Source organism: Onychostoma macrolepis, chromosome 24 (genome assembly GCF_012432095.1).
Source record: "Onychostoma macrolepis isolate SWU-2019 chromosome 24, ASM1243209v1, whole genome shotgun sequence".
Lineage (NCBI taxonomy): Eukaryota > Metazoa > Chordata > Actinopteri > Cypriniformes > Cyprinidae > Onychostoma > Onychostoma macrolepis.
This window is the reverse complement of record NC_081178.1, coordinates 1,298,275-1,365,470: the sequence shown is the minus strand read 5'-3', so window position 1 is coordinate 1,365,470 and position 67,196 is coordinate 1,298,275. Positions and strand designations below refer to the sequence as shown.

Sequence of the window (67,196 nt, the reverse complement as noted above, 5' to 3'; positions counted from 1 at the left end):
TATATAAAATAATTTCTATTTTTTACAAATGCATACAAACCATTAAATGTGTCTTGATCTGATGCATAAAGGTCGGGAAAAACAAAGCCAACTTCAAAGAACCAGTGGCAACAAAAGCAGATGGTGTTGTCGCCTCACGTTGACCACGTCTTGACCAAAAAGCTGCGCTTGAACACACCACTCAGACTGCAAGCTAAAGTGCGTTTTGTGTATATCAGCAGCTATCAATAGTATATATTCGTCATTCAAAAGGAAAAAAAACAAAACAAGGATATGACATATACGCAGATATACGAAACGTAAAAAAAAAGCAGTGCTTGTGTGGCGGTCAAGAGGGCGAAAAGGGTTCAAATATACGTGTTACGGGCTTATGCCAAATATGGCAGTCTCCATTCAAAAGGACTAAAGTACCTTATCATCTAATAAGCCCTCACACACTCTGTGACTTAAATAACCAGGCCGCCACAAGGGGCCGCTACACAGACACCGACTACGCCACCCCGTTTTAGTGTCCGGGGAACACACCGTTCTCAGAGCAAGGCTCACAGGTTCGATACGGTTGAGTCAGGTATCAGGCCGAGTGGAGTCATAATTAATGAAAAGTTTATTTGCAATAATAAAATACCAATTTTATTAATATAAAACACTCAGGAGGAAAATCAAATAGAACTATGCTACTGTCAACTCTTCAGAATCTCGGGTGGCACACCTAGACAGGATGGAAACAGCAGTCAGTGCACACTCACACCACAGCATACCACACCTCCAGTGAACACGGCATTTAGGTGAAAAGCCCACCACCACACACACAAGGGAAGGCTGCCCCTCCGCAATTGGCCACCCGGTTCTGATGAGAGACACAAATAGAGAAATCAATACCTCCAACACTTAATTAAATTTAAAACACCATGGTCAGATCACATATACAATACAAGTTAAAACATGGAAAGTATTCAACGTCTCAGTTCGGCTCTATAGGCGAGGAATCGCGTCCAGCACAGCAGCTCTGAACGTGGGCTAGAACCAGGCTAGAACCCGACCATAACCACAAAATGGTTACAATAAGAGATAAGTTCCTTGATTATTACGCCGGAATGAGAGTATAGTTCCTAGCAAAATCGGACTAGAAAATCGCAACTTTTCATTTTCCGCCAGTCTTAGTACACGATATAACTACAGAAGGGTCAAGTTTTAAATAGGACAAATATCGAAACTCTTTGGTCATTTTTGAACGCGATGCTACTGGTCTAATCGGATTCAATGATCTATGCTAAGCTATGCTAAAAGTGCTATCGCCAGACCCGGAGATCGGCTGAATGGATTCAAAAACGGTAAAACTCAACTTATTAACTCTGGGGGAGTTGGAGAATGAGCCTATTTCCAAAAAAAGTGGAGTGTTCCTTTAAAGGTAGGGTAGGCGATTTTGTAAAGGCTAACGATAGCAAACTAGCTTTCAAAGCAAGATCCCCACACTCCCTGAATAATCACTCTGCAAACAACTGAAAGCAATGGAGTACCCTGCACATTAAAGTGATGCTAAAGGGGTACCCAGAGCATCAAAAAGCGATGCAAAGGGGTCCTGACCAAGTGTCAATATGTGATGAGAACGTGTTGCGTGAACACAAGCATGGGACTGTTTGAAAGCAGCTGCCTATCAGCATGTACCAGATTGAGACCAAATAGCAAACACGCATGCCTGTCACCCGTCCGACCCGCACAAAAGGTGTTTACCTTACATATAGTCTCAGAAGTGACCACTTAAACAAAACATCTAAAGACAATACACTTTAAAAAGTGATAAGTTGACTTAACTTAAAAAAATTGAGGAAACCCGTTGCCTTAACATTTTTAAGTAAATGATAATTAAAAAAATAAGTTAATTGAATTGTCAAGTTCACTTAACTTTTTTTTTTTTTAATTATTAAGTACTTAATAATTTTAAGGCAACGGGTTTCCTCAATTTTTTTAAGTTAAGTCAACTTTCACTTTTTACAGCGTACATGAAATTAACCGCCGATGGTGAGCTTCAGCAAACCTACTCCCCAAAGATAACAGTACCCAAATGGTTTAAGCTACACTCGGCCATGAAAACTAAAGCTGTGTAAACATTCACACGTAGTTTACTCTCAGTAGGAAGATCAGAAACTGGCAGAACCCCCTCACTGGAAACTACATTCAATTTAATCAGTAAATTGATGCCATCATGTTCACTTTGAATGCCCTATACAATGTAGATCACCTAAGTTTTCCATTCGTCAGGATGTAGGATCAACTGATCTTAAACAGATTCTTAAATTTGTTATTCAACACTACTAAAAATGGAATACTGAATATAATGTAAATATGGGGAATATTTGCTAGTGCCCATAATACTTGATTACACCCGTAGCCTAGATTAGATCTAAATAAGTACATTATTTTACTGGATATGCACTTTTTAAAATATTTATAGTGAATGCACTCACTAAAATAAAAAATATAAAATGGAAAAATAAGCAAAAACAGAATTAGCATGATCAAGTTCACTGATTTCACAATGAGGTAATGAATCAGAAGGGAAAACTAGGTAAAATGTTGAAATGTTAGTAAAGTTCTGAAAAAGGAGCTCAGAGAAATGATTCCTAAGAGATTTCCACAGCTGAAAGCCATTTTTTAAATGTTGTCTCTTTCAAAAGAAGATGATGAGATGAGAGTCTGACTGATGATTATATAACAAGACCCTCATGAAATGTTTCTCTGTGAGTCTCGTGTCACAGCAGGATCTGCTCAAGTCCACTATGATCCTGTTCTTCTAGATCTCTGTTACCTGCAGGAACTGGATGTGATCCTGTGTGTGTGAAAGCTGCTCCAGCTCAGCGTCTCTCCTCCTCAGATCATTGATCTCCTGCTCCAGTCGATCCAGTTGTTCTTCAGCTCGACTCACTGCTTGCTTTTCCTGATCTCTGATCAGCCGTATCAGCTCAGAGCAGCTTCTCTCAATGGAGCGGATGAGCTCAGTAAAGATCCTCTCGCTGTCCTCCACTGCTGTCTGTGCAGAGCGCTGTTAGGACACACAGTGATTCAGGCTTCAGTGAGTCTGAACTGAGACTGAGACAAACTTCTCTTCTTCTCCAGACTCACCTTCTGAGACTCCACAGCCTCTCTCAGCTGCTGAAGATCTTTCTCTCTCTGCTGGATTCTCTGCTGGAACGTCTTCTGCGTCTCCTTCAGTTGCTTCTGCAGGACAAATGGATGACAGTGAATATTACATAAAACTACTGGCACTAAATCATCATGTGAACAAATGAATCCATTAAAAGTGGAACTGATGACTAATGGCTGTAGATTCAATCTCTAGAAGGGATGATTAACCATTTACCACCATTGTATATGAATTCATGTAAAGATTCAAGCCTGTTTCACACTACAAGTTTAAGTATTATAAAAATTAAACTGACACACAAGTTGTAACACGGTCGTGGTTGTAGCAAGAGGCTCAGACGAAGGAGTAAACGTAAAGGGGTTTTTAATTGACATCAACTCACGTAGACCATTGAACTCAAATAACATCAGTCCGAGACAAGGAACAGAAAGAAACAGAAGGCTTATAAAGACGTGGAAACAAGGGAACAAACGAGATGATTAATTCAACATAGGTGATCGAACTGAACGATAATAAACTAACAGGAACACAATGGGAACACACGTGACACAAGCAGAGCTTCAAACTGAAAGTGTTTCTGCATCATTAATCTGTGGCTCTACACAGAAAATAAAGGAACTGTTGGATCACTACACTTAGTATTAACTTGATCGCTAGTTTTAAATACTTGTTTCTCTGTCCTCTGTGCTGCAGCTGATACAGTGTCGTGGTTTTTATGTTCATATTTTGTACACAGCTCACAAATGCATTGTTGGTCAGTAATACACATTACATTTCCAGATGTTTCTCATGTTTCTGGCAGATCATCTCCTGCAGTCGTTCAGTGGCATCGATCACTTTGTGTGGCTTACGTGAATGAAATTCCTCATGATGGTCAAAATGAGTTTGACAGTAAGATTCCTGACACACCAGACAGGACTTGACGGCTTTGTATTTTCTTCCAGTACAGACGTCACACTGCACATCTCCAGCTCCAGCGTAACAGTCAGCAGGTAGTTTGGTCTTCTTCAGTTTCTCCACCAGTTCAGCCAGCATGGTGTTTCTAGCTAAAGCAGGTCTTGGACTGAAGGTCTGTCTGCACTGAGGGCAGCTGTAGACACTCGTCTGATCCTCCTGATCCCAGAAGCCTGTAATACAGCTCTTACAGTAACTGTGTCCACACTGGATGGTCACTGGATCCTTCAGGAGATCCAGACACACTGGACACGTGAACTCATCCTGAGAAAACCTGGCTTCTGCCATTTTACTGCATGAATACAGAGACACAAACACACGACAGCTCAACTACACTTCAGCTTCTCTTTCCCTGAATTTAAGTGATTCCTGTTTCCTGGTTCTGAGTGACGTGTGTAAAACAGGTTTGTCTGTGATTCTGTTAAGCAGGTTCCTCATTCCTGCTCCTGCAGACCCTCATTCCTCAGTTTAGTTTTGACACACCTGTGTGTTATTAAAGTAAATTTAAAGACCTTTACTAGTTGATCAAGGTGCATTTAAAGGGTTAGTTTACCCAAAAATGAAATGTCTGTCATTTATTACTCAACCTTATGTCGTTCCAAACCCGTAAGACCTTCGTTCATCTTCAGAACACAAATTAAAATATTTTTTTTATAAAATTTGAGAGCTCTCTGACCCTCCATAGACAGCAACGCAACTGCAGTGTTCCCAGACCCAGAAACGTAGAAAGAACATCGGTAAAATAGTCCATGTGACATCATTGCTGATTACATTGTTTACGTTCAGTGGATACTCTCCAAAATGGCAGAAGACGGCAACTTCTTCACAAAAAGTATTCTCGTAGCTTTGTAAATTTATGGTTGAACCCCTGATCTCACATGGATTATTTTACCGATGCCCTTGCTGCGTTTCTGCACCTGTTAACATTGCAGTTGTGTTGCTGTCTACGGAGGGTCAGAGAGCTCTCAGATTTTATCAAAAATATCTTAATTTGTGTTCTGAAGATTAACGAAGGTCTTACGGGTTTGGAACGACATGAGGGTGAGTAATTAATGAACTAACCGCTACTTTTTATACAGTACATCCTTAAAACATGTTACTGGAATCAATTTCATACTTAGTTCACATAAACTGACATAACCATATCAGACTGTTTCTATAAGCTTCATAAGAATTAAACGTTTGACAAAGCGTCCATATAAGCAATAAACGTATTAAGCAAAGTACCATTCGTTTGAACTGAATACTACAGCTAGCTCTATGTAATACAAAATAAACACTTACATTTGATGAGTATAACAAATATTTTTAACCAACACTGTAATCATACAAAACTAAATAATTAGTAAAACCGCTTTTGTAAACTTTAATACAAAAAACAAAACTTAACATTAGTATGGGATTTCAGCACGCTGGAGAATTTTTGTTAACTTTGAAGTTAATATATAACACACCCGGGCCGTTAACAGCCGTTAAGACGAGCGGATACAATCACCACTATTAATTGACTCTTAAACCGCACATTACCTCACTTAACTGGTAGATACACTTGAGTAACACGTTATCTTGACATTATATATACATTGTGACAGGATTTACACACCTATTTCAAATAAATAATGAGACGGACAAAGTTGAGTTGCTCTAGTAATGACAGTCTCTTCCTTGCTGCTCACCGTTACCATGACAACCCTGGACCACACACCATCCCCCATACTGTCCACTCAGGATATTTCATATCACAAGTTAGTTATAGCAATATTATAGAAAATCATCAACAAAGATAGACAGATATAACATGCATAAATACATTAATATAATCAATTGTACAGAATAAACATACACTTTCAGGGTGTCACACAATCTTCATTTTCCACCAAGGTTCACGCTACCAAAACTATCTTCTTCCATAACAAGATCAACAGCGCATCAGATATGAAAATTCTTCAAAGCATTCAATACTCTCCTTTGTCCCCCTTCACCACCTCCCACACCCTCTTTAACTGCTGATGATTTTGCTAATGACTTCACTGACAAAACCACATGCTTCAGCAGTCAGTTCTCTGCTCCACTCACCCAGGAACTCACAGCAAACACTCACACAGCTGATCATCTTCTCTCCTCTTACAGAAGATAAAGTCTCTAAACGTATCCTCTGCAGCCACCCTGTCCTCTCTAGACCCAATCCCCTCACATCTCCTACAAGCTATTTCTGCTGCACTTATGCGTCTACATCCCCTCCAGAAGCCTGAGGTTGGTAAATGAACGGTGGCTCGTGGTCCCATCGCAGAGAGGCACAAAATCACTCTCCAGGACGTTTTCTGTCACCGTACCCTGTTGGTGGAACGATCTACCAAACTCCATCCGGAGAGTCGGATCCCTCACAATCTTCAAGAGACAACTGAAAACTCATCTCTTTCACTTTTTCTATGCTATTACTTTCCTTTAATATCTTCCTGTCCTAGCTTTTATTGTTTTGAACGATGACTGAAAACTTGTATAACGGGGCACTTCTCGTGTTCATTGCCATCTTATGATGAATCGCTTGTTTTCCTCAACTGTAAGCCGCTTTGGATAAAAGCATCTGCCAAATTAATAAATGTAAATGTACCAAATTTTTGGAATCTAATTACGTAATCCAGATTACATGTCACCAGTCACAACCCAGTACTGCTAATAGGTCAGCTGACCTGCTACTCCAGCCATGAGGTGACTACTGAACTACTGAACACACACATGTTGGGTTTCCATGTTTTGTGGAGAAATTACATAGAATTAATGGTTTTTATACTGTACAAACTATATTTTCTATCCCCTTACACAAACCTTTCCACTAACCCTAAATGTAAAAAATGACTGGTATTAGTATCCTTGTTGGGGCATTTGGGACATAGTTAACAATTAAATGCATGACAATAAAAACAGCAGCTTGTGACACCAAGAGACAGAAGAACACAAAACACTGAAAGAGGCAACGAAAATTATTTATTGATCGTGATCATTTGACTTTAATTTTGATAGTAATAATACAAATGATTGATGTGATAATACACTAAACTCAGTGAAAAAATAAAAGGCTGAGAAAAGCACAGATATACATTGTCACTCAGTATGACTCACTCACACACACACACACACACACTTATTCTGACGTTATTCTGAGTTCAGCTGCAGTTTTAATGTAATGAAGAGAAGAGACTCTATAACATCTCACTGTTACTGATTTATCATGCAGCTCAAAGCAAGGTTATTATAGTTTTGAATTTTTTAATTTTAATATCGTTTTCAAATTTGCTATAAAATTCAGTTTAGTTTTTATTAGTTTCATGAATATGTTTTTGTTAGTTTTAGTTTAGTTTTTATTTTGTGAATACATTTTTATTTATTTTTTATATAGTTTAGTTTCAGTTTTAATTAAAGTTTAGCAGAATTAACAGATCACTTCCAGAGCGCAGGTCAAAGAAAGACGTAGTCTAGCGACACAAAATGAATGCATGCTGAGATTGATTAGATGGTAAAAGTATACAAATATACACCAAAGGAAGCAGTCAAGCCTTTTTAATCTACACAAGTTGCGCTTAATATCATATCTAATGATGTGTGTTGAGATATTTAATATCAAAATAAATGTAGCCTAATTTGGATATATTAGATGTCTTTTTTCTTATTTAACCATAATTATGTTATTGTAACTGTCGTGTCTTGTTCACTTTTCCGTGAACAGCTGCGCATAATTCATAACTGGGGCTAATGAAATTCAATAATGACGGCAATCGCATTTAACAGTAAAGGCTCATATTTGAATATGTTTTTAATTTATGAAGAATTATAAGCGTGTGTATGATGTGATTTAACCTATGCACATTTGTTCGAAAGCCAGAGCGATCACAAGATGCTACACAAAAGCAGTGTTGGGCTAGTTACTCAAATAATGTAATATATTACTCATTACTAGTTACTCCTTTCAAAAGTAATATTGTTACTTTACTTATTACTTTCTGGCAACAGTAATTAGTTACACTACTAGTTACATTACTTTTTCTTCACGCCCCACAGAAGTTGTAACTGTGTATCTTCCAGATAAAATTCTTCTAGAATGTTACTAACAACATATTTCTGCCTGATTAACAGTGGCATTCAAGAAGAAGTGTGGTATTAATCTCATTAATTGTCATGTGTAGCTTGAATTGGAATTTCTCCGTTACACATATATGATTATATTTCATTATGTATTTTATCACATAAGTTTGTAAGAAACTGTTTAATTTTCCTCAAAAGATTTTTAATTATAGTAGTGTAATGTGCCACATGCAGATCAGAGGTATGTAATGCCAGAGTAAAGTAAAGTCGCAACTTACACATCAGTGTTCAGATCATCTTTTTTCCTGACAAAATCAATATAATGCAATATTTCTATTGAAGTCATGAAAATTATGAAAATAAATCTAGGAATTATTTGATTGTTGGATTTTAAATCAGCGGGGTTGAGGCATCAAAAGTAACTAAGTAACTAAGCTGTTTTATGGAAAGTAACTGTAATATTATTACTGAAATCTTATTAGTAATTAGTTACACTACTAGTTACTGCAAAAAGTAATAATATTACAGTAATTAAGTTACTAGTAACTAGTTACTGCCCAACACTGGGCAAAAGTTAGGCTATTGCAAAGGATGCGCGTTATTTTTCTGTTAATTATCATGTTGCGCTGCGAGTCTGTTTTTCTTCAAAGCACCAACTTAGAATGCATAACAGAATTGGTGTTCTGTTAAGTTATGCTGGTGAACGTTTACCAAACAGGACCCGTGCAGGACTCTGCTTTACTTTGCGTCTCTGATGCGCCATTTACAGGTATTTCCCTAAACCGCCACACAGCTCATATATTTTTCAGCCAAGGGGTGAGAGATTACGAAAACGATTATTTATTTTTATAATTTTGATTTATTTCAGTTTTTCAATAACTGTTGTTAGTTTCGTTTAGTTTCGTTAAGTTTTTCAATTATTTTGGCATTTTTATTTTATTTTATTTCAGTTTACGAAATTGTTTTTTCATCAATCGTTTTCGTAATAGTTTTAGTCTTCTTTTACGAAAATAACCTTGGCTCAAAGCATTATGAGTAGAATCTCTTGTCAGTCTATTCTGATTCATCAAATTAGTTTCACTGATCCAGACCAAACATTAAACCCCGGATAGAGCTCCTGAGTGAATGTGGTCTGGACTGTGTGGATGAGGCTCATTGTGTCAGAGACGCTGTAGAAGGACAGAGTTCCTGCACCGTGATCCACAAACACTCCTATTCTACTGCTGATGGACTCTACAGAGACACCAGTCCATATGCGATTGTGTCCAAATGAGTAGCTGGAGGGAGAGCAGTCCAAACACCAGGACTGATCATTATATCCAAACAAACACTCATCACCTCCCTTCCTGCTGATGCTCTTATATGACACTGATATATACACACGTCCACTCCACTCCAGCTCCCAGTAACAACGTCCACACACACTCTCTCTACACAACACCTGATGCCAACCATCAAATCTGTCTGGATGATCAGGATCAGGATACGACTGGACTGTGCCAGTGTTAATAATCACTCTGTTGCTCTCAGACAAAAAGAGGTTCACTGTGTTCAGATCCAGAGTGAGCTGATGGGAATCTGATGGAGATAAAACACATCAGAATCAGGAATTATGAATCTGTTTAATATTTTCATGTAGCTGAACTCGTCGTGTTTAGTGTATCATCAGTGTCTCAGTACATATGACCAGATATCCTGTGCAAATCATAATTTACATCATCAGTTATAAAACTCTTCTTTCACCTTCTACAGAAGAACATGAACACACTCAGTGAATTTTTCTGCTTGTTTTCTTACTGACTTACATTGTAGGAAGCCGTTCCTGGTCCTGGGAACACTGTTGGTGAATGTGACTGTGGAAATCAACAGACATGAACATGTGATTCTTATGATCCTGCATTCATTCCTAAGACATTTCTAATGTGATGTTCTCCATGATATGAGATGATGATGGACTCGTTTCTGAGAGCAGATGAATCTCCAGGACTTTACCTCTGTCTGAGATCTTCTTGAGCTCCTCTTTGCAGAAATCCTCCAGTTTGTCTCTCAGCTGATGGAAAGATTCTCTCAGGTCATCAAAAGAGATGAGATAAATGATGGGATTGTCATTTACGTCTGTAGATTCAGGAGGTGCTGAGAGAGACTGGAAACTCTACAGAAAACACAAATCAAAATTCATCAGCTCCACATGTGGTCGCCGTTTATACAAGTGATTTAAATGGAAAGAAAATTTCTGACATGAGAGCCATTTGAGTAGAGCTTCAATGAAGGCTACTATTAAACTACTATATGGATACAGAATGTAATGTATATTGGGCCGAATATTTGCTAGTCCCCATAATACCTGTACATAATACAATTCATTTAAGGCCATTTCAGTCATTTTAGGCCAAAAAAAAAAAAAAAGTCCTGATGGGGACTGATTTCTAATATATTGCCTCAATGTTTGGGGTCTTCATTCATCAGTATCTACAGGCACATATAAATACATTTTATCAGGTTTGAGAATCACCTGATCCAATTTTGGTTAACGTTACTCAGAATTGGAACTATCATGTTCACTGATTTCACCATGACGTAATAAATCAGAAGGACAAATTAGGTATAAAGTTTATATGTTAGTGAAGTTTTGAACTGTTGGTGGTGCTAGTGGTGTATGACAGCTAAATATATCTTCCTGAAGAAAGAGCTCAGAGAAATGATTCCTAAGAGATTTTCACAGCTGAAAGCCATTTGTAAGCGGCATCTCTATCAAAAGAAGATGATGAGATGAGAGTCTGACTGATGATTATATAATAATACACTCATGAAATGTTTCTCTGTGAGTCTCGTGTCACAGCAGGATCTGCTCAAGTCCACTATGACCCTGTTCTTCTAGATCTCTGTTACCTGCAGGAACTGGATGTGATCCTGTGTGTGTGAAAGCTGCTCCAGCTCAGCGTCTCTCCTCCTCAGATCATTGATCTCCTGCTCCAGTCGCTCCAGTTGTTCTTCAGCTGGACTCACTGCTTGCTTTTCCTGATCTCTGATCAGCTGTATCCGCTCAGAGCGGCTTCTCTCAATGGAGCGGATGAGCTCAGTAAAGATCCTCTCACTGTCCTCCACTGCTGTCTGTGCAGAGCGCTGTTAGGACACACAGTGATTCAGGCTTCAGTGAGTCTGAACTGAGACGGAGACAAACTTCTCTTCTTCTCCAGACTCACCTTATGAGCCTCCACAGCCTCTCTCAGCTGATGAAGATCTTTCTCTCTCTGCTGGATTCTCTGCTGGAACGTCATCTGCTTCTCCTCCAGCTGCTTCTGCAGGACAAACAGATGATAGTAAGAAAACTACTGGCACTAAATCATCATGCGAACAGATGAGTCCAGTAAAATTGGAGCTGATGGCTGTAGATTCAAACTCCTAAAGTGATGATCATTTGCTACCATCGTACATGAATTAACATCAAGATTAAAGCCTGTTTCACACTACAAGCGTATTATAAAAGTGAAACTGGCACAGACGTAGAGTTTCAAACTGAAAGTGTTTCTGCATCATTAATCTGTGGCTCTACACAGAAAATAAAGGAACTGTTGGATCATTACACTTAGTATTAACTTGATCGCTAGTTTTAAATACCTGTTTCTCTGTCCTCTGGTCTGCAGCTGATACAGTGTCGTGGTTTTTATGTTCATCCATCATACACAGCACACATATACATTTCTGGTCAGTGAGACAGAAAACCTCGAGGAGCTTCTCATGTTTCTGGCAGATCATCTCCTGCAGTCGTCCAGTGGCATCGATCACTTTGTGTGGCTTACGTGAATTAAATTCCTCATGATGGTCAAAATGAGTTTGACAGTAAGATTCCTGACACACCAGACAGGACTTGACGGCTTTGGATTTTCTTCCAGTACAGACGTCACATTGCACATCTCCTGCGTCACAGTCAGCAGGTAGTTTGGTCTTCTTCAGTTTCTCCACCAGTTTAGTCAGCATGGTGTTTGTAGCTAAAGCAGGTCTTGGACTGATGGTCTGTCTGCACTGAGGGCAGCTGTAGACTCTCGTCTGATCCTCCTGATCCCAGAAGCCTGTAATACAGCTCTTACAGTAACTGTGTCCACACTGGATGGTCACTGGATCCTTCAGGAGATCCACACACAGTGGACATGTGAACTCATCCTGAGAAAACCTGGCTTCTGCCATTTTACTGCATGAATACAGAGACACAAACACACAACAGCTCGACTGCACTTCAGTTCCTCTTTCCCCGAACTCATGTGATTCCTGGTTCTGTGTTTGAGTGACGTGTGTAAAGCAGGTTCAGTGCCACTGGAAGGCAAGCCTGCAGCCTTTAGTAAAAAAAAAACCGAAAAACGTAAGAAGTGTCTTCAGCTCACCAAGCCTGCATTTATTTGATCCAAAGTACAGCAAAAACAGTACATTATATTTATTATAATATATAGGCCTACATATTGTTACTATTCAAAATAAATAAAGCCCCCACTAAAATTAATAAATAAATTAGTGAGCATGTTGATAGGCTTATCAGGAGCAACTATATTATTACATTAGCAATCACCAATATTGCCCACGTGATTTTATAACAGATGCACACATGCTTTGCATGTATTATCATACAATACAAAAACAACATTTTATAACTGAGAAACTAAATTATTATTGTTAAGCTTATTATAAACATGTTTGAGCAGGTATTTGCAAACAGAGTAGGCTACTTCACAGTAAAGATTGGTCTAAACTTTCTTAGACATTACTTTTATATCATTGTTTATAGAACATATAACTATCCTCACGTCGTGCAACATTTAAATGCAATGAAAGGTTGCCTATCATATTTCAAAATGTTGCATTCGATTTAACACATTTTATTCTGGAGTTATAGTTTGGGAAAAGTTCAACTAGTAAATGCGTTCAACTTTGTCACAACAACACATTATCGAATGCCAATAAGAAACATTACTTACTCTGTATAAAATATCTCCTCCTCCGCCGGCTCCAGCTGCGCTCGCGTTCGGTTTGTGAGGTAAACAAAGCTTTTTCCTCTCAGCGTGTCTTCTGGGGGTAAATACAAGGCTTATTCCTCACAGCGTGTTCTTCCAAAACTGAAAAGTATTTATACTTAAATATTTGTTTTCGGTAAGACTTACTTCATTTAAGAGCAGACATGTCAAGCTTTCTATAGATATATTTCTGATACAGTGTCATGGTTTTTATGTTCGTCCATCATACACAGCACACATATAGATTTCTGGTCAGTGCGACAGAAAACCTCTAGGATCTTCTCATGTTTCTGGCAGATCATCTCCTGCAGTCGTCCAGTGGCATCGATCACGTCGTGTGGCTTACGCAGGGCTCTCAAGTTATAGCGAAAGTTTGGAGTGAGATTAGGGGAGGGGCCACACAAAGGGGAGGGGCAAGTCAAAGGGGAGGAGCAACTCAAATATTTGCAGCACCCAAGTTTTTGACCTATTGTTCATTATTGACCAGCACGAATAGAAGTTATAACATTTGGTAAATCTGATGAAAGACAAATTCATTCTAATAAAATAAAAAGATATATGTATTTAAAAATACAAATGTATCAAATAAAAATAAATTTTGCCCCAAACGAGCCAACTGAACAGCAGTACTCAATGTACATACAATACTTACCCTGAGCATGTACAAGTGCATCTCAATAAATTAAAGTGTGTGATGGGAATCAGCTGTGTGATCAGTGCAATCAGCTGTGTGTGTGTAGTCAGTGCAATGGATGATGGGAATTGTAGTCTGGGGGTGACATGCAACAGTTAGTGTAGTGCAAGAGTCAATGTGGTGAGCGAGTGACCTCTGGTGGTGAGTGAACGGAAGTTCATAGGCCGGATTTGTGACACAAAGTCTTCCAGGTTTGAAATATTTTTGTCCAGACTTCCAGAATCATCAATTACTGAAGGCCATTGGATATGATGAAGACAGTGTTTCACAGCTACGCATCACCAGTGTTTAGCACGGGCGTAAATATCATCTAAAAGTAGGGACAATATACATAAAGTGCAATTTTTGAAGAGGACACAAAGATGTTTTGCCTTAAGGCCAAATTGCCTTAATATGGGGACTTTTTGTACATACTTGGTGTTTTGGTGCACTGAAGAATTATGTTATGACCGTTTTTCTTTTCTTTGTCATTTTATCTAGCCAACAACACAAAACAATAGTTGTTTAAATATGATTTAGGTTCATAGGTTCATCATGCTTATATTATAATTATTAAATTATTGTTATTATCCTCTACTTAGATATTGAACTGCAGCAATCCCACTGATTTGCCACTTAATATCATATTGAGCAAAACAGTGGGTCTACAATATTAGCCTAATATCAGTTCACAGGCTTATCGCTGTGTTAGTTGTAGTGGGTGACTTACTCTCCAACAAGTTACGGTATTAAACAAGTTACCAAACAGTCTAGGTAACGTTAAAATCACTAAATAGTGGACTCGTGGAAAAATATAGGCCTATTGGTTATCATCTTTTTTTTTTTTTTCAAGACTAATGTATTAATGACTCAGCATCATCTGTATTAAACAGAAAAGAATCGCTTCATTCGATGTTCAAAGTTAATACAATTATTTGTTTTATACATGGTTTAATTGTTTGAGAGGCCCCCCCCCCCATGTAATCAGTTACTACCCAGCTCTGCTGCTATGTCAGCTGACCTGCCACCCCAGACTGTGAGGCAACTAATGAAGGAACACACACACACACACACAAATAAACATGCGTTTCATAGTTAACAACTAAATGCATGAAAATAAAAACAGCGGCTCATGACACTGGAAGACAAAAAAAAAAAAAACACTGAAAAGGGCCGGAGCTACATTAAAAACTAAATGATTGATTTCAATCAACACAAACAGAGGTTGAGAAAAGCACAGAAACACATCGTCACTAAGCAGGACTCACACACACACACACTGATCTTACTGTATATATGATGATTTATTACATTTATTCAGACATGTTATTTCAGTGACAGAATTTTATCTGCAGTATTAATGTTATTAAGAGAAAAGAAGAGACTCTATAACATCTCACTGTTACAGATTATCATGCATCTCAAAGCATTATGGGTAGAATCTCTCATCAGTCTATTCTGATTCATCAACATAGTTTCACTGATTATCTCCTAGAAACCAAAAACCCAGGATAGAGCGGCTGAGTGAATGTGGTCTGGACTGTGTGGATGAGGCTCATTGTGTCAGAGACGCTGTAGAAGGACAGAGTTCCTGCACTGTGATCCACAAACACTCCTATTCTACTGCTGATGGACTTTACAGGGAGAACAGTCACCACGTTATTGTGTCTGAATAAGTATCTGGGGGGATTGAAGTGCAAACTCCAGGACTGATTGTTATGTCCAAACAAACACTCATTACCTCCCTTCCTGCTGATGCTCTTATATGACACTGATATACGCACACCATGTTCATCTCCACTCCACTCCAGCTCCCAGTAACAGCGTCCACACACACTCTCTCTACACAACACCTGAAGATAATGATCAAATCTGTCTGGATGATCAGGATACGGCTGGACTGTGTCAGTGTAAGTAATCACTCTGTTGTTCTCAGACAGACGTAGGCGTTTATTCACTGTGTTCAGATCCAGAGTGAGCTGATGGGAATCTGATGGAGAGAAAACACATCAGAATCTGGAATTATGAACCTGTTTGACCTTTTCATGTAGCTGAACTCTTCATGTTCAGTGTATCATCAGTGTCTCAGTACAGATGACCAGATATCAACATTTACATCATCAATTATAAAACTCTTCTTTCACCTTCTACAGGAAGAACATGAACACACTCAGTGAGTTTTTCTGCTTGTTTTCTTACTGACTTACATTGTAGGAAGTCATTCCTGGTCCAGAGATCATTGTTGGTGAATGTGACTGTGGAAATCAACAGACATGAACATGTGATTCTCATGATCCTGCATTCATTCCTAAGACATTTCTAATATGATGTTCTCCATGATATGAGATGATGATGGACTGGTTTCTGAGAGCAGATGAATCTCCAGGACTTTACCTCTGTCTGAGATCTTCTTGAGCTCCTCTTTGCAGAAATCCTCCAGTTTGTCTCTCAGCTGATGAGCAGATTCTGTCAGGCCATCAAAAGAGAAGAGAGAACTGATGAGATTGTCTGTAGATTCAGGAGGTGCTGAGAGAGACTGGAAACTCTACAGAAAACACAAATCAAAATTCATCATCTCAACACGTGGACGCTGCTTATACAAGTGATTTAAATGGAAAGAAAACTTCTGACATGAGTCCTATTTGAGCGACAGACAGGGTAATAATATTTAATATTTCCAAGTAATTTCTCCCAATCATTCATTCATGACCTACATGTCTACTGACATTTCAACTCGTTGGTTTCTGAAATGAGTGAGAGAGATGTGGCTGCAAAAACGATCAAACATCTTGTTTATATTTCCGTGTTCAGTGTGCAGGACAATATGAATGTTTCTAGACTACAGCTTCAATGAAGGGTAGTATTAAACTACTATATGGATACTAAATATAATATTTATTGGGCTGAATATTTGCTAGTCCCCATAATACCTGATTTCACCAGTAGCCTAGATTAGATTTAAATACATACATTATTTTACTGGATATGCACTTTCTAAGTATTTTTATTGAATGCAATTGCGACCAAAAACATAAATTGGCCAAAAAAAAAAAAAAAAAAGAGAGAGAGAGCAAAAACAGAATTGGTAGGCTACTAGTGGTAAACGTTTACTGATTTCACCATTACATAAAAAATCAGGGGATAAAATGGGGTAAAAATTAAAAAAGGTAGTGAAGTTTTGAACTGTTGATGGCACTAGTGGTGTTTGACAGCTAAATATATCTTCCCGAAGAAAGAGCACAGAGAAATGATTCCTAAGAGATTTTCAGAGCTAAAAGCTGGCGTCTTTTTCAAAAGACACTCATGAAATGTTTCTCTGTGAGTCCCGTGTCACAGCAGAATCTGGCTCAAGTCCACTATGATCCTGTTCTTCTAGATCTCTGTTACCTGCAGGAACTGGATGTGATCCTGTGTGTGTGAAAGCTGCTCCAGCTCAGCGTCTCTCCTCCTCAGATCATTGATCTCCTGCTCCAGTCGCTCCAGTCGTTCTTCAGCTGGACTCACTGCTTGCTTTTCCTGATCTCTGATCAGCCGTATCAGCTCAAAGCGGCTTCTCTCAATGGAGCGGATGAGCTCAGTAAAGATCCTCTCACTGTCCTCCACTGCTGTCTGTGCAGAGCGCTGTTAGGACACACGGTGATTCAGGCTTCAGTGAGTCTGAACTGAGACTGACAAAATTCTCTTCTTCTCCAGACTCACCTTATGAGACTCCACAGCCTCTCTCAGCTGCTGAAGATCTTTTTCTCTCTGCTGGATTCTCTGCTGGAACGTCTTCTGCGTCTGTTACACATTTAGAAAGGAACCGGCGTCATTTCTGGTGTAACACATTTAATGAGATTGGTTGCATGTAAATCTGCAAGAAAAGATATGACAGTATAAAGTCAATCACATATGGAGCATCTCAATTCTGTGTGTTATCTATCTGCTCACGTCGCATTAACTACTGTATTACGTGTTCTTGAGCAGACCTTAGCGAGAGCTCCCCCTAGTGGTCTGGATCATTCATGCCACTGTGTACACATGAAAAGATGTGCCATTCCTGCAGATATTAAAGTATATAAGCAGGAGCCCAAGACCCACTCCAAGCACTTTCAGACATTTAGCCTGGGAAGATTACCACGTCTGTAAGAAATATATATATAAAACTCAAATTGTAAATGGGGGTCTTCCATTTATGTCTTTTCTTTACACTAGTGCCACACACTCCCCAACAAAACTAAATGTCTCCTGACATTTCAACCATAGCTTGAAACACATTCAATAGCTTCTTACAGGAGTCTTTAACAACTCTCCACTATGCTCCACGGTCTCCACAACTGAACGGGAGAGGCAGGTAACTGTTTCAAATCTACCGAGCAGTCCCTTTGAACCAGAGAAGGTTGGCCTAAAGTATCATATGTGAATACCACTGATTTCTGTCTCTGTCTCTTTGGATAAAGTCTCACAGGTTTAGGAGAGTCCATCTTAAACTCACTGTCTGACACAGCATTGTCACTGTCAATGTCATTATTTGAGCTGTGACCAGCCTCTCTTACCGCACCATTTTGAAGGGGCAAATCCTCTTCGCTCTGAAGGGGCAAATCCTCTTCGCTCTGAAGGTTCTCTCGAGGCTTGAAAGGTGGTGCTCTTGGGTTGAGAGGCATGCAATCCTCCTCTTGCCACTGACAGGTTAGTACATACTCTTCCTCCGAGTCGCTATCGGAATTTACTGGAAACCTTCTTTTGTCTGTGTTTGTCTTATCCCCTTTGGATGTGTTCCGAGTGTGTTGTGAGCGAAGTTGGTCAGGTTTCTCTATTTCAAGGGGTAGAAAGTCACACGGCAGGAGAAGATTTCGGTGAATGACACGGCTTTTCCCCTTTCCGCTTTCAGGTCTCACCTCATATACAGGACTTTCAGTGTGTTTCCTCTCCTTGACCACATGCACCTGATCTTCCCAATATGACCGTATCTTCCCTGTACCTCCTCTAGGTGTCAAATTGCGGATTAGGACTCTGTCACCAGGCTGAAGATCTCTCCCCTGAATCTTCTGATCGTAGTGAGCTTTCCCACGGGCGGCTAGTTTTGAAGCGGCCGTTGATGCAATTCGGTACGCCTCACTCATCCTTTCCTTCCAACGAGACACATAGTCCTGGTAAGTGCCACACACTTCATCTGTCTTCAGGTTGAAGAGAATGTCAATTGGTAAACGAGGAGATCTTCCATACAACAAGTAGTACGGGGAAAATCCTGTGGCTTCACTCCTTGTGCAATTGTAGGCGTGAACCACTTTGGCCAAAGAATTCTTCCAGTCTGCTTTCTCCTCGTCCGCGAGTGTCCGGAGCATGGACAATAGCGTGCGATTGAATCGCTCCACTTGTCCATTGCCTTGTGGATGGTAGGGAGTTGTGTGAGACCCGCAGATCCCACACAGTTCTTTCAGTTTTCTCAGCAATTTATTGTCAAATTCTTTGCCCATGTCATGATGGATTTTACAGGGAAAGCCGAACTTTAAAGCAAAGTCATTGAAAAGCTTCTCTGCAACTGTCTTTGCAGATTTATCTTTGGTTGCATAAGCCTGTGCGAATCTAGTAAAGTGATCCATCACCACGAGAATATATTCGAAACCTTGCTTGCAGGTGTCCAAATGAAGGAAGTCTATCGAGACCATTTCGAATGGATGTGTGGTGTGAATTGGGGTTAAAGGTGCTCGAGTTTGTCTGACTGGCTGTTTCTTTTTCAGACATTCACATACCTTGGTGACAAAGTGCTCTACATCCTTCTGCATTCTTGGCCAGTAGAAGCGCTCTCGAATGAGGCAAAGGGTTCTCTCCACACCCAGATGACCCATCTTTTGGTGTAGTTCAGTTAGAATCAGGGAGTGGTAAGACTTCGGCAAGAGCAACTGTTCCCTTTGCCTGGTTTTCCTACACAGTACTCCGTCTTCACCCACACAAAGTTTGGACCATTGTTTCAACAGCGTTGCCACATCAGGATGTTCCGCTTTCACTGCCCCTCTACTTGGCCGTTGATCTTTTTCCTTGTATTTCAGGACTTCCCCAATAATACTGTCATTCTCTTGAGCTTTTCGAATCTGGGCTGGGGTCAGTGGTGGACCCAGGTCACCCTGGTCACTCTCTCTCACGAGACTCAAGGCATTTAAGTGAAACAACCCTGTTCCTTGTGAGGGATTTTCACACTCCACCATCACTCCCTCCACCGAAGCTCGCAGGACGTCTAGCTGCATTTGTTCTGTGCACTGCTCCATAAACTTGTCGATGTCCAACGGCATGCGTGACAGACCGTCCGCATCAGCATTACTTTTACCCGGCCGGTATTTTATGGAAAAGTTAAAGTCGGCGAGCTGCGCAACCCATCTGTGCCCAGTGGCATTCAGTTTGGCGGTGGTGAGCACATATGTAAGAGGATTGTTATCAGTGTAGACAACAAAGGATGGTGCGTAGTACAAGTAATGACGGAAACACTCGCAAACAGCCCACTTCAACGCCAGAAATTCAAGCTTCCCAGAATGCATGTGATAATTTTTCTCTGGGGCGCTCAGTGTTCTGGACCCGTAAGCTATCACTACCATCTTCCCATTCTGGCGTTGATACAATACTGCACCCAATCCTTCCTGGGATGCATCGCAGTGTAGCACGAAGGACTGAGTAAAATCTGGGAAACCCAGGATTGGCGGTTTTGCGAGGTGATCTATCAGGTTGCTAAGTATTGCCTGATGGGTCTGTGTCCACTCAATGGGTGTCCGTGACACCAAATTGCCTTCTTTCCTCTTCCGGGTGGAATTTTCTTTCATCCTGACCATTTCTGATCCACTTGAACCCTTTTCCCTCGCTGTCAGTAGCTGGTAAAGTGGCTGGGCGATGCGTGAAAAGTTGGGGATATAAGAACGGTAATAGGACAGGAATCCTAACATCTTCCTTAGGTCACCAACTGTGGACAACATCCTTTCCTTCAAGGCCTGCACTGGGGCAATCTCCGCTGGGTCCATCGTATAACCTTCACCAGACACCATTTTCCCCAGAAACCTCACTTTGCGTTTAAAGAGCTCACATTTTTTGGGGTTGAGCTTTACACCATGCTCTTTGTAGCGCTGGAGCACCAAGCGCACATGAGCCAAATGATCTTCAAAACTGCTGCTATGGACCAAGTTGTCATCCAGGTAGGGTTGGCATATTGTGTCCCTGAGGCCTAACAAGCAGCTTTCCATACTTCGTTGGAACTCGGCTGGTGCCGAACTCAACCCAAATGGAATGCGTTTCCATTGGTATAGCCCCCATGGGGTTATGAAAGCTGACAGCGGCTGGCTCTCCTCATCTAGGAAGCCTTGGTGGTAGGCCTTCCCCTGGTCCAAGACAGAAAACCACGTGCTTCCACTCAATGCGTCCAGCATGTCTTGTATCTTAGGGATTGGGTGGCGGTCAGGCACTGACTTCTGGTTTAACTCCCTGTAGTCACAGCATAACCGAAGACTGCCATCTTTTTTTCTCACACAGACTACTGGAGACGAATATGCTGACCTGGATGGAGTCACCCAACCTTTATTTAACAAGTCTTGCAAGTACTCTTTGACCTCATCATGCAAGGGCTTTGGGACTGACATATAAGTTTTCTGCACCGGCCTTGTGTCATGAAGTGTGATGTGCATCTTCAAAGATGGAATGCTACCAATGTCGTCATCGTTGTAGGCAAAAGCTTGACTCTCATCTCTCAGCACTTTTCTCACAGCTTCCTGCTGAGCCCTTGTAAGATGGTCCAGATTCACAGGGGGATCCCATGCAGACGGCGGTGATTTGCAACTTGAATTATCAGTGGTCAGTTCAGGGGCCGCCTCACACATTTGAGCTCTCTCTGCTGGAGTGTTCTCAGGTCCAGTGGGGTAGACTGCCACAGGATAAACTGTTTTCACAGACTGTAAATGACCCAAAATGTGGTTTCTCTGCAGGGTGATGTTGTGTTTTGCTGCATTTACAATTGATATTGGTATATACTTTATGTGTCTTGCAGGAATCTTCACTACTGATTCACTCAACTCTAAATCTTGAACCAGGCTTACCTCACTGGGTGAGAAGAGCAGTTCTTGGCCCTGATACTGAGACCCGACATGAGCACGGACCATTACGGTGGTAACCTGATTCGCAGGCAAGTACACCTGTTTCCTCCCGATTTTCACCACCCCCACCGTTATCTCTTGCTCCTTACTCCGGATCAATTTCATCAGTGTGTGTGCCTCACTGCGGGTGATCGAGAATGCAGAACTCATAGTGTGTAGCATTTTCTTCTCTCTATGCCCGGGCGTGTCTTCCATCTGTTTCACTATCTCTTCGATCACGTTGTACCCAATAATTGGGTCCTCGGCTACTGTTGGATCACTGGACACTAACATGGGTACTTTTAACAATGGCGCTGGGAAGGGTCCTCCATCCAGCTGGAAATTAATCTCTACCCACCCGATGAATGGAATTTCCGTGTTGTTTGCTGCCAGACCAGTCAGTGTTGCCTCTCCTAACAACTCTTCTAGGGGCTGAATGACAGTATCTGGGAGGTGTTGTCGTCGCCAAGCATCGTTCACAATGCTAGCCTGCGCCCCTGTATCCCACAGCGCCTCCATCGGCTGACCATTCAGGCGGCAGTTGACCAAGCAGCGCTTCCCAATCAGTTTAATGAGCTGTGATTCATGTCGAGGTGGGAGATACTTCACTGTACAGAGATTGGTAGTAGCTTTCACTGAGGTTGAATCAAATGCACGGGTATTTGACGCAGCCCACTGAGATGGCTGATTATTTTGTGTGCAGTTTCCAGCAATTATAGGTGACAAGGAATGGGACACTTCAGGCAGGACTACTGATGGCCCCATCTCAGCAGTCCTTGGTCGTTTCCCGACTGTGAGCTCTGTACTCTGCATCCACGAGAGAAATGGCCTGCTTGCCCACATTTGAAGCAATGTTGACAGTTTTCACCTACTTGCTCTTCCCTACACTTCTTACAGCCTCGCTGCCGTTCTTCTCTGTTCCGGGGTGAAGAAGTCTTATTATTTGCCTCCATTGCCGCTGTAATCATCTGTCTCATTTCAGCTCTCAGCTCCTCCATGAGCTTTTGAGGGTCTGGAACCTCATTACTGACCTTATGGCATTCTTTAGATTCCCTTCCTTTTACAGTTTTAATGGCCATAGCCATACTAGGCTCTTTTGCTGGCTGCACAGTCAGGGCAGGTGAGTACTCAGTTCGTGGGTCAGTGTGAAACTCATGTATGCGGGGAGGTTTACCGGCATGGAGCCTTTTCAGTTTCTCCTGCCTCTCACCGTCCAGCTTAGCAGCCTCATTCACCACTTCGATCAGCTCTTCATCCGTTGTCCTGACGTTACTGAGATATGGCTGTATCTGGAATTTCAGAGAGTCACTTATTAGTCCAGTCTCAATGGAACGCAGAAACTTACGCTGGATGGTCTCTCTACTATAGCGGTCATCATCGCCATCCTCTGCTTTCCATAGTAATTTCTCTTTCAATTCAATTGCTCTGAAGATAAAATTCTGAACTGGCTCTCTGGGTTCTTGGGATATGTTTATGAGCTGGTGGTACAGAGCAGTGGTACTGTCAACTTTGTAGTGGCCCTTTAAGATGGTGTATAATGACTGGAGCGTCAGACCACGCTTAATCTCCAACATATCTCTCAGGGGTAATCCTGGAGTGACAGCCCTGACCACTGCCTCTACTATTTCAGCCTCCGAGTGGCCCTTTTCTAATCCCACTTCCATTTGGCGAATTAGACTAGGGTAGGACAATTTTTCTTTTTGTCCACTTTCTCCTATCTGTCCCCATATCTTGAATTCTCTTCTTAGAGTCACTTCGGTCAATTTCTGAGATGGTTCAATCCTCTTATCATACCTCGTGTTACATTTAAAAGGCTTGTGACTGTCTATCATCTTTTCAGCCTTCCAGCCACTTTCCTCTTTTTGTGAGTGGCTAAGATACCTTTCTTCCAGCCCTCCTACTTGAGTTGGTTTCTCTACCATCACCTCCACATCCGTGGTGCCTTGTTTTACCTCATTCATGAATGACAATAAATCTTTTAAGCCCTGAATGACCTCACTTTCCCCCTCGTTCTCCTGCATCTCGTCCAACATGCTTTCGATTGTCTTAATGAGCCACCGTCTAGGCTTACCTGAGGACACATCGCATTTCAGGTAACGACAAACCTCTTGTAGATGGTCCTCGTCTAATTGCCAGAGTTCGGCGCTCACTTGATCATGCAGGTGCTGGCTGTTCTCCATAACTAAGATCGTCTCTGTATGAAGAGGTAGTCTTCGTCACACTGCTCTACCTCTCCTGGCTCGGCTCGCCAAAATATGTTACACATTTAGAAAGGAACCGGCGTCATTTCTGGTGTAACACATTTAATGAGATTGGTTGCATGTAAATCTGCAAGAAAAGATATGACAGTATAAAGTCAATCACATATGGAGCATCTCAATTCTGTGTGTTATCTATCTGCTCACGTCGCATTAACTACTGTATTACGTGTTCTTGAGCAGACCTTAGCGAGAGCTCCCCCTAGTGGTCTGGATCATTCATGCCACTGTGTACACATGAAAAGATGTGCCATTCCTGCAGATATTAAAGTATATAAGCAGGAGCCCAAGACCCACTCCAAGCACTTTCAGACATTTAGCCTGGGAAGATTACCACGTCTGTAAGAAATATATATATAAAACTCAAATTGTAAATGGGGGGGGGGGTCTTCCATTTATGTCTTTTCTTTACACTAGTGCCACACGTCTCCTTCAGCTGCTTCTACAGGACAAACAGATGATAGTGAATGTCACAGAAAACTACTGGCACTAAATCATCATGTGAACAGATGAATCCAGTAAAAGTGGAACTGATGACTAATGGCTGTAGGCCAGGGACGGACTGGGAGTAAAAAACAGCCCTGGATTTTCTCCCAAATAGGCCCACCACAGCTACAAACAGCCGCTACTATCACAATATTACAGCAATCCTGTCGCATTTATGGCAAATAACATCACAAAACCCATGGTGACCCTGCTGACAAAAACAATAGAAACCATCACAGAAATTCTAATGATTTCCACTATAAATACCATTACAAACATTACAAACCAATGTATTAGGCTATCATATGACCTAAAATTCTTGAAATCTACATAAAAAAGCATAACGCAAAATGTATAATATGGCAATGGTAAACATAAACCTAGAATCGCTGCTGAATGAATTGACAGATAATGTGGAGTGATAAATAACAGTGAATGTTCGGACTAGGGGTGTCCTAGGATTTTTACTATAGTGCTCATAGGCTACATGCTACATGAGAGAGGAGGGCAAAGGTAACCTAACTGTTCGCTTTTTTTCTTCTTTTAGCTTCTTCCAACCGCCTTTATCTTCACATTTTTTGCTTGCCATCATGAGCCCACTTCATGTTAGTTTCGGTTTCTTATAAACAAAAATAGATTGCATTAGGGCCCCTTTTGTTGGCCATCAATGTCACTTAATTTGAAACTTTTTCTTTGATGATGAACCAGCCAGGTCGATGGCCGTCGAATGGACATCCGTTCTGGACTTCTCCAGAACATCCAGATGGCCAGTCCGCCCCTGCTGTTGGCTCTAGAATTGATGATCCGTTACAATCATTGTACATGAATTCACATGAATTGTAAGGCCTATTTGACACTACAAGTGCAGTATGGAGTACCTCAAGGCTCAGTACTAGGGCCGTTACTTTTCACGCTTTACATGTTACCCTTGGGAGACATGGTGTTAGTTTTCACTGTTATGCTGATGATAGTCAGCTCCATATTTCTTCGCGGCCCGGTGAAACACACCAAATTGAGAAACTAACGGAATGCATAGTCAATATAAAAAACTGGATGACGAGTAATTTTTTACTGCTAAATTCTGGAAAAACAGAGGTGTTAATTATCGGACCTAAAAACCCCACATGTAATAACCTAGAACATTATCTAACACTTGATGGCTGCTCTATCAATTCTTCTTCATCAGTCAGGAACCTAGGTGTGCTGTTTGATAGCAATCTTTCATTTGAAAGTCATGTTTCTAGCATCTGTAAAACTGTGTTTTTCCATCTCAAAAACATATCTAAATTGTGACCTATGCTCTCAAAATCAAATGCAGAAATGTTAACTGAATTATTTTATGACCTCAAGGTTAGACTATTGTATTGGGTGGTTGTTCTGCACGCTTGATAAACAAACTACAGTTGGTCCAAAATGCAGCAGCTAGAGTCCTTACTAGAACCAGGAAGTATGACCATATTAGCCCGGTTCTGTCAACACTGCACTGGCTCCCTATCAAACATCGGATAGATTTTAAAATCTTGTTACCTACTTATAAAGCCCTGAATGGCTTAGCTCCTCAGTACTTGAGCGAACTCTTATCACACTATAGTCCTCCACGTCCACTTCGTTCTCACAACACGGTCTCACTCCCAACTAGTCATATATTGACGCTTGGTCAGGACCCCTTGGCGTAGCTTTTTGACACTCAAGGTACCCCTTTAGCGTCATTTTTCGACGCACAGAGTCCTCCATTGTTTTCAGTTGTTTGTCTTAATTTAATGGTTTCCATGCATTTGTATTAAATATGAATAATTTTATATAAATGTATACTTTCATTGGAGCATGTAACCCCACCCCTACCCTAAACCTACCCACTTCTGAACAATATATAACAATATATGACAAATAAAAGTACAGCCACAGGTATTTATTGCAAAAAACAACCATAAACAAGCAGAATAAACGCATTACAAACATGTCGTGTTGCATTCCAAGTCTTCTGAAGCCATACGATATCTTTATGCGAAGAAGAGAGTAAAACATAAAGGTTTAAATCGCTGAAAATGATCCCGCTCCGTTAACGCGCTCACATCTCATTCAAATGATACTCCCGTAGCATGACGCAATTGGTCACGAGACACTCAAGAGCCAATGGCATTTCACAACAGTATGACGCAATCGGTCACGAGACACACAAGAGCCAATTGCTAACGTAAGGCTTCTTCTGGTGGCATTTTTTGAATTCGCACACAGAGACAGCACACAGGAAGAGCTTTACGGCGGACGGAGATGGCGATCGCGTCTATTCCTCTCACAAATCAATCGTTTTGCATCGAAAGACTTGGAATATTATTGTTGTTTTGTTTTTTTTTATAAATTATGATGGTTGTTGTATCTGCCTGTTATATCTTGTGTTTTATTGACAAATGGTAGGTTTAGGGGCAGGGGTTGGGTTACGTGCTCATAAATGTGTAAATAGTGTAATATAAATAAAACTGTTGTGACACACCCCAACATATATGCAACAATGGCAATATTATTGCCCAATATATAATTTAATCATGACGATAAGCCTTTGCATAGGCATATTGACGCTAAGGGTTCCTTATTTAAAGCAATGGAGGACCCTGCACGTCGAAAAATTACACTAAAGGGGTACCCTGTGAGTCAAAAAGAGACGCCAAAGGGTCCTGACCAAGCGTTAATATGTGACGAGTTGGGAGTGAGACCGTGTTGGTTCTCAAAACTCTGGCCGTTTGATAATACCTACAATATCAAAATCGACTGCGGGCGGCAGATCCTATTACTATTTAGCACCCAAACTCTGGAACACTCTACCTGAGGCAGACACACTGTCAGTTTAAATCTAGATTAAAGACCCATCTCTTTAGCCTGGCTTACACATAACACATTAAAACGCTTCTATTATTCAAATCCGTTAAAGGATTGTTAGGCTGCATTAATTAGATCAACCGGAACCAGGAACACTCCCCATAACACACGATGTACTCGATGTACATATTATAAATGTGAAACTGACACAGATGTAGAGCTTTAAATTGAAAGTGTTTCTGTGTTTTGTGTAATTATGCTGCGACTTTCAGAAAATAAACAAACTATTAGATCACTATACACTGAGTATTAACTTGATCGCTAGTTTTAAATACCTGTTTCTCTGTCCTCTGGTCTGCAGCTGATACAGTGTCGTGGTTTTTATGTTCATCCATCGTACACAGCACACATATACATTTCTGATCAGTGCGACAGAAAACCTCGAGGAGCTTCTCATGTTTCTGGCAGATCATCTCCTGCAGTCGTTCAGTGGCATCGATCACTTTGTGTGGCTTACGTGAATTAAATTCCTCATGATGGTTAAAATGAGTTTGACAGTAAGATTCCAGACACATCAGACAGGACTTGACGGCTTTGTATTTTCTTCCAGTACAGACGTCACACTTCACATCTCCAGCTCCAGCGTAACAGTCAGCAGGTAGTTTGGTCTTCTTCAGTTTCTCCACCAGTTCAGCCAGCATGGTGTTTGTAGCTAAAGCAGGTCTTGAACTGAAGGTCTGTCTGCACTGAGGGCAGCTGTAGACTCTCGTCTGATCCTCCTGATCCCAGAAGCCTGTAATACAGCTCTTATTAACTGTGTCCACACTGGATGGTCACTGGATCCTTCAGGAGATCCACACACAGTGTCTCATCCTGAGAAATTCTGGCTTCTGCCATTTTACTGCATGAATACAGAGACACAAACACACAACAGCTCAACTACACTTCAGCTTCTCTTTCCCCGAACTCATGTGATTCCTGTTTCTGTGTTTGAGTGACGTGTGTAAAACAGGTGTGTCTGTGAGTCTGTAAAGCAGGTTCAAAACCACTGGAAGGCAAGCATGCAGCCTTCAGTTAAAAAAAAAAGTTTAAAGAGTAATGCTGACGTTGCAGCTTTGGCGGTACGCAGGGAATGAGATAAGAGGCCATTTTTTTGAATGTATGTCAATGGGGAGAGGCTTTACTATGCTAAATAAACACCTTTTGTGAGATTATCAACAATATTTTATTATCTAATGTGACGGGGTGGAAGAATCACGCGACAAGGAGAGCTCAAAATAAATACCCCGGAGGGTGGATTTATTCAATTAAAGTGCCGTGCAATAGGTGCAAGGTGGCTGGTGACTGGTGGCTGAGGTGCGGTGCTCTCCATGTGTGATTCGTGCCGTGCGGTGACAATTCCGTGGCTCCTTTTGTCAGGGCTGGGTCGGTCGGTCAGTCGCTGGCCTCTGAAACGAGAGAAGAGTGCACACATTAAGCCACAATCAGCGCGAAGTCCGTCTCCTCCCTCTCACCCAGCCGCGTCCGGCTTATATGGTTGGGGACTGATGAGCTTCAGGTGCGACCGGCCCAGCCCTGATGAGGCGGTGCAGGTGTTTCGCCTTTGTCCCCAGGGCAACGCTGATGAGAACTCGTCACACTTCCCCCCCCCTAAGCGTTGTCCTGGTCCTGGGGCAAAACAAGATGGCAGTAAGGGGAAATTGGGGTGGGCGGGAGTGACCCCTGACAGACCTGCATAAGCTGACCAGATCCGAGAGAGTCCGTCGGCGTTGGCGTTGGAGGCTCCGGCCCGGTGACGGATGGTAAAGCAGAAGTCCTGGAGCGCGAGGAACCAGCGTGTCACCCTGGCGTTGGTGTCCTTTGCCTTCGCCATCCATTGCAGGGGAGCGTGGTCGGTGAGCAAGGTGAATCTTCGGCCCAACAGGTAATACCGCAGCTCCAGGACTGCCCACTTAATGGCCAGAGCCTCTCTCTCGACGGTCGCATAGTTCCTCTCGGCCTTTGTCAGCTTCCTGCTGATGTAGAGGACAGGGTGTTCCTCACCTTCCTGGATTTGGGACAGGACGGCTCCCAACCCTGTTTCCGACGCGTCTGTCTGCAGCAAGAAGGGGCAGCCAAGTCCGGTGCTCGTGGGACTGGTCCCTCGGTCAGAGCGTGTTTGATTTGTTGAAAGGCCTTTTCTGTCACTGGGCTCCAGATGACACGCTCAGGCTGCCCCTTCTTGGTCAGGTCTGTCAAGGGGGCGGCTATGGAGGAAAAGTTGGGGATGAAGCAGCGGTAGTAACCCGCCAATCCCAGGAACGCTCGTACCTGGGTCTTCGTGGTGGGTCGCGGGGCATCGCGGACCGCCTCTACCTTCTTTTCCTGGGGTCGGATCAGGCCCCGTCCGACTCGGAAGCCCAGGTACTTGGCCTCGAAGAGCGCTAGGTGACATTTTCCTGGGTTGGCGGTGAGTCCAGCCTTCCGTAGTTCCGTAAGCACCCTCCGCAGACGGTCTAGATGGTCCTCCCAACGCCCGAGTGGATCACCACGTCATCTAAATATGCGGCCGCATATCGCTGGTGTGGACGGAGGACGATGTCCATAAGCCGCTGGAACGTTGCAGGAGCCCGTGAAGGCCGAAGGAAGGGTCCGGTACTGCCAGTGTCCCGAGGGTGGAGAAGGCCGTCTTCGGCTTGGCCGGCAGAGAGGGGACTTGCCAGTAGCCCTTGGTTAAGTCCAGGGTGGATATATACCGGGCCCTTCCCAGGCGGTCCAACAGTTCATCCACTCGGGGCATTGGGTATCCGTCGAACTCCGACACTTCGTTGAGGCGCCGGAAGTCGTTGCAGAAGCGGAGGGTGCCGTCGGTCTTCGGGACCAGGACAATGGGGCTGGACCATGGGCTGCGTGATGGTTCGATCACCCCCAACTTCAGCATTTGTTGGACTTCCTCCTCGATAGCCTGCCGACGAGCCTCTGGGATCCGGTAGGGCCGTTGCTTTATGACTACTCCTGGCGGTGTTCGGATGTCATGCTGGACCCATTGGGTTTTCCCGGGGACAGGGGAGAACACATCCGAAAACTGACTGACCAGGTGCTGCAGCTCAGCCTTCTGGGTTGCCGACAGATCGGGGTTGGTATCCACCAAGACGGGTGTTACGGCAGCCAGGGCTACGGTTTCTTCTCTGGTCCCCACCCACTTTTTAAGCAAATTGATGTGGTATAACTGTTGGGAGCTCCGTCTCCCTGGTTGTTGTACTCGGTAGGTCACTGGTCCGACTTTTTCCGTTATGGTGTAGGGCCTGCCAGGTGGCCAGGAATTTGCAGGCTGAGGTGGGGACCAGTAACATAACCCAGTCGCCCGTCTGGAATTCCCGAGGCTGAGCTGGCCTGTTGTAGTGGCGAGCTTGGGCCTGTTGGGCTTTGGCCAGGTGTTCCCGGACTAATGGCATGACACGGTCTATCCGGTGCCTCATCTCGGAGACGTGCTCGACAAGGGACCGGTGCGGGTGGGTTGTTGGTGTTCCCAAGCCTCCTTAGCGACGCCGAGCAGTCCCCGAGGTTGCCTTCAAGAGTAGCTCAAGCGGAGTGAAGCCGGTGGGCGCCTGTGGTACTTCCCGAATCCCGAAGAGGACGTAGGGTAGCATTTGGTCCCAGTCTCTCCTATCTTCGGCGACTCGCCGCAACATTTGTTTAAGGGTCTGGTTGAACCGCTCTACTAGGCCATCCGTCTGGGGGTGGTACACAGTCGTCCTCACTTGCTTCACCCGGAGCAGGCGGCAGAGGTCAGCCATTAGCCGGGACATAAACGGTGTTCCCTGGTCGGTCAGGATCTCCGAAGGGATGCCCACCAGGCTGAATAACAAGAAAAGTTCTTGTGCGATGGTCTTGGCGTTGGCCTTCCTGAGGGGGATGGCTTCGGGATACCGGGTGGCATAATCCACGATGACTAGGATGTGTTCATGTCCCCGGGCCGACTTTGGCAACGGCCCTACCAGGTCCATCCCGATGCGCTCGAAAGGGCACCTCTATGATGGGCAGTGGGACGAGCGGCGAGGGGGGAGGGTGGTACGGTGATGTCTTCTGGCACTCGGGGCAGGCTTGGCAGTACCGTCGGACCTCGGCCTCAGGCCGGGCCAGTGGAACCGGTCCCGGATTCGTTGGATAGTATTGCCTGCCCCGAGGTGTCCGGCTAGCGGGTGGGCGTGAGCCAAGTGCAGGACCGCTTCTGTCTTCGACCTGGGGACCACCAGCAACTTTTTTGTCTCCCCCCTTCGCTCGGCGACACAGTAGAGCAGGCCGTTCTCCACAACGAAGTGGGGGAGAGGATGGGGCTTGGGCTGGGTGTCCTTCCCTTCCAGGACACGCACTTGGGTCCAACAATGTTTCAGCCTCTCATCCTCTCGCTGGGCCCGGCCAAATGAGCCCCCTCCCGTGACCTGCTGGAACACATCATAAAAGAGATTAGTATTAGGGGAGGGGGACTCACCATCGCGTCCACTGTCCGAGGCCAGGAGAACGGGACGACCGCTGGGCTTCTTGGCAGCGCGTCGTCTACGGCGGCCCCCGTGGGGATAGGCAGGCTGTGTGGTGGCGCGGAGCAGGGCCTCGAACCCCGGCCAGTCTCGTCCCAGCAGGACCGCCACGGGCAGGTCCTTCACCAGTCCCACATCCACTGGCCATGAACCTGGGGTCGCGGCGATGGTGAGGCGGCGCACGGGGACCTCCCGTGTATCCCCGTGGACACAGGTAATGGGTACTGTAGCCTTGGTCTCGTGCGGCGGGGGCAGTATTCCTGTCTGGACGAGGCTGACGGCACTTCCGGAGTCTAGAACCGCCCTGTAATGCCGGTTACCAATCCTAACCGTGGCCGTTGGAGCCCCTTTTGCTAGTTCCTGATGGACGACACAGCCTGCCCACCAGGTCCGGGTTTTGGGGGACGAGGAAGCCGTTGGCATGGGCTCATCTTGAGGCTCGGGGGCCGCCGTCCTGTCTACCGGTCGCGAGATGCCCTCCGGCGTGCGTTGCTCTGAGACCACCCTCCGGGGAAATGGTGGTACTCGCTCCCCGGCCTCGCGACGATGGGCCGCCTCAGCCAGCTCGATCGCCTCTACCAACTCGGATGTGGTGGTTGGGCTCCTCATGCCTACGGCGGTGCGAACGCTGCGGGGCAGGGCTCGGAGGAGGCGATCAACGACCACGCGTTCCGTTACCTGGGCGGCGGTGGGGGTGCCTACCATCAGCCAATGTTGGGCTAGGCGAGAGAGTTCAGCTACTTGGACCCGCGCGGGCCGCCGGGGTTGGTATGTCCACTCGAAGAATGCCTGGGCCGCACACGTCGGGGAAAGCCCCACGCGGGCGAGAATTTCCTTCTTCACCTCTTCGTAATTTTCCGCCGTTTCCGCTGGCAGGCTGAAGAAGGCGCGTTGGGCTTCGCCCGTGAGGAGGGGGGCCAGCGCTCGGGCCCAATCGTCGGGGTCCCATCGCTCCGTGACGGCCGTAGTTTCAAACATCTGTATGTATGATTCAACGTCATCGTGTGCGGTCATCTTCGGCAAGAGCTGGGCGGCCTGCACGCGGGTCGGGTAACGGAACGCTGCTGGCAGGCGGCCGCGGGCGGCGATTTTGATCAGCCTGGCCTTGACGCGTGGCCAGATGTTCGACAATCTGCTGCTGGCGCAGGCAGACGTTGGTCAATTGCCGGAGCAGTTCTTCCATCCTAGGGGAGGAGTACCAACCGTCCTAAAGTGCACAAGAGAGAGAAAAAAAAACCGCTGATTAAAAGGTGGAGTTCACTTGCCGGTGAAATCTTCCGTTCATGCCCGCATTCTCCACCACTGTGACGGGGTGGAAGAATCACGTGACAAGGAGAGCTCAAAATAAATACCCCGGAGGGTGGATTTATTCAATTAAAGTGCCGTGCAATAGGTGCAAGGTGGCTGGTGACTGGTGGCTGAGGTGCGGTGCTCTCCGTGTGTGATTCGTGCCGTGCGGTGACAATTCCGTGGCTCCTTTTGTCAGGGCTGGGTCGGTCGGTCAGTCGCTGGCCTCTGAAACGAGAGAAGAGTGCACACATTAAGCCACAATCAGCGCGAAGTCCGTCTCCTCCCTCTCACCCAGCCGCGTCCGGCTTATATGGTTGGGGACTGATGAGCTTCAGGTGCGACCGGCCCAGCCCTGATGAGGCGGTGCAGGTGTTTCGCCTTTGTCCCCAGGGCAACGCTGATGAGAACTCGTCACACTAAACATGAACTGTTGAGATAAAGCGTACCTGCAGTGGTACAAACGAATGTGAGTGGAGCAGGAGATAAACAGCTGTTTTATTTGCGATCAACCTGTTTTTTGTTTTTTTTCTCCCCTTGAATTGAGCAAGGCATTCGGCTTCTTTTAGGGGACAAATGCTAAATCATGTGTTCGAGTTGGTTTTTACAATTGTTAGGTATTTAAATAGGGATAGTTCTGACTGACACGATTTAACAGAGCCCAGATGACGTCACTCACCTGTGAATAAGAAGGTGGGGATTGTGAGAGACAGGGGCTTTCAAACTGGAAGAGAAGCGCCACGTATGTGTTCACGTCAGGGATTAACACTCTCGTTACCCCTCTATCGTTCTCCCCCGTTTGGGATAGGGTTCTTTTTTCTGTTCTGGGATTATTGCCACCACTGTGTTTTAAGAAATTTTGAATGAAAACTGTATCCACGCTTGTGCTGGATTAAGAACTCGGACACCCATGAGGAATGCGCACACACTTCCATCTACACATTTTGGATAGGACTGACTCACACATTGTTTGCATCACATATAGAAAGTTGTTTAGTGTTACGACGGATGATTCGAAAATAAAACCCCTAGACTGGGTGTGTTAGTTGTTTAGTTTGGTTCATTAGGAGTATTATTTGTCGTAACACAATCATTGTGGAAGACGCACATGTGGCATATTCAGTATTATGTACAATATAATATGTAGTGTTGCTTCGCTGTTGAATCATGAGAGATGTTGCGTGGCACTGAGGGACAAAGAAACTGGGACAAAAGGGACCCAGTGCAACCGCGAGAGAGAGACAGAAACTTTTGTTTTTGTTAATTTGTGTTATGCTGCTTTGTATTACTTTCATTTTGCACTGTTTAATTGTACACGCCATGCAGTTTTTTTGGCAATTCAAATGTAAAAACATCGCAATAATAACAATAAAACTGTATTCTTCATTTTTATGTCAAAGCGCACAGGGAATACAAACACTGAACTCTACACGCAAATCTGTAATAAAACTGTCCCAAGACTATCCCCTGTCAACGAATCCCCTTCTATAGCATGCACTCTTCTCCCATCCACAGTTCAGTGGGATCACTCCTCTCACTCATGACTGGTTTTAGTTGACACTGGGGCTGAAGGCAACTTAATTGACTCCTCACTGGCTGGTAAGTGGGGGCTCCCTACCATTCCTCTCCAGATTCCCTTGACAGCTTCTCGCCCTCATATCCCATTTGACTATTCCCATAAGTCTTACCATTTCTGGCAACCACAATGAGGAGGTTGTGTTGTATCTGCTGGAGTCCCACAGCAAATCCTTTGTGCTAGGGCACCCTTGGCTGGTGAAGCACAACTCCCACATTGAGTGGGCTGAAAATTCTGTTCTTTCCTGGAGCCAGCAGCTAACACGGTCTGAAATTCCTTGCCTACCTCATCTCCTGGACTCTCCCCATTTCAGTGTTGCCTGGAATAACAGTCTCCTCTTTTGTCCTTCACAGTAGCCCAGACCAGTGTCTGTCATCAAAGTAGGCAACAGCAAGAGCAATTCGAGCAGACACTGATTACGGTGATGACTCTGATGATGTCTAATTCACTATGTACCAGACTCACCGTATTTCATGTCATGCTTTAAAATGGTAACAAACTCTTGTAAAAATTCTAGTTATATTAATGCTATCGGGGTGGCTGTGTAGCGGTGTGTTTTCTGCATTGTGTAGAAATCAAGGACAAACTACTGGAATTCTTGTCTTCATGTCCTCGTTTATTCTTGATAACACAAACGAATATGAGGACTCGTGCAGCAATGCATGACGCTGAGAAAGAGAGAAAATTACAGATAATAAAAAAAAAGAAAAATAATAAACGAAACATCTGAGTGTTTATCAGAGAGGGTTTTAAATCACAATCATACAAATATATCATGTGAATCTATCTGTTACATGAAATACAGCCCTAATTGAATCACTGCAAAAACTTCCCAGACAGCAACATAGTGAAATCCATGCGTGCCAGATGTGGGCCGGATCTGGGCCGACACTGCTTGCTGTCTGGGTTGTGCGACCTACCGCTGTGACGTCTCATGCAGACTGGGAAGCAGCAAAGTGCGCCAACCCCCAAAGTCAGCATGGCGGCAGGAAACCCCAAATATGGCAAGTGGAATCACAAAATCATTTCCTAAATACACACCTGCTACACCTGCAGGATTTCTGAGTCCGACCTGAGCCCGTCTTTCCCTTCTCCCAAAACAGCTTATACTAGCTACTGTTATTAAAATAGTTCAGTTTAGTATGTAATGGAAAAGTGATTGTTTCGGGGGGGTTTTTCATAAAGTTAATTTAGAAAAATGATTGGAGCATTTTTTGTTTGTTAAATGCATTTTTGTAAGCAAGGTCCAAGCAGCAGCAGTGAGTTAATCATAGCCTGTGTTTGATTACTTTAGCCATATCAAATCAGCACGACTTGCCTAAAATAAAATCTATAGATATAAAACAGTTCAAGCATATCACAATGTTAGTTTAAATGTTTAACCTATATAAATGTGCGCTGTTAGACGCATATCCAACAATTTGTGTGGAGAGTGCAAGCTGAAGCGCGCTCTGCAGGACATGGAGGCGCCAGCACGATCACTTGCATTTTTTTTCTTACAGTAGAAACAACTTCAAATAGGCCTACGCCGTAATTTTTGCTCATTAAGGTAAGAGTAATACATCATTCGGAACTGTAAAGGGTCTACTTTTATCTGTGTGCATTCACAATATCAACAAAATGGTGTGCTTTTATAAAATAGCCTAAATAGGAAAACAGAGGATGCGCTTTCTGCCGGTCTTGAACAGGAGCGCTTCACAATGATGAACCGAAACTCAGCGAAATTGACTCACAGATATGATAAATATATCTATAGAAAGCTTTAAATTACTATTTTAAAACGAAATAATTCAAACCGAAAGCAAAAACCCTTTCATTATGTAATCCTAAAGCAGAGTTCCTCAATTAGTTTTCACCGAGGGCCGAATTCTGCCAGTAATACCAAGCCAAGGGCAAAATAGTCACAAGATGGTCACAAGATAAATATTCAGATTTTTCCCCCAATAGTCTGTTTTATTTAAACAATTATGAACATTTTTGCATTTAGATACAGAAGAACTTTGCCTGTTGAATGTTAAAAACAAATGAACAAACAAAAAATATGGATCTTCATGTCTGCCATTCAAATCAACTTTTCCTGCTCATCTCCAGACTGGATCTCTTCTCTCCACTTTCCCTAATTGCAGATTAAATTATTAGATCTGTCAGCATTATTATTTTTATACTTAGATTTTTAGGGGGGGGATCAAACTGTAACACCGTGTGTCCCAACCAGACATGACGCGACGCGATAAAAAGTATATTTTCCATGTAATTTTTGTCCTAACCACCGGCGACAGTGACACATGACAATAAGTTATACGGAATTCTAATTTAGGATTTTTTTTTTTTTTCCTGCGACGTCGTGGCAGGAACAAAATACAAAATATGACAGTGATAATCTCAGGTGATGATTATGTGCTTTATTCAATGTTAAAAGTGTCTAATGTTAGTTTGAATATTATTTGCCTGAGGTTTATAGCCACAGTGAAAGCAATAGATATTTTACCTCAGATCTTGAAAATAAATTAAAGCAAACTTACGTTAAAACTGTGAACTCACTGCCAACCAACATCCATATCAAAGATGGTATCAGCCACTCACTCACTCACTCAAAACTGCTCAGTCCATTCACATTTGAATCATCTATTTTCCGTGTCCACTTTTCTTTTCTTCACACTTGTCATGTTTTTGCTGTCACAAGTACAAAGCATTGCAAATCATTTGAACCTTGTGTCAGTACGTCATAAATAGCAGCTTACTGTCGGGGATTTGTCGCTCTGCGCCGCATCCAGTGTAGACAGCATCACTGATTATAAGAAGTTCTATTGTATTTTGTTGCTTCGCTCCGCGTCGCTCGCGTCGTTGTAGACACGATGTAAGTTAATGTCGCTTTCTGATGCTGCGTTTGAATTTTCATGCCACATTATTTGAAATTAGCGCAGGCCAAACTTTTTTCTCTCGCGTGCCATCTATTGAGGAACCCTGCTCTAAAGGCACGTAGCCTACAATGAGGAGATGGCGAGTCATTTTTCCCATCACTGTGACACCGTCTAAAATATAAAAAAATGGAAAAGCCTAACACAGGCCCGATTATAATTTGCGTTTTTTTGCGTGTCCTTTAATTGTATAGCTGCATATATTTTCTGATATTTATGTTGCTCTGTCCTGAATACCTTAAAATTTAAAGGATTAGTTTAACTAGCTACTATTTTTCATTAGTTTTCTGAAAACCGTTAAATTTAAAGGATTTGTTATCAAGTGAGAAAAACCAAAAAAGCTTTTAGAAATGTTTATCTTTATTTATAATGTAAGTAAACATTTAGCTTCATTTACCAGCATTTTACATTAGGCATTAACTTTTGTATGTGTGCGCGCGGGCGCCCGTGTCCGGATCGTGGTCCCATCGCAGAGAGGCACAAAATCACTCTCCAGGACGATTTCTGTCACCGTACCCTGTTGGTGGAATGATCTAACTAACTCCATCTGTAGAGCCGGATCCCTCACAATCTTCAAGAAACAACTGAAAACTCATCTCTTTCACTTTTTCTATGCTATTACTTTCCTTTAATATCTTCCTGTCCTAGCTTTTATTGTTTTGAACGATGACTGAAAACTTGTATAACGGGCACTTCTCAAGTTCATTGCCATCTTATGATGAATCGCTTGTTGTTCTCAACGGTAAGTCGCTTTGGATAAAAGCATCTGCCAAATTAATAAATGTACCAAATTTTTGGAATCTGATAACGTAATCCAGATTACATGTCACCAGTTACAACCCAGTACTGCTAATAGGTCAGCTGACCTGCTACTGCAGCCATGAGGTGACTACTGAACTACTGAACACACACATGTTGGGTTTCCATGTTTTGTGGAGAAATTACATAGATTTAATAGTTTTTATACTGTGCAAACTATATTTTCTATCCCCTTACCCAAACCTTACCCCTAACCCTAAAAGTAAAAAATGACTGGTATTAGTATCCTTATTGGGACATTTAACAATTAAATGCATGACAATAAAAACAGCAGCTTGTGACACCAAGAGACAGAAGAACACAAAACACTGAAAGAGGCATGAGGTGAATAATGAAAAGGATTTATTGACTGTGTAATCATTTTAATTTTGAAAGTAATAATCAAAAATGACTGATGTGATACTACACTGAACTGAACAAATGAGGGTTGAGAAATCACAGATACACATTGTCACTCAGCATGACTCACACACACACACACACACTGATCTTAATGTCTATATGAGGATTTATTACACATTTATTCTGACATATTATTTCAGTGACAGAAATTCAGTTGCAGTATTAATATAATGTAGAGAAAAGAAAAGACTCTATAACATCTCACTGTTACTGATTTATCGTGCAGCTCAAAGCATTATGGGTAGAATCTCTCGTCAGTCTCTTCTGATTCAACACAGTTTCACTGATGATCCAGAACCAAAAGCAAACCCAGGATAGAGCGGCTGAGTGAATGTGGTCTGGACTGTGTGGATGAGGCTCATTGTGTCAGAGACGCTGAAGAAGGACAGAGTTCCTGCTCTGTGATCCACAAACACTCCTATTCTACTGCTGATGGGCTTTACACAGAGATCAGTCTTTATGTTTTTGTGCATGAATGAGTAACTGGAGGAAGTGCAGAGCAAACCCCAGGACTGATCATTACGTCCAAACCAACACTTATTACTCGATCCCTTCCTGCTGATGCTCTTATATGACACTGAAATACGCACATCTCCACTCCACTCCAGCTCCCAGTAACAGCGTCCACACACACTCTCTCTACACAACACCTGAAGATAACTATCAAATCTGTCTGGATGAGCAGGATACGGCTGGACTGTGCCAGTGTTAGTAATCACTCTGTTGTTCTCAAAGAGACGGAGGCGTTTATGTGCTGTGTTCAGATCCAGAGTGAGCTGATGGGAATCTGATGGAGATAAAACACATCAGAATCAGGAATTATGAATCTGTTTGATCTTTTCATGCAGCTGAACTCTTCATGTTCAGTGTATCATCAGTGTCTCAGTACAGATGACCAGATATCAACATTTACATCATAAATTATAAAACTCTTCTTTCAGCTTCTACAGGAAGAACATGAACACACTCAGTGAGTTTTTCTGCTTGTTTTCGTACTGACTTACATAGTAGGAAGTCGTTCCTGGTTCTGGGAACAATGTTGGTGAATGTGACTGTGGAAATCAACAGACATGAACAGAGTGATTCTCATGATCCTGCATTCATTCCTAAGACATTTCTAATATGATGTTCTCCATGATATGAGATGATGATGGACTGGTTTCTGAGAGCAGATGAATCTCCAGGACTTTACCTCTGTCTGAGATCTTCTTGAGCTCCTCTTTGCAGAAATCCTCCAGTTTGTCTCTCAGCTGATGAGCAGATTCTCTCAGGTCATAAAAAGAGAAGAGAGAACTGAAGGGATCTTCATTTACTTCTGTAGATTCAGGAGGTGCTGAGAGAGACTGGAAACTCTACAGAAAACAGAAATCAAAATTCATCAGCTCCACACGTGGACGCTGCTCGTACAAGTGATTTAAATAGAAAGAAAAGTTCTAAAATCAGAGCCATTTGAGTTACAGACAGGGTAATAATATTTAATATTTCCAAGTAATATCTCCCAATCATTCATTCACGACTTACACGTCTATTGTCTTTACAATCTGTTGTTTTCTGAAACGAGTGACGCTGCTGTGCAAACGATCAAACGTCTTGTTTATTTTTCCGTGTTCAGCGCGCGGGACAAAATGAACGTGTCTAGACTGGAGCTTTAATGAAGGCTACTATTAAACTACTGAATGGATACTGAATATAATGTACATTGGGCAAATATTTGCTATTCCCCATAATACCTGATTTCACCAGTAGCCTAGATTAGATCTGAATAAAGTACATTATTTAACTGGATGTGCACTTTAATATTTCTAGTGAATGCAATCACTAATAATCACTATAAAAAGCAAAACCAATATCACATAAAAAACAATATACAGGTGAATCTCAATAAATTAGAATGTCGTGGAAAAGTTCATTCATTTCAGTAATTCAACTCAAATTGTGAAACTCGTGTATTAAATAAATTCAGTGCACACAGACTGAAGTAGTTTAAGTCTTTGGTTCTTTTAATTGTGATGATTTTGGCTCACATTTAACAAAAACCCACCAATTCACTCTCAACAAATTAGAATATGGTGACATGCAAATCAGCTAATCAACTCAAAACACCTGCAAAGGTTTCCTGAGCCTTCAAAATGGTCTCTCAGTTTGGTTCACTAGGCTACACAATCATGGGGAAGACTGCTGATCTGACAGTTGTCCAGAAGACAATCATTGACACCCTTCACAAGGGGAGTAAGCCACAAACATTCATTGCCAAAGAAGCTGGCTGTTCACAGAGTGCTGTATCCAAGCATGTTAACAGAAAGTTGAGTGGAAGTAAAAAGTGTGGACGAAAAAGATGCACAACCAACCGAGAGAACCGCAGCTTTATGAGGATTGTCAAGCAAAATTGATTCAAGAATTTGGGTGAACTTCACAAGGAATGGACTGAGGCTGGGGTCAAGGCATCAAGAGCCACCACACACAGACGTGTCGAGGAATTTGGCTACAGTTGTCTTGTATTCCTCTTGTTAAGCCACTCCTGAACCACAGACAGCGTCAGAGGCATCTTACCTGGGCTAAGAAGAAGAAGAAGAACTGGACTGTTGCCCAGTGGTCCAAAGTCCTCTTTTCAGATGAGAGCAAGTTTTGTATTTCATTTGGAAACCAAGGTCCTAGAGTCTGGAGGAAGGGTGGAGAAGCTTATAGCCCAAGTTGCTTGAAGTCCAGTGTTAAGTTTCCACAGTCTGTGATGATTTGGGGTGCAATGTCATCTGCTGGTGTTGGTCCATTGTGTTTTTTGAAAACCAAAGTCACTGCACCCGTGTACCAAGACATTTTAGAGCACTTCATGCGTCCTTCTGCTGACCAGCTTTTTAAAGATGCTGATTTCATTTTCCAGCAGGATTTGACACCTGCCCACATTGCCAAAGGTACCAAAAGTTGGTTAAATGACCATGGTGTTTGTGTGCTTGACTGGCCAGCAAACTCACCAGACCTGAACCCCATAGAGAATCTATGGGGTATTGTCAAGAGGAAAATGAGAAACAAGAGACCAAAAAATGCAGATGAGCTGAAGGCCACTGTCAAAGAAACCTGGGCTTCCATACCACCTCAGCAGTGCCACAAACTGATCACCTCCATGCCACGCCGAATTGAGGCAGTAATTAAAGCAAAAGGAGCCCCTACCAAGTATTGAGTACATATACAGTAAATGAACATACTTTCCAGAAGGCCAACAATTCACTAAAAATGTTTTTTTTATTGGTCTCATGAAGTATTCTAATTTGCTGAGATAGTGAATTGATGGGTTTTTGTTAAATTTAGAAGAACCAAAGACTTGAACTACTTCAGTCTGTGTGCATTGAATTTATTTAATACACGAGTTTCACAATTTGAGTTGAATTACTGAAATAAATGAACTTTTCCACAACATTCTAATTTATTGAGATGCACCTGTAATTGTTAAATGGTAAAAACATTAAATAATTTCACTGATTACATGGTGATTATGTGAAAGTGTGCAAATTATTGTTTCTAACTTAATTCTGTATTTTCAGCAAAGCAGAATTATGACTATTTCTATGCTGCTGTGACAAAAACACAGTTTCAGTGTTTATGCACAAAAGCATTTACAGGTAACTGTACTCTTACTGCCACTGATACTAATTACATAAATACATAAATACAATCATGATTATTGGTGGGTTTTCACTGCAATATCAACTAATTGTTTGAGAAAAGCTGCAACAAATTCAGTCATTTTAGGCTGCAATAATCTGGAAAATATCTAGCGAAATCCTTGTGGGACTGATTGATAATATACAGCCTCACTTCGTGTTTGGGGTTTCATGGTGAAATTCATCAATATGTCATGAAATGAAAATCCATTTTATCAAGTTTAAGATCACCTGATCCAATTTTGATGAATGTTACTCAGAATTGGTATTATTGAGTTCACTGATTTCACCATGATGTAAAAAAAGAAAAAAAAATTAGAAGGAAAAAAGAGGTATAAGGTTGAAATGCTAGTGAAGCTTTGAATTGTTGGTGGCGTTAGTAGTGTTTGACAGATAAATATATCTTCCAGAAGAAAGAGCTCAGAGAAATTATTCCTGAAAGATTTCCAGAGCTGAAAGCCACTTCCAAGCAGTGTTTCTTTCAAAAGAAGATGATCAGATGAGAGTCTGACTGATGATTATATAATAATACACTCATGAAATGTTTCTCTGTGAGTCTGGTGTCACAGCAGGATCTGCTCAAGTCCACTATGACCCTGTTCTTCTAGATCTGTGTTACCTGCAGGAACTGGATGTGATCCTGTGTGTGTGAAAGCTGCTCCAGCTCAGCGTCTCTCCTCCTCAGATCATTGATCTCCTGCTCCAGTCGCTCCAGTCGTTCTTCAGCTGGACTCACTGCAGTCTTTTCCTGATCTCTGATTAGCCGTATCAGCTCAAAGCGGCTTCTCTTAATGGAGCGGATGAGCTCAGTAAAGATCCTCTCACTGTCCTCCACTGCTGTCTGTGCAGAGCGCTGTTAGGACACACAGTGATTCAGGCTTCAGTGAGTCTGAACTGAGACTGAGACAAACTTCTCTTCTTCTCCAGACTCACCTTATGAGACTCCACAGCCTCTCTCAGCTGCTGAAGATCTTTCTCTCTCTGTTGGATTCTCTGCTGGAACGTCTTCTGCGTCTCCTTCAGCTGCTTCTACAGGACAAACAGATGATAGTAAATATTACAGAAAATCATTACACTAAATCATCATGTGAACAGATGAATCCAGTAAAAGTGGAGCTTATAACTAATGGCTGTTTCAAACTCCAGAAGTAATAACATGAGTACATGAACTCACATGAAGATTAAAGCCTGTTTCACACTACAAGTGTAGTATTAAAAAAGTGAAACTGACAGAGACATAGGGCTGCACACTGACAGTGTTTCTTCTGCGTATTAAGCTGCAGCTCTATGCAGAAAATAAATGAATAAAGTGAATAAATGACTAAAATCATCTGGATTCAGTCAGATTTACTGAATAGAAAGTCATCTGTCACTGCACTTAACTTGTGTTTTGACTGATGGAAATATATATTTTGTCAAAGAACGAGTAAATAGTTCTCTCCATTATTTTATATTACTTAATTGAAGCCTCTTTTACGAAATATTGTGTTGATAAAGGTTTACAGTGCATTTTCACCAGTGAATCTCTTCAATATAAACAGAAAATATAAACATTTTTGGGGAATGTTACTTTTAAAAGTAATGCGTTACAATATTGCATTACTCCAAAAAAATAATTGCATTAGTTACTTTTATGGAAAGTAGTGCATTACTTTACGTTTGTGTTACTTTTTGTCATTTTTTAATAACAAAACCCAATGAGAGCTATCAGTCAATAAATGGAAAAACAAAGGAACTTGGTTACTTATTTGAAAAAAAGTAACTCAGAAATTTCATAAGTAATTACGTAACTCGCATTACTTGTAATGCATTATTTTACAGTTACTTAAAATAGTAATCTGATTATGTAACTCACATTACTTATAATGTGTTACTTTACTAGTTACTTGAGAAAAATTATCTGATTACGTAATTCACATTACTTGTAATGCGTTACCCCAGAACTGTATATAAACACATATGAAACAGGTACATATGAAAAGTGTTTAGCAATATTTCATCAGTGTCTAGTTTTAGATACCTGTTTCTCTGTCCTCTGGTCTGCAGCTGATACAGTGTCGTGGTTTTTATGTTCATCCATCGTACACAGCACACATATACATTTCTGGTCAGTGCGACAGAAAACCTCAAGGAGTTTCTCATGTTTCTGGCAGATCATCTCCTGCAGTCGTCCAGTGGCATCGATCACTTTGTGTGGCTTACGTGAATTAAATTCCTCATGATGGTCAAAATGAGTTTGACAGTAAGATTCCTGACACACCAGACAGGACTTGACGGCTTTGTATTTTCTTCCAGTACAGACGTCACACTGCACATCTCCAGCTCCAGCGTAACAGTCAGCAGGTAGTTTGGTCTTCTTCAGTTTCTCCACCAGTTCAGCCAGCATGGTGTTTCTAGCTAAAGCAGGTCTTGGACTGAAGGTCTGTCTGCACTGAGGGCAGCTGTAGACTCTCATCTGATCCTCCTGATCCCAGAAGCCTGTAATACAGCTCTTACAGTAACTGTGTCCACACTGGATGGTCACTGGATCCTTCAGGAGATCCAGACACACTGGACACATGAACTCATCCTGAGAAAATCTGACTTCTGCCATTTTACTGCATGAATACAGAGACACAAACACACAGCAGCTCAACCTCACTTCAGTTTCTGTTTCCCTGAACTCATGTGATTCCTGTTTCTGTGTTTGAGTGACGTGTGTAAAACAGGTGTGTCTGTGAGTCTGTAAAGCAGGTTCAAAACCACTGGAAGCCAAGCCTGCAGCCTTTAGTTAAAAAAGTGTAAAGAGTAATGCTGACGCTGCAGCTTTGGCGGTACGCAGGGAATGAGATAAGAGGCCGTTTCTTTGAATGTATGTCAATGGGGAGAGGCTTTACTATGCTAAATAAACACCTTTTGTGTGATTATCAACAATATTTTATTATCTAAACATGAACTGTTGAGGTAAAGCGTACCTGCAGTGGTACAAACGAATGTGAGTGGAGCAGGAGATAAACAGCTGTTTTATTTGCGATCAACCTGTTTTTTTTTTTCTCCCCTTGAATTGAGCAAGGCATTCGGCTTCTTTTAGGGGACAAATGCTAAATCATGTGTTCGAGTTGGTTTTTACAATTGTTAGGTATTTAAATAGGGATAGTTCTGACTGACACGATTTGGTAACACTTTAGAATAATGGTCCGTTGTTAACAAGTAACTATGCAGGAAGTACTAGGTAGTACTACATTAACACTCAACTTAATACTGTTAACTAATAGAGAAGCAAGATTAACTAAGCAGTAAGTAATAGCAAATTTAGGAGAAAGGTAGTTCCTTATTAGATATTTGATAATTATTAAATAAAAATCTCCTCATTGAGAACTACTTGTGAACTATGACCAATTAATAAAGAATAACCAATTAATTACTAATCACAACAGTAACGTCTTAAAAGTGAACAATTGGGTTCTTTGTGGAAACTAATTTATGAATATGATATCCCCCAAATAAGTCAGCTACAATTTGAAATTGTGACTTCTACTCTTACCAAAGGATGGATGTTCTCTGTTTATTTCAAACAAAAACACAGAATAATAATAATAAAAATAATTAATTTAAAAATGTGATTGAATTGGTTAACAATTATGAGCTCTAGTTTGTGTCAGTTCAGTATTTTAGTGACAGTAGGCTGGGAGGACTTTTCTTGAATATAAATAATGATGTTCTCTTGACAAAAGCAATTCACATCCTTAATGAAGGCATCGACTGCATTTATATTGTGTTAAGCACAAAACAGCATATTCCAGATTACAGTGTCTGGTAAAATATCACTAGTGCCTCACACAAATGTATGAATGTACACTATGTGTCAGATTTAAATATGTTAAATAACGGATTAAATTACTTAGTAATTACTGAGTGGTTAAGGTGTTTTTCACTTTAAAATAATGGTCCAGATCACTAGTAGTTCCTGAAGGCTGACAAGCTAACCTTTGAGTAATTAGTGAGGGGTTCATGTATTTTTCACTTCAAAGCTAAAGTGCTACTAAGGAACTACTAGTGATCTGGACCATTATTTTACAGTGAAAACATGTTAACCTCAGTAATTACTCACAAACAAATGAATAAGTTATGTAATGTTTTATATATGACACATGATACAGTCATACATTTGTGTGAGGCACTAGTGATATTCTACCAGTAGATCATTTGGAGTGGGATACATATTGAACTGACATAAAACAGAATTCATAATTGTGAACTAATTCAATCATGAGCTTGTCAGCATCACTTCCTAATTATTAACATTTTTAAGTGAATTATCGTTTTTATTATTATTCTCTGTTTTTGATTGAAATAAACAGAGAACATCCATCCTTTGGTAAGAGTAGAAGTCACAATTTCAAACTGTAGCTGACTTATTTGGGGGATATCATATTCATAAATTAATTTCCACAAAGAATCCAATTGTTCACTTTTAAGATGTTACTGTTGTGATTAGTAATTAATTGGTTATTCTTTATTAATTGGTCATAGTTCACAAGTAGTTCTCAATGAGGAGATTTTTATTTAATAATTATCACATATCTAATAAGGAACTACCTTTCTCCTAAATTTGCTATTACTTACTGCTTAGTTAATCTTGCTTCTCTATTAGTTAATAGTATTAAGTTGAGTGTTAATGTAGTACTACCTAGTACTTCCTGCATAGTTACTTGTTAACAACGGACCATTATTCTAAAGTGTTACCCACGATTTAACAGAGCCCAGATGACGTCACTCACCTGTGAATAAGAAGGTGGGGATTGTGAGAGACAGGGGCTTTCAAACTGGAAGAGAAGCGCCACGTGTGTGTTCACGTCAGGGATTGACACTCTCGTTACCCCTCTATCGTTCTCCCCCGTTTGGGATAGGGTTCTTTTTTCTGTTCTGGGATTATTGCCACCACTGTGTTTTAAGAAATTTTGAATGAAAACTGTATCCACGCTTGTGCTGGATTAAGAACTCGGACACCCATGAGGAATGCGCACACACTTCCATCCACACATTTTGGATAGGACTGACTCACACGTTGTTTGCATCACATATAGAAAGTTGTTTAGTGTTACGACGGATGATTCGAAAATAAAACCCCTAGACTGGGTGTGTTAGTTGTTTAGTTTGGTTCATTAGGAGTATTATTTGTCATGACACAATCATCGTGGAAGACACACATATGGCATATTCAGTATTATGTACAATATAATATGTAGTGTTGCTTCGCTGTTGAATCATGAGAGATGTTGCGTGGCACTGAGGGACAAAGAAACTGTCTTAAAGGGACCCAGTGCAACCGCAAGAGAGAGACAGAAATTTTTGTTCTTGTTAATTTGTGTTATGCTGCTTTGTATTATTTTCATTTTGCACTGTTTAATTGTACACGCCATGCAGTTTTTTTGGCAATTCAAATGTAAAAACATCGCAATAACAATAAAACTGTATTCTTCATTTTTATGTCAAAGTGCACAGGGAATACAAACACTGAACTCTACACGCAAATCTGTAATAAAACTGTCCCAAGACTATCCCCTGTCAACGAATCCCCTTCTATAGCATGCACTCTTCTCCCATCCACAGTTCAGTGGGATCTCTTCTCTCACTCATGACTGGTTTTAGTTGACACTGGGGCTGAAGGCAACTTAATTGACTCCTCACTGGCTGGTAAGTGGGGGCTCCCTACCATTCCTCTCCAGATTCCCTTGACAGCTTGTTCACTCAATGGCTCCCATCTCGCCCTCATATCCCATTCGACTATCCCCATAAGTCTTACCATTTTTGGAAACCACCATGAGGAGGTTGTGTTGTATCTGCTGGAGTCCCACAGCAAATCCTTTGTGCTAGGGCACCCTTGGCTGGTGAAGCACAACTCCCACATTGAGTGGACTGAAAATTCTGTTCTTTCCTGGAGCCAGCAGCTAACACGGTCTGAAATTCCTTGCCTACCTCATCTCCTGGACTCTCCCCATTTCAGTGTTGCCTGGAATATCAGTCTCCTCTTTTGTCCTTCACAGTAGCCCAGACCAGTGTCTGTCATCAAAGTAGGCAACAGCAAGAGCAATTCGAGCAGACACTGATTACGGTGATGACTCTGATAACGTCTAATTCATGATGTACCAGACTCACCGTATTTCATGTCGTGCTTTAAAATGGTAACAAACTCTTGTAAAAATTCTAGTTATATTAATGCTATCAGGGCGGCTGTGTAGCGGTGTGTTTTCTGCATTGTGTAGAAATCAAGAACAAACTACTGGAATTCTTGCCTTCATGTCCTCGTTTATTCTGGATAACACAAACGAATATATATGAGGACTCGTACAGCATATAAACCAGCGTGCGGCAGATAATAAAAAAAAAGAAAAATAATCAACGAAAGATCTGAGTGTTCATCAGAGAGGGTTTTAAATCACAATCATACAAATACAGTATATCACGTGAATTCATCTGTTACATGAAATACAGCCCTAATTGAATCACTGCAAAAACTTGTGCGACCTACCGCTGTGACATCTCATGCAGACTGGGAAGCAGCAAAGTGTGCCAACCCCCCAAGTCAGCATGACGGCAGGAAACCCCAAATATGGTCATGGCAAGTGGAATCACAAAATTATTTCCTAAATACACACCTGCTACAACTGCAGGATTTCTGAGTCCGACCTGAGCCCGTCTTCCCCTTCTCCCAAAACAGCTTATACTAGCTACTGTTATTAAAATAGTTCAGTTTAGTATGTAATGGAAAAGTGATTTTTTATTTTTTTTTATTTTTTTTTTATGAAGTTAATTTAGAAAAAACGATTGGAGCATGTTTTGTTCGTTAAATGCATTTTTTTAAGAAAGGACCAAGCAGCCAGCGGCAGCAGTGAGTTAATCATAGCCTGTGTTTGATTACTTTAGCCATATCAAATCATCACAACTTGCCTAAAACAAAATCTTTAGATATAAAACAGTTCAAGCATATCACAATCTTAGTTTAAATGTTTAACCTATATAAATGTGCGCTGTTAGACGCATATCCAACAGTTTGTGTGGAGAGTGCAAGCTGAAGCGCGCTCTGCAGGACATGGAGGCGCCAGCACGATCACTTACTTTTATCTGTGTGCATTTACAATATCAACAAAACGTTGTGCTTTTATAAAATACCCTAAATAGGAAAACAGAGGATGCGCTTTCTGCCGGTCTTGAACAGGAGTGCTTCACAATGATGAACCAAAACTCAGCAAAATTGACTCATAGATATGATAAATATCTATAGAAAGCTTTAAATTACTATTTTAAAACAAAATAATTCAAACCGAAAGCAAAAACCCTTTCATTATGTAATCCTAAAGCAGGGTTCCTCAATTAGTTTTCACCGAGGGCCAAATTCTGCCAGTAATACCAAGCCAAGGGCAAAATAGTCACAAGATGGTCACAAGATAAATATTCAGATTTTTCCCCCAATAGTCTGTTTTATTCAAACAATTATGAACATTTTTGCATTTAGATACAGAAGAACTTTGCCTGTTGAATATTAAAAACAAATGAACAAACAAAAAATATGGATCTTCATGTCTGCCATGCAAATAATTGGAAATCCCTGCATTAAATGAACAAACATTAATAAACATGAAAACAACAATGACATTACATATCCAAAGTCTTCCAGGTTTGAAATATTTTTGTCCAGACTTCCAGAATCAACAGTTACTGAAAGTCACTGGATATTGAGACCGTGTTTCACAGCTATACATCACCAGTGTTTAGTAACTTGCACAATTATATGTTTCATACATGGTTTAGCTGCTTGAGAGTTTTTTTCCCCACGAAATCAGAAGCATGATTTGCAAATTTATTTGCATGACATTGTGAATATAGTCCAATCTAAATGGTATGATACACAGGATATTTCAAACGATATTTAGGGAAGTAAGTAGGGAGAATCAATAAATTATGAATAATTTACTGCCATTGTGCAAATAACATGTAATTGTAACAGGACCGACGAGACGTGAGACTTCACAGACGGCCTCCATAGCCGTGACGGAACAACCGTGAGAGTTCATAGATAGATACCACTGACACCTCTGGAGGTTCTACAGTAGTACCATCAGGAAACTCCCGACCTGACTGGACTCACGAAGATCAACTGTGACTTGACCTGACTCGACTCATGAAGATCAACTGTGACTTGACTGGACTCACGAAGATCAACTGTGACTTGGCTTGACTCAGGATTGACAGATGTGACATAACGGGGCACTGTTGTGTCCGCCATTTGCAATCAGGCTCTGCTGTCGCCACCATTTTGTGAGCATGCTTTAGTGGGGCTGCCATTACACGAGTGAGTGCGGAGTTCCTCTGCGACACCCACAGTGAATGCTGAACCAACAGTCCACAAAACATAATCCAAAAAACTACTCAGTGACGAACGAGGACCCTTTTGAACCGCTCTTGACTTTAAAGGCTGGTTAAGACCATCACAGAAAAGTCTATTAACATACAGTCAGGTAATTCTGAGCCATTTGCCAAAGCCAAATATTTCACAATATAACCCTCGAGTGATCGTGTGCCCTGCTTGTGCGCTAGCAGCAGAATTACGGCGTTCATACCTGGTCAATGTTCCTTGGTGGAGCCGCTGGATCCTTGTTTGGCTGAGTATTCTGTAACGGGACCGGTGAGACGTGCGGATCCATCTGCAGGCTTTTATTAGACAGGGACGTGATAATAAAACAGGTATGGGTTAAACAGTGGCAAACACTGTTTAATATCAGGCAAGACAAAAGAGAATCCAAGAAAGACGTGAATCAGTCGACGGTAAACGTAATCCTGAAGGCAAGGTAAACGGGAAATCCACAAGACGAGCTAGAGTCCAGGCGAGGTGCAAACACAGTCCAAAACAGCAAGGCAAAGGGTAATTCCAAAACAGGCTATAAACTTCAAGGCAGGTGGAGATCAGACGAGAGGAGATAACAGGCAAGGATCAAGACACGGATAAACAGACTACCCAGCCAACATTGATATGTGGGCCCCATATGGGTTATACCCAGGCAGCATGGGTTCCATGTGGGCATGGGCTGAAAATGGGCAATTTATGTGGGTCCCATGTGTGTTTCACAATGTGGGTCCCATATAGGTTTGAACATATGGGACCTTTATGGGATCTATGTGGGCAAAATTATTTCACACTTAAAATACATCCTTACCTTAAATTTTTTTGGTTAATAGTCACTTTTTAACAAAGAATATAGATTTTATGGATCTAATCAATATAACTACTTTTTAAATGAAAATGCATTATTTTCTATTGTGATGTTTTATTTTGTTTGAATTATCAATATTACAATGTTAGCCTGCTTATGCAGTTTTTTTTTTTGTTTTTTTTACTGTAGCCTACACATTTTATCAGGGACGATCACAAATTCCAGAATTTAAATGGGTCTCACATACACGCTCAACATTCGTCTCTGACAACACCTTCCGCTTGACAAGGTAGTCCTGATGAATTCAGCGTTTCGTTTTGAATTTATCCACATAATTTAATATCATAATATCACAGATCTTTGTTGAATTTAGTTAATAACGTAAATGTCTCTGAGGTTTAAAATTGAGGTACTTTTTGTTGACTCTGACGTGTAATGTTGTTTTTGCCTGACATTTATCAAGTCGTATAGCCAAATTTTGTTTATTTTAGGCTTTCCTGCTGTATTATGTGGCTGTAGCCGCCATTATTTCCCCTGAGGGAAAAATAAATTTCCAGCCGATAGCTTAGCACTAATTTTGAATGACATAATTCTGAATTTGCTTTCTGACATAAGTTAAGTTCTGAAATATGGGCTTTCAGGCTGTGTACCACCAAATTTATTATGGCTGTCGACGATTAAAGTTAAAAATGAGTGATGTTGATTGCGGCATTACATAATCTGCTTATGTTGCTAAGCCTTAAAACCAATCACACATGTTCATGTTGAGTTTATGAATGTAGTGACCAATCAGCGTTTAGATTAGTCATCACGCTGGAGTTTTGAATTTCGCGCTATGAATTCTGCATTTTCATCATAAACAACAATGCAGCATGCAAGAGATTCATTTTACAGTTTGCACAGCTTCAATGATTATAACGAGAGGTTTTACAAAGGTGCATAAAACCTAACATAAAAATTATTTGTGGTATTAATTAATGTGACATTGTGAAATTTTGTGATATAATAAATGCTGTTGATTGTGGTTAACTTTTTTTGAACCTAGAATGTTTTTAACTGGTTTCCCATAATCATTAATCATGAAACATCTGTAAATGTCTTAATATATAAATATATAAAACACCCAAACCAGTAAAAATAAATAAAATAAAAACAACCATATAGGAAGTATGTGATGTTAATAAATATTAGCCTACTCAGTACTTAAATTTAAAATTGCACTGCAACAAGGACACTGTAAAATAGTGTAACCCAAATATGCAGCTGGACATTTATATCTAAACTTATGCTTTTACAGGTGGACTGAGGAAGAATACTACGATTAATGATGTGAAGCAGGAGGCAGAAAAGGCCCCAAGTGGTGTACTGGGACCAGAGACGAGTGGAAAGAGATTAGAGAACAGCACGAGAAAGACCGTCTCCAGGACTGTTATCAGTTTGTGTTGTTTTCTTGTTTGTTTCTAAATTGTGTAGTTTTTGAGACAGAATATGTGGCCCTGGACCACAAAACCAGTCTTAAGTCGCTGGGGTATATTTGTAGCAATAGCCAAAAATGCATTGTATGGGTCAAAATTACTGATTTTTCTTTTATGCCAAAAATCATTAGGATATTAAGTAAAGATCATGTTCCATGAAGATATTTTTAAATTTCCTACTGTAAATATATCAAAACTTAATTTTTGATTGCATTGCTAAGAACTTCATTTGGACAACTTTAAAGGTGATTTTCTCAATATTTAGATTTTTTTGCACCCTCAGATTCTCAAATGGTTGTATCTCAGCCAAATATTGTCCGATCCTAACAAACCATACATCAAAGGAAAGCTTATTTACTTATTTATTCAGCTTTCAGGTGATGTATAAATCTCAATTTCGAACAATTTACCCTTATATGGTTTTGTGGTCCAGGGTCACATATATTTTATTATTATACTGTAAGTTCAAGTGAGTTTGTTGTTTTTGTGTTTCTTCATTGTGTCAGTGTGTCAAATTTAGAAGAGCACTGATGTTTCTTAAAGGGATAGTTCACCCAAATGTGAATATTCTGTCATTTACTCTCCCTCATTTACTTGTTCCAAACCCATAAGACTTTCATTCATCTCTGGAACACAAATGAAGATATTTTTAGAGGTTTCTGGCCCTCCATTAAAAGTCTCATCCCAAAACTGACACTTTTAAATGTTCTTAAAAAGATCATACGAAAAATCTATTTGAATTGAGCTGTTTAATCTAAGTCTTCTGAAGAGACAGTCACTTTAAATGAACATATATAATTTAGGCTTTTGTGCACATATAAACACTGATCAGCGGACAATGAGTACCGTTGAACTTCTTTATATATTCACTGATCAATGTTTATATGTAAATAAAAGCTGAATATAAATCTGTTTACCGTGTAATGTGCTCATGTCTCTTCAGAAGACTTGTATTAAACCCCTCGATTCATATGGATTTATTTTACAATCTCTTTATGAATGTTTTGAAGCATCAGAGTTTTGGGGAAGTAAACTTTCACTAGAGCAACAGAAATCGCTCAGATAAAAAAAAAAAAAAATCTTCATTTGTGTTCTGAAAATTAATTAATTTCTTATGGGTTTGGAGTGACATGATGAAAGAATTTTCATTTTTGGGCGAATTAAGCTTTTAACTGTTAACTGTCAATTTTTATGTTATGTAAGATTAGTTACATAAGACCAGTTGTTGAGATGGTATGACCCTGTTGGCTTATCAAAATGTTAATGTTAATGTTAAAGTATAACAAATGTGTCAGAAAATGATAATAAAGTATTATATTGAACCTGTACAACATTTTAATATATGATTTTTCAAATTGCACACTTTCATGTTTTGCGAGTTTGAAGATTAATAAAGAGTGGCATGTTCATACAGAAAACTGATATTTACCTAACTGAAATACTGATGTTGCTTTTATCAATATAGTAAATAATTATTTATAATTATACTGTCCAGGTGAGATGCCTCAAAAAAACCTAATCAAAACACTCATATACACTATGTGGGGTCAGTCCAGTACCCATACTGGGCCCTAGTATATCCCACATGTGCTTCATAAGTGGGACCAATATGGGTCTTGTATGTGTTGCCCATTTGGGCCCCATATTAGCCCCAGTCAGGCCCCATATGAGATTCATATGGGCTAATTAAGATGGGGCCCACATGGAACCCATGGACAAACCCATGTAGGGCCCATATTTACAGCCCGTATGGGGCCCACATGGGCCCCATATGAGATTCCGATTGGTCTGATTCAGATGGGGCCCACATGGAACCCATGGACAAACCCATGTAGGGCCCATATTTACAGCCTGTATGGGGCCCACATTGGCCTCAGTCAGGCCCCATACGAGATTCATATGGGCTGATTCAGATGGGGCCCACATGGAACCCATGGACAAACCCATGTAGGGCCCATATTTACAGCCCGTATGGGGCCCACATGTAGTCCAGAGTGACATGCAACAGTCTGTGTAATGTGAAAGTCAGTATAATGGGAGGGCGATCTCTGGTGGCAAGCGGATAGAAGTCCATGGACAGGATTCGTGACAGTAATCATGTAAGCCATAAAAAAGTAACTTTAAGCATTTTAAAATGTAATACTCTAATTACAAGTACTTCATTTTTGGAATCTGATTATGTAATCCAGATTACTTGTAATCGGTTACTACCCAGCACTGCTGATAAGTCAGCTGACCTGACACTCCAGACAGTGAGGGGACTACTGAACTACTGAACACACACGTTTGTTTGTTTTTGTGAAAAGTGGGGACATCCCATAGGCGTAATGGTTTTTATACTGTACAAACTGTATGTGCTATTGTCCTACACCAACCCTACACCTAAACCTACCCCTTACAGGAGACTTTCTGCTATTTCAGATTTTCAATACACTCCATTCTGTGTGATTTATAAGCGTTTAAAAAAGTGGGGACATGGGGTAATGTCCTGAAGTGTCACCATCTCCTTGTAATACCTGTCATACCCTTGTTATTATACACATTTATGTCCTCATTTGTCACAAAAACGCGCACACACTCACGCACACACACACACACAAACATAGTTTGTTTCACTATATTAGTGAGGACAATGCCTAGACTTACATTGATTTTATATCAGGTTAATGATATTTTAATGATATGACAATAAAAACATTGGCTTAAACACTGAAAAGTGTGGGGGCTACATAAGGTGAATAATGAAAATGATTTATTGACTGTGTGTGATAATTTGAATTAAAAGGTAATTTTGATAACAATAACAAAAATAACTGATATGACACTACATTTAAAACTAAATGAGACCGATTTCAATCAATACAAAAGGAGCTTGAGAAAATCACAGAAACACATCATCACTCTGCAGGACTCACACACACTGACCTTACTGTCTCTATGAGGATTTATTAAACATTTATTCTGACATGTTATTTCAGTAACAGAAGTTCAGCTGTATTAATGTCATGAAGAGAAAAGAAGAGACTCTATAACACCTCACTGTTACTGATTCATCATGCATCTCAAAGCATTATGAGTAGAAACTCTCGTCAGTCTATTCTGATTCATCAACACAGTTTCACTAATCCAGACCAAACACTAAACCCAGGATAGAGCGGCTGAGTGAATGTGGTCTGGACTGTGTGGATGAGGCTCATTGTGTCAGAGACGCTGTAGAAGGACAGAGTTCCTGCTCTGTGATCCACAAACACTCCTGTTCTACTGCTGATGGACTTCACAGGGAGATCAGTCTCTATCTTATTGTGTGTGAAAAAGTATCTGGAGGAAGAGCAGAACAAACTCCAGGACTGATCATTGAATCCAAACAAACACTCAAAATCTGGTCCCTTCCTGCTGATGCTCTTATATGACACTGATATAAACACTTCTCTCCCACTCCACTCCAGCTCCCAGTAACAGCGTCCACACACACTCTCTCTACACAACACCTGACACTGATCATCAAATCTGTCTGGATGATCAGGATCAGGATACGGCTGGACTGTGCCAGTGTTAGTAATCACTCTGTTGCTCTCAGACAGACGGAGGCGTTTATTCACTGTGTTCAGATCCAGAGTGAGCTGATGGGAATCTGATGGAGATAAAACACATCAGAATCAGGAATTATGAATCTGTTTAATATTTTAATGTAGCTGAACTCTTCATGTTCAGTGTATCATCAGTGTCTCAGTACAGATGACCAGATATCCTGTGCAAATCAGCATTTACATCATCAGTTATAAAACTCTTCTTTCTCCTTCTACAGAAGAACATGAACACACTCAGTGAGTTTTTCTGCTTGTTTTCTTACTGACTTACATTGTAGGAAGTCGTTCCTGTTCCAGAGATCATTGTTGGTGAATGTGACTGTGGAAATCAACAGACATGAACATGTGATTCTCATGATCCTGCATCCATTCCTAAGACAATTCTAATATGATGTTCTCCATGATATGAGATGATGATGGACTCGTTTCTGAGAGCAGATGAATCTCCAGGACTTTACCTCTGTCTGAGATCTTCTTGAGCTCCTCTTTGCAGAAATCTTCCAGTTTGTCTCTCAGCTGATGGACAGATTCTCTCAGGTCATCAAAAGAGAAGAGAGAACTGATGGGATCTTCATTTACATCTGTAGATTCAGGAGGTGCTGAGAGAGACTGGAAACTCTACAGAAAACACAAATCAAAATTCATCAGCTCCACACGGGGACGCCGCTCATACAAGTGATTTAAATGGAAAGAAAAGTTCTGGCATGAGTCCTATTTGAACGACAGACAGGGTAATGATATTTAATATTTCCAAGTAATCTCTTCCAATCGTTCATTCACGACTTATATGTCTATTCTCTTTACAATCGGTTTCTGAAACGAGCGACGAGTGACGCTGCTGTGCAAACGATCAAACGTCTTGTTCATATTTATGTGTTCAGCGCGCGGGACAAAATGAACGTGTCTAGACTAGAGCTTTAATGAAGGCTACTATTAAACTACTGAATGGATACTGAATATAATGTACATTGGGCAAATATTTGCTATTCCCCATAATACCTGATTTCACCAGTAGCCTAGATTAGATCTGAATAAAGTACATTATTTAACTGGATGTGCACTTTAATATTTCCAGTGAATGCAATCACTAATAATCACTATAAAAAGCAAAAACAATATCACATAAAAGACAATGTAATTGTTAAATGGTAAAAACATTAAATAATTTCACTGACTGGTGATTATGTGAGAGTGTGCAAATTATTGTGTCTAACTTAAAGCAGAATTATGACTTATTTCTATGCTGCTATGACAAAAACACAGTTTCAGTGTTTATGCACAAAAGCATTTACAGGTAACTGCACTCTTACTGCCACTTCCACTAATTACATAAATACATCATGATTATTGGTGGGTTTTCACTGCAATATCAACAAATATTTTGAGAAAAGCTGCAACAAATTCAGTCATTTTAGGCTGCAAAAATCTGGAAAATATCTAGCTAAATCCTTGTGGGACTGATTTATAATATACAGCCTCACTTCGTATTTGGGGTTTCATGGTGAAATTCATCAATATGTCATGAAATGAAAATCCATTTTAAATGTGTACTAGATGTCAGTCTCAGCAAACACACAAAGAATACAAGTTACAGAGAAGCAGAACAACAGCCTTAAACACTGCAGTAATGCTGCATCCTAATTACTACACTTGTACTGCAGGACTGAAAACTGTGTCCAGATTTACAGTTCCTTCATGGTCACACTGATGGATCTGTTTTCTAAAAGGAATATGGGTTCAATCTTCAGCTGCTTGGCAGGAGCCGCTACTGATGAGTCACATGCACTGTAAAAAATTTACAGACCTCCCAACTCAAAATGTTCTAGTAACTGATTACATCTAAATTTTTCCATTGGCCCAATTGCAATTTCTGCTATCAATTGTGGCAACAGTCTGTTAACATTGGCTCAATGAGAAATAATATGTCGAGCCAATGGAAAAAATTTAGATGTAATCAGTCACTAGAAAATTTTGAGTTGGGGGGTCTGAAATTTTTTACAATGTAACCTGCCACCATCCAGTGATAGGCAGTGCTGTGTTGATTAACAAATTATAGTCAGTTACTATTACAGATTACATGATGAAAACTAATTAGTAACGTAGTTTATGTTACTCATTTAGATAATGTATTTTGACTACTTTTTAGATTACTTTTAATCAAACTTCTTTTAAATTCACCATTAAACATACCATACTGATATATAAAAAAGCGAAGAGAAAGAAAATACTCTTTTTTTTTTATATCAACATAATAAATTGCATTAAACATTACATTACACCAGCATTTCACAAACTGGGCTTTATATAAGAACTGCAGTGGGTTTCTAAGTTGATAAAAAGCAAATAATTAAATCATCAAATTGTAAAATAAAAATGCCTAACACTTAAACACAATAAAAAAAATCAATATTTGATTTGTTTACCTGCATGTCATTGTAACCCTTAATTGACATCATAAAACTGTAAACATGTGAATGTGTTGTTAAATTATTTAAATATTAATTTGAGAAAAAATTATTATTAGGGAGAAACAATAAATTATTAATCATTTTCTGCCATTGTGTGAATAATATGTATATACAATCTATAAAAAAGTAACTGCAATCTGATTATGAGCATTTTAAAATATAATATATTCTAATCATGAGTACTAAATTTGTGGAATCTGATTATATAATCCAGATTGCTTGTAATCACTACCCAGCACTGCTGATAGGTCAGCTGAAATACCACTCCAGCCAGTGAAACAACTACTGAAAAACACACTCAAACAAAAATGAATTTCACTCTTAACTAGGGGTGGCACGGTTCACGGAAAAAATCCAAACCGTTCAATTTACTTATCACGGTTTGAGACACGTGTGTATTGTTAGGTCCGGCCATGTGCAGCGTAACATGTTTTTATCATTTGGCACAGAGGCGAATGTTAGGAGTGTGGAGTGCTGCAGTGCAGCAGGTCAACCGCAGAAATGGCAAGCCACTCAAGAGATTTTAGAGGAGGCACCGACAGTATCGTTTCGGTTTACTGTGTGGGATCATTTTGGATTTAGTGCTACATATGACGACGGCGGTAAGAAAGTGGTGGATAAAACCGCGACAGTTTGCAAGCACTGTGCAACACATGTTGCTTATGTTAATGGAAACACTTCCAATATGTTAGCTCATCTGCGGAGACATCACCCCACTGTGTCAAATGACAGCGAAAGAAAGAGAAAGTCGGGAAGGACTGAACAACTTCTACTGCCCGAAGCATTTAAGCAACCGCTCAGTGAAAAGTCAGACAGGGCTAAAGCTATAACAAGAACACTGTCTGTTTTTATAGCGAAAGATATGCAGCCTTATGCCATGATAGAGGATGCAGGATTTAAGAATATGATCAAAGTACTCGAGCCACGGTATAATATTCCCTCCCGCAAACACTTCAGCGACATCATAATTCCCAAACTGTATGAAGAGACACGACAAGTAATTGTCAAAGAATTGTCCGAAACAGCCTACATGGCTCTTACTTCAGATGCATGGACCTCCAGGGCCACTGAAAGTTTCCTAACTGTGACTGCACATTACATTACTTCGGAGTGGGAGATGAGAAGCATCGTTTTGCAGACCCGCCCCGTTTATGAAAGCCACACCAGTGAGCATCTCTCTAAAGCACTGACACAAGCAGTGACAAAATGGAAACTGGAGAGGTGCAATAGCACAATCCCTGTGACTACGGACAATGCAAAAAAATTGGTTAATGCAGTCAATGCAAGAGCTGAACTGGGGCCACAGATCGGGTGTTTCGGACACAATGTTAACCTTGCAGCCAAACATGCAGTCTCAATAAATCAGGTATTCAGACTCCTGGGGAAGATTTGGAAAGTGGTCAGTTTTTTTTCACCGAAGCACAACAGCTGCCCATGCTCTGAAAACCAAGCAGGAGATGCTGCAACTTCCTGTTCACAAACTAGTACATGACATCTCTACTCGTTGGAATACAACGTATGATATGTTAGAGCATTATGTCGAACAGCAGGCTGACATATTTTCTGCCATGATGGACAATGAGGTACAAAAAAATGTAAAGGACATTGCAACCTTGTCAGACACAGAGGCAAAACTGGCAGAGGACCTGATTAACACTCTTAAAACCCTGAAGACTGTGTCAACACTCATGAGTACCTAAGCATCCCCATCTGTGTCAATGATCATCCCTTTGCAAAAGATGGTACTGAAATCCATGACAGCAAGTGATGTGGACACTCCCCCGATCAAAGATGCAAAGATAGCCATCTCTGATGATCTTAAAGGCAGATACAGTGACCCTGATCTTCAGGGGTATTTGCAGGTATTGTGTTTTTTTTTTCTTTATAGCTAAATTTAATGTAATTTATCATCATTACCATTACAGTATATTTCTTAAACTAAACCCAGCATATTTGTGGCTTTGAAATATTTTTCCCCACAGCCCAAAGAATAAGTTTGCTAGCCTGGTAATACCAAACTCTGCATAATTGACAAGCGTTTACTTTCTCATGGGGAGGCGCTTGTCTGAAGTTTAAAATCATTGGTGTACTCGTAAGCCAATCAAATAACGTTTGGTTATGACATATGTTATGCACCGGTTCAGCCGCCTCGAACTTCCGCTGTAAACACAGGTATGCGGCGAAAACAAAACCATCGAGCGAAATACCGGAGTGAAGATGGCTGTGAACGACTTTTGCAAATTATGTGAAGCAAATCCACGCATCCACAATTATCGCCTTGCCGGACTTTGGCCTCCCCAGTTTCTCGCTGACGATCGGTAACAGTTGATAAATTAAACTTTTCCCAAAACCTGTCGGGAGTAGGGCCACAACATCATTTCCATTCAAAATGTGAACCAAACCCTTTTCTTGTTTGGGCTTCGGTTGGCAAATGCCGGGAATATTCTCCATAACAGAGCGAATAGCATCCCGTGTCTCCATGTCCACTGTCGTTTTAGATTTCCCTAACCTATACTACAATCTTAAATTCGGCTCTCAGCCCGCCCTCTGTTCGTTGGTTGGACGGCTGGTGCGGAGCCGGAGATAATCTGGGAGATGGTTTGCTATATCAGACTGAGTACAGAAGCGAACTGAAATTGAGCGGAAGTACGAAGTCTGGCGTAGTCAGGCTATAAGTTTGCTGCTATGAAAGCACTTTATTGTTATTAATATTATTTTCTAAACTATAATGGTGTTTGCTGGGTTTCTACTGTACAGGGTCAATCCAGTGACATCCAAGTGGCCAGTTCAGCCTCAGCAGTAGAGCCAGGAGCTGCTCCTCCCCAGAAAAAAATCTGCCATGGCAGAGCTTTTTGGAGAACTCTTTACATCAGAGGAGAGAACCAACAAACCTTTCTCCAGCATCATTCAGGAAGAAGTCACCTCCTACAAAGCCACAGATTGCATTTCTGTTGATGCAGATCCCCTAGAATGGTGGAAAATACATGAGCCAAAGTATCCTCACATTGCTAAATTGGCACAACGTTACCTTGCTGTCCCAGGTACATCTGTACCAAGTGAGAGAAATTTCTCTACACCAGGGGACATTGTCTCTGCAAGTAGGTCTTGTCTCTCAGCAGAAAACATGGACATACTAATCTTCTTGAAAAAGAACATGGAAGTAGAATGAACAGAGCAATATTGTTTTGAAACAATGCAGTGTGTGTTAGTTTTATTTATGCAGTATTTTATATTTAAGGGCAGCTAATTTGTTTTTATTTATTTATTTACATTACATAACACAGTGGCACATTGACTTGTGATGCAAAATCCAGCAATATTTATTTGTTTGGTTTTCTTTCAAATACTGCACTTTCATTTCAAGTGGTTGAGTTTATTTTAAAGAAAGGAAAGTATTATGCTGGTTGATCTTGTTATCTTTTTATATTAGTGGCCTTCGCCTAAATGTCACCAAAAAACTAAAGCTTTAAGTTATTTTTCTTAATTCAAAAATTCATTTTTTGTAAGTGCCACAACAAAGTTAACATTGTAATAAATGTAGGTACTGACAGTGACATGAAAGCCTATTCTTTAAATGTGATAAGTGTTTTTGTTCTCAGCTACAATCTGTTTAAAGGCAGTTGTAAACTTTTTTTTACAAATAAATGAAAAGCCTTTTGAAATTAATAGCATCTCCCCTCTTGCTGTATCAGAATCTCACAGATTTAATCAATGATGGTCAGTGACACAATAATGTGTCTATTCCTAAGATCAAGCTGCCTCATTCTTTCAGTTTTTTGATTACATGACCTTGAGAATTACTTATTTTTAAATACTGTAATTGGTAGATTATAAGGCTATATATTTTATGTTGATGTATGGTATTTCTAAAGTGTTAAAAGGGGAAAAAACATTAACAGTGTATACCGAATCAAACCGAAAATCGTGACCACAGAGCCGTGATACAAACTGAACCGAGGATTTTATGAACTGTCCCACCCCTACTCTTAACACTTAAATGCACGTGTAACATTCAGTCCACTAAAGGCGAGCGTAGTGAACCCAAGTGCAGTTTATTTACAAAAGTAATCCAATATCCAAACGTAATCCAAAAAGACGAAGACTTGATTTGAAACAGACTTGGCATGAAACAGACCAGACTCACCGACAGCAGGTAACAACATCAATACACAAAGAGAGACAATGGCAACATGATGGCTACTTATAGCAAACAATACAGGTCACATGACAAGAATCAACCAATGAGCAAACAGAACTGAGAGTCACATGACAGGACAATAACCAATCAGAACATGACACAATGAACAAAGGAACCAATAGCAGGAATACATGAGGACAAGGGAAGCATGACACAAACAGAGACCATGACTAAACTCCAAAATAAAAGACATGAAAACATGAACATGACACAAAACCCAAAAAGCCATGTTACATATCATCCCCTCTAAGGGCACCTCCAGACGCCCTAACAAACCAGAACAAAACCCAAAAAATCTAGGAGGGTGGTAGAGCGGAGGCGGAACAGGGGGCGAAAGCCAGGCCCATGCAGGGGAACAGGGTCCGAATCGCAGAATAGTGGCTGGCCTGGGCAGTGGAAAACAGTGAAACTCTGGAGGACCTGGGCCGTGGATCAGAGGCAGACTGTGGAACTGTGGAACAGGAGACCACCAGGTCAGATCCAGAGGTGCTTGGAGCTATGGCGGAGCAGGCAGAGGACCGCCAGGTTAGCAGAGCATGCAGGAGCAAAGATCACCACAGTGGAACAGATGACCACCACAGCAAAGCAGGTACCCACCAAGGCGGATCAGGTGGGACTGAAACAGCGAGCACAGAGAGGTTAACACCGGCCTCCTTGGCCGTAACAGGACAGGCAGAGAGCTCAAGGACGGCTTCCTTGGCTGTGACAGGACAGGCAGAGACTTTATGGACGGCCTCCATGGTCGTGACAGGGCAGACTGTGAGTTCATGAACGGATGGTTCTGCAGTGGATGCCGCCACCTCTGAGGCAGACTCATGGACAGGGGAGGCCTCAGGAGCAGGCTTTAACTTAACAGACTAGACTCACCGACAGAAGGTTACAATATCAATACATGAAGAGAGACAATGGCAACATGATGGCTACTTATAGCAAACAATACAAGTTACATGACAATAATCAACCAATGAGAAAGTTCGCAGGCTCATGTCCTCTACCACACTTCCAGCATCGGTTGTTGTCCTTTATCCATGCTGTTCTTTGTGCAATGTTTAATTTGCCAAATGCAGGGCAAGGGTTGAGGTAATGCTGCAGGCATTTGCAGAAAGGGCAGTACGGCTTAAAGCCTTCCCGTTTCTTGACCTTTATCTGTTCTTTGTTTGTCCGCAATGGCAAAGTAGCTGAAGTGGAGGGTCTTTCTGTTGCATTATCCATGCCATAGTAGATTGTGGACTGTACCTTTGGTGGCTTTAGGGGTTTCTGCTCTCTGTTCTCAATGCGAGGTCTATCTGAACTGTACAGCTCAGCTGCTCTCCTCGATATCTGAAGTGCTTGTGATTTTTTTCTCGAGCCACTCTGCAAACTCAGGAAGAGTGTAGGTTCTGTCAGTCCCATTCTGGAGAATGCCGTTGGTCATGCAGTACTCAACAAAGCTATCTCTATAAGAGGATGGGAGCTTGGTGAGCAATCTGTCGACAAGTGAGCCACACATAAGCTCAGTTCTGGAAGACCCTTCCAATGTGTTAAGAAGACCAACGAGAGAGCTAACAGATAAAGCAAAGTCCTCAAACCCTTGAGCATCCCCTGGTTTCAATGGAGTTGTCCGGAGAATGTTGCTGATTTCTCCCTGTACGAGCTGTCGGGGCTGGCCATAGCGCTGTTGCAAAGCTTGCATGGCTCTAGTATAAGGCCTGGGATCATACATGTATCGCTTAGCTATCTGGAAGGCAGCTGGTAATTTAAGATGATCAAGTAACACTTGAAATTTATAGTCCTCCGTCAAATGAAGATGTCGGCCAAGGACACCATCAAGTCCCTTCTTTAACAGAGCAAAATCACTCTTCTTCCCAGTGGTGAAATTGATTAGCTTAGGTTTAGGTTTTCCATAAGAGGAAGCGATAGCCATCTCCACCATGCTTGGAACTTGAACTGCTGGCTGAACAGTAGAATAGAATGGTACAGAATATGACTGTGGGTGAGGTATTGCATCTGGGGGCCTAACAGGTTGATAGCCCTGTGAGTATGGATCTGAATAATTTACAGATTGCAATGGGAGAGGTTCTGAGTACTGCGACATCAAAGGCTGTGCTGGAGCGAATGGCGGTAATGACTGCATGAACTGTGATTGCACGTAATTAGGATTCGCAGTATTGCTTGGCACAGTTGTAGAATGTGCATGAAGTGGTGGATGGGTAGGTACAGTTTGGTACACTGTAGACGTAGGTGATGTCATTGGAAGGATGCGTTGTTGTAGAGAGGACTGGACTTGGAAACTCTGCTGAAGATCACCAGGCCATTGATAAACATGTGGTGGACACATCATACCCGCTGGAGCAGACTCTGGGCGAGCCTCACATTGCTCTACATGATGCTTGGTGACAGGAACAGAGGCTGGACGAGACAAGGGCTGTTGAGCCTGAGGCAGTAACCCTGAAGGCATCTGGAATGGAAGCTGACTGTGTGGCTGAGTTAAGGCTGTGGTTGATGAGTGTGCAGGTATAATTTGAGAAGCGTACTTCGCTAGTACATTGCTTTCAGAGCTTTGGTAACCTGGTTTCAAGTCTGCATAGAAAAGAGGCAAGCTGGCACTACGATGCTGGATGAACTGCTTTTGACTGCTTGAGTGAGAGACTGGCTTCTGATGTCTGGCACCCATAGCTTGGGAGTAGCTCAAGCCCTGATGCATGTGTGGTGAACCTTTGCCTCGGTCAAGAGACATTTGTAATGTGCTTTGTAGTTCTCTGATTTGCTCTTGAACATTCCAAACACACTCCTCCACTCTACGTAACCTTGTTGTCTCAGTGTACTGCTCAGTCCAAAGTCTTTCAGGTGTAGAAGTTCGATACTCAGCAGCTGGAGCAGAGACAATCTCACTAATCTGCATATGCTGTAAATCCTCCTGCAAGGGGGAAGAAACAAACTGTCGCGGTTGGGAAGCAAGTACAAAGTCCTCCAGATGTCCAGGAATCTGTTGAATCCTACTAGGACAGAAAATCTGTTGTTCTTCGATGTAATCCCGAGATGCTGCCATGAGGATAAGCTGTTGTATCTGGCTCGAAGGACCACTTTGTTAAGATATATGTGCAAAGATGCACTGGCTTTCCAACATCTAGTCCTCAACCTTGGTCAGAAGGTTGATAGGCAAAGATCCACGACAGTTTCAGGTGTCAAGCAGTGATTTATTCCACAATCAGTTTGTTACATGTAGGTGTGTGTGTGTGTGTGTGTGTGTGTGTGTGTGTGGTTTCTGAAATAAAAGAATAGCAATTAATAAACTTTCCAAACAACACACGATGCTCGTGAATATATTACAATAAATAAAGCAACACTGAAGTGGGAATTGAAATTACAAAGCGTAGTTTCGCTAATGACCGCAAGGTGCACCAGTAATAACAGAACAGACGGTACAATGTGATATAATGCTAAGCGCAATCAAATAGGATTACCCGTAGTACATCATGTAAACAATGTGTACCGATTGTAAATATTAATTTGACAATACAAATATCCTAAAGATCCATCAATATTGTGTATTTGCAGTAAACATAGGTTTTAACCATGTATTTGTACAGATCTATTGATCGAACTCTCAGAACGTGCAAATTGTA

The 67,196-nt window shown here is 41.4% G+C and overlaps 1 protein-coding gene and 2 pseudogenes across 1 annotated transcript; all 3 read right to left on the bottom strand.

Moving 5' to 3' along the window:
* LOC131533114 (tripartite motif-containing protein 16-like) overlaps window positions 1–4,426 on the bottom strand; it is a 9,743-nt pseudogene extending 5,317 nt beyond the window's left edge.
* A 2,644-nt stretch (window positions 4,427–7,070) lies between these two features.
* LOC131532808 (E3 ubiquitin/ISG15 ligase TRIM25-like) lies at window positions 7,071–28,394 on the bottom strand (annotated as a pseudogene).
* A 10,633-nt stretch (window positions 28,395–39,027) lies between these two features.
* On the bottom strand, window positions 39,028–45,292 carry LOC131533113 (tripartite motif-containing protein 16-like). The gene is made up of 6 exons (XM_058765189.1): window positions 44,693–45,292; window positions 43,606–43,701; window positions 43,292–43,525; window positions 40,209–40,368; window positions 40,021–40,068; window positions 39,028–39,803 (listed from the first exon to the last, which is right to left on the bottom strand). Exons 1-6 carry the CDS (start codon window positions 45,263–45,265, stop codon window positions 39,286–39,288), a joined length of 1,629 nt encoding a protein of 542 aa, XP_058621172.1. The 5' UTR covers window positions 45,266–45,292; the 3' UTR covers window positions 39,028–39,285.
* Between the last annotated feature and the right edge of the window lie 21,904 nt (window positions 45,293–67,196).

Excerpts from the sequence above, each read along its gene's own strand:
- LOC131533113 (XM_058765189.1), bottom strand. The coding sequence starts at position 45,265 with ATGGCAGAAGTCAGATTTTCTCAGGATGAGTTCATGTGTCCAGTGTGT. Across the intron at positions 43,526-43,605 it reads AGGCTGTGGAGTCTCATAAG|CGCTCTGCACAGACAGCAGT; the intron begins GTGAGTCTGGAG and ends GTGTCCTAACAG. Across the intron at positions 39,804-40,020 it reads CAGGAACGACTTCCTACTAT|ATTCCCATCAGCTCACTCTG; the intron begins GTAAGTCAGTAC and ends TATCTCCATCAG.